General features: G+C 39.4%; 1 protein-coding gene and 2 non-coding genes across 3 annotated transcripts; 2 read left to right on the top strand and 1 right to left on the bottom strand.

The window, feature by feature from the left end:
* Nucleotides 1-21,729: 21,729 nt before the first annotated feature.
* Nucleotides 21,730-51,005, bottom strand: LOC107627242 (uncharacterized). The gene is made up of 2 exons (XM_088505880.1): nucleotides 50,579-51,005; nucleotides 21,730-21,875 (listed from the first exon to the last, which is right to left on the bottom strand). The coding sequence occupies exons 1-2, from the start codon at nucleotides 51,003-51,005 to the stop codon at nucleotides 21,730-21,732; spliced, it is 573 nt and encodes a 190-aa protein (XP_088362006.1).
* On the top strand, nucleotides 37,621-37,728 carry LOC148574293 (small nucleolar RNA R71). Its single transcript, XR_015905812.1, has one exon. It is a non-coding gene; the product is annotated as a small nucleolar RNA R71 (small nucleolar RNA).
* Nucleotides 43,107-43,214, top strand: LOC148574292 (small nucleolar RNA R71). Its single transcript, XR_015906779.1, has one exon. It is a non-coding gene; the product is annotated as a small nucleolar RNA R71 (small nucleolar RNA).
* Nucleotides 51,006-72,089: the final 21,084 nt, after the last annotated feature.

Genomic DNA, 72,089 nt, shown 5'->3' with positions numbered 1-72,089 from the left:
AGCCCTATTCTTGTTGAAGTACTCTCAAGATTAATTGACAATTGAAGGTTGCTCTGTTTAGTTATTGACGAAGCACAGAAGTTGGTGAATTAAAAATTATTAAAATAGTTACGTTGCAAGTATAGTTCTTAACTCACCAAAAATATGCTTATCAATTTAGAAATATGTCACAGATAGTTTAAATTAAAAATTACTGGGAGTTTAAGTCCCAGGTCATCTCCCAACGATTTGCAGAAAAGTGTGCTATTTTATTAATCAGATGTTCCAAGAAGTTGAGTTAAGTAGGTGGAAAACTAAATTGAGAAAATTCAAATAATATGAATAAAAGCCTTGACTGGAAGTTGATTAGTTGGAATCTCTATTATTGATGGGATAATTTCAAGATTAATTTATAATTAATGGTTGTTCTGTTTAGTTATCCTTTACTAGGTAAAGAAAAGTCAAACAAGTTGGAATGCTAGATCTGTTCACGAGTTGCAACCCACTTAATTCAAAGGGATTGGTGTTAGTGATTAGATAACAATCCAACAGTTAACCCAATTACAAATTTTCTTTCAATCCTTCCAACTCAAGAGTTCCTTTCAATCAACTCCCCATCAAGTGAGGGAACTACTCACTCATTGTAAATAATAAATCCATAACACATGAAAGGGAATTAAAAGAAGATATGATTATTGGAATGGAAAATAAATTAAAATGGAAGAAATAATCCTTGTACTAAATAATCATGAAAGTATTCAAATGACAAAATTGAACAAAGCAAAGAACATGGAAGAATAAAACCAAGTTAAGAGAACGAACTAGAATGACGAAGTCTTGATGAGGAAATAGCTCTTCTCAATGTTCCAATGCTAAGACCAATTGAAAATTAAAATTCTAAAACCTAGAGAGAGAAACCTAAAAGAGTAAAACTAGATCTAAAACTGCCAACTGTGTAGAATGAATGTTTTCTTTTGTTTGTGCATATTCTCTGGCTCTAGTCTGCTGTTCCGGGCCGAAAACTGGGTCGAAATAAGGTCCAAAATCGCCCCCAGCGAATTTTGCAGATTATGCAGATCGCACATGTCACGCGATCGCATCATCCATGCGGACGCGTCATTCGCGCTTTTCCTTGCCACGCGTTCGTGTCGTCCACGCTATCGCGTCGCTTGAGCTTTTCCAATCCGCGCGGCCGCGTGAGCCATGCGGCCGCGTCACTGCGATTTGCTCTCCTTCGCGCGGTCGCGTGAGCCATGCGACCGCGTCACTTCTCGCTGGTTATCTCCTCAAATTCTTGTCCTATAAAGTCTGAAACACTCAACACACAGATCACGGCATCGAATGGAATAGAGGAGAATTAAAATTACATAATTAAAGTCTCTAGGAAGCATTTTTCACACATGTTATAAATTCTGGAAGGAATTATAATTTCATGCTAATTTAATGAATAAGTAGGTAAGGATCATGATAAAACCACACAATTAAACACAATATAAACCATAAAATAGTGGTTTATCAACCTCCCCACACTTAAACATTAGCATGTCCTCATGCTTAATTGAAGGAGATAAGGAAATAAGTATGAACATGTAGAAATTCATGAAATGCAATGCAAGCCTATATATATATATAAATAAATGCAACTATATGATTCTTGCCCACTTGATCAAAAGTAAATAAGCTCTTCAAAACAATTACAAATCAAATTCCACTAATTCTATCATTATACAATAAAACAGATAAAAGTGCAAGAAGATAGCTCATGAAAGTAGGGAACATGAAAATTCAAGCATTGAACCCTCACTGATAATGTATGTACGCTCTAATCTCTAGTGTATAGGGTAATCACTCTATCCTTCTCTAATCATGCTTTCTAACTTTTTTTCTTCTCCTAACCAATCAACAACAGTTAATATACCAATGCAAACATCATGAGGTCTTTTCAAGGTTGTAATGGGGCTAAGGTATAGGTAGGGGTATACATTTGGTCAAGTGAGCTAATAAATTGAATCTTTAATTAACCCAAGCTTCAACCCAACCTATATATTTTTAATGTAATCTTAAAGTTCATACCTAGCTACCCAGAATTCCCTTTTTCTATCCATACTCATGTATCAACTTTATATTTGATTCTATCATATGTGCATTGATCTTTGAATTCTGAATTTAACATTGGGGTAATTTTTGTCCCCTTATTTATTTATAATTTTTTTTTGACATTAAAATAAATATATCTTATCAATGCACATAGATTTTTAATTCTTATAGTTTCACATGAGTAGGTATCCAAATTCCCATTAAATTCTCATGACACGTTCTTTTAACAACTTTTGTTCCTACAATTTCCCATACTTAACTAGCACACACAATCCTATCTTAAGCTAACCAAAGATTCAATTTGGGATATACAATTGTTTTTCAGCTTAAGGTTAGTAATGTGGTAAAATATAGAACAAATGGGATTTAAAGGCTCAAAGTGGTTAACAAAGGTAATTGAAAAGGGTAGGGTTAATTTGGATAAGTGAGTTTAAACAAATAATGGCCTCAATCATGTGCAAGCATGCAAATATAATAAATATTGGACATATAAGATAAAACAAAATATAGATTACAATCATAGAGAAGTAAACACACAAGAATGAAATAATTATGGTTAAATAATGTAACCATACATAAAGGCTCAAATCTTTCACAGGTTGTGTATTCTTTAGCTCAAATATCATGTTCCAAATACAACTCAAGCAAATTTATCATAAAATTTTGAAAATTTTGTTCCAAAGATAGAGTCTTAAAAGAAACTTATTGTCTTTTCAATCAAGTAGAACATGCATGCAACTATCCTAACCTATGCAATTTATTCTATTCTATAAAAGAAAAAAAATCTAACTAAAATATCCTAATTATTGGTGCTAGGAAAAAGAAATTACCTCCAGAAGTCAGGTACTGACCGACCTCCCCACACTTAAGGCTTTGCACCGTCCTCGATGCCGTCTGTCATGAACAGGAGTGGGCTGGTGGCAGTATCTCCACAGTCGGGACCATTATGTCTCCCTGTGCTGGTAAAAGAAGTGGAGTCCAGGGTATCCGAGTTCCTGAAGTGTCCCTTGAGTAGCTCCTTGAGGTGTTTGAATCAGCACTCGTTACGGCGCTCTCTCATCTTTGCTTTCTGTTCTTGCCGATCCAACCTTTCGATTATCTGCTGGAGCAATTCATCAGTTGTAGGTGCTTGTGGTATTGAAGAAGGATTATCTTCAACTGGAGTAGTAGGAAGGCTTGTAGTAGCTGCTGGGAGTCTGAGGTATTTCCCGTGAGGGACATACTGATCATCCCGTGGAAGCACGGCTTTGGTGTCTCCAGCTCTGTAGGAGACTCCGGCTGCTGAGACAAGATCTGAGACCAAGGAAGGGAAAGGTAAGTTCCCCGCAATTTGTACGTGTCCCATAGCATTCTGGATATGTCTTGAGAGATGCAAAGGTTGGTCTGTAAGGAGGCACCATAGTAGAACAGCCATGTCCGCAGAGAAGGAGGACTCATGAGTGCTCGGAAAGACGTAATGGGACATGATCTGTGGCCAGACGCGAGCCTCCAAGGTAAGTGCTGAAGCCAAGATTCCCTTAGGGCGGGTACGGTGGTATCCGTAGATCCAATGGCTGCCAGGTAATGCGATAACTCCGAGAACAGATTCCCAGTCAAATTGGTACCGCTGGCGCTTAAGTGCGGCTTCTTGGAAGGCGTCCATTCCTTCTGGAATAGGGGGAAGACTCAGAGCTTGCTGAATGGCCTCCTCTGTGAGGGGGACTTGCTTCTGCCGGACATAAACAGACTGCAGGGTTGGCTTGTAGAAGTTAGAGTAGAACTCAACTACCCAAGAAAGATTGACCTGCCTTAGCTGTCTCCATAGGAAACCCCATTGTCTTCGTTCAATTTGCGGCTCAACAAAGGAAGCAATATTGGACGGGAGGATAAGAAGGTATTCATTGTTATAGTTTCTTTCTTCCAGGAGAGGGAACATCTGCTCACAGTAGCGATTGGAAAATCGTGCAGTGTCCTTTGTTGGAAAGGCTTTCTCCTTCTCATCAACCTTTATTATCCTCTTAATTCTTTTTGTTGAGGGCTTAACTGCGGTTGAAGAAGGCTCTGCCACTAATGCTCTTTTAGTTCCTCTTCTTGCTGGTGGTTTCGAAGTAGCTTTCTCTTTTCCTTTCTTGGTGGCCATCCTGAAAGAAGGGAAGAGAAAGTAAATTAAATTCAAAGAGAGATACAACAAAGAAAGAAACAGAAAAGAGGGTGATGGATGCACATTAAGATATACTGACATTATCACATGCTCGCGAGTACATGTGAAAAGCCAACAATGGAAAATAGCTAGTGCATAAATTATTAAAATAGTTACGTTGCAAGTATAGAGGAAGCAGTTTTCACACATGTTATAAATTCAACACACAGATCACGGCATCGAATCGAATAGAGGAGAATTAAAATTACATAATTAAAGTCTCTAGGAAGCAGTTTTCACACGTGTTATAAATTCAGGAAGGAATTATAATTTCATGCTAATTTAATGAATAAGTAGGTAAGGATCATGATAAAACCACACAATTAAACACAATATAAACCATAAAATAGTGGTTTATCAGTTATCCCTTACTAGGTAAGGGAAAGTCAAACAAGTTGGAATGCTGTTTCTATTCACAAGTTCCAATCCGCTCAATTGAAAAGGATTAGTGTCAGTGATTAGAGAGCATTCCAACAATAAACCCAATTACAATTTTTCTTTTAAGCATCCCAACTCATAGGTTCCTTTCAATCAACTCCCCATCAAGTTAGGGAACTACTCGCTCATTGTGAATGTAGAACTCATAACATAGGAAAGGGAATTAAAGAAAGACATGATAAATAAAACTCAAAGGAATCAATTAAAAATAAAAGTAATTCTTGTATTAATAAATTCTAAAATAATCCAATAGTAAAATTGAGTAAATTAAAGGACATGGAAGAGTAAAGCCAAGTAAAGAAAATGAACTAGAATGACGAAGTCTTGATGAGGTAATAACTATTCTTAATATCCCAATGCAAAAAGCAATAGAAATAAAATCCTAAGAACTATGAATGTGTAGAGAGAAAACCTAGAGGATGAGTAAAACTAGATCTAAAAACTAAAAACTGTGTAGAATGAATGTTGTTGTTGGTTTCTGCATGTTCTCTGGCTCTAGTCTGCTTTTCTGGGCCGAAAACTGGGTCAAAACAGGGCCCAAAATTGCCCCCAGCGAATTCTGCAGATTATGCAGATCGCACACGTCAAGCGATCGCGTCATTCATGCGGACGCTTTATTCGGCATTTTGCTTTGCCATGCGGGCGCATCGTCCACGCCTCCGCGTCACTTATGCTATTCCAATCCGCACGGTCGCGTGAGTCATGCGGCCGCGTCACTGCGATTTCCTCTCTTTCGCGCGGTCGCGTGAGCCATGCGGCCGCGTCACTTCTCGCTGGTCATCTCCTTAATTTTTTGTGTTCCTTCCATTTTTTGTAAGCTTCCTTTCCAATCTCCAACTCATTCATGCCCTATAAAGCCTAAAACATTTAACACACAAATCACGGCATCGAATGGAATAAAGGAGAATTAAAATGCATAATTAAAAGTCTCTTAGGAAGCAAGTTTTCAGTCATGTAATAATTTTAGGAAGGAACTATAAATGCATGCTAATCATATGAATAAGTGGGTAAAGATCATGATAAAACCACACAATTAAACACATTATAAACCATAAAATAGTGGTTTATCAACCTCCCCACACTTAAACACTAGCATGTCCTCATGCTTAGTTGAAGGAGATAAAATAAATGAGTAGGAACATGTAAAACTCATGCAATGCAATGCAACCTATATATGTGAATGCAACTATATGATTCTTGTCCACTTGATCAATAGTAAATAAGCTCTTCAAAACAATTACAAATCAAATTCCACTAATTCAATTCTTATACAGTAAGAACAGATAAAAATGCAAGAAGGTAGCTCATGAAAGCAGGGAACATAGAATTTTAAGCATTGAACCCTCACTGATGATGTATGTACGCTCTAATCTCTCTAGTGTATAGGGCAATCACTCTATCCTTCTCTAATCGTGCTCTCTAATTTTTGTTCTTTTCCTAACCAATCAACAACATTTAATATACCAATGCAAACATCATGAGGTCTTTTCAAGGTTGTAATGGGGCTAAGGTAATGGTAAGGATACATATATGGCTAAGTAAGCTTATAAACTGAATCTTTAATTAACCCAAGCTTTAACATAACATATATATATATATTCTATATAACTTTAGAATTCATACCTAGCTACCCAGAATTTCCCTTTCACATTCCACACTCATGTATCAACTTTTTATCTTAATTTTATCATACATGCATTGATTTTTGAATTCTTAACTTAACATTGGGGTAATTTTGTCCCCTTATTTATTTATTGAATAATTTTGATTTTTTTTAACATAAACATAAAAATAAACATAGCTTATCAATGCACATATATTTTTAATTCTTATAATTTCACATGAGTAGGAGTCCAAATTCCCATTATATTATCATGACACATTCCCTTATTATCTTTTGTTTCCACAATTTTCCATTATATTAGCACACATAATTCTATCTTAAGCTAACCAAAAATTCAGTTTGGGATATATAATTGTTTTTCCGCTTAAGGCTAGTAATGTGGTAAAATATAAAACAAATGGGACTTAAAGGCTCAAAGTGGCTAACAAAGGTAATTGAAAGGGTAGGCTTAATTTGGATAAGTGAGCTAAATGATTAATGGCCTCAATCATATGCAAACATATAAATATAATAAACATTGGACATATAGGATGAAACAAAATATAGATTACAATCATAGAGAAGTAAACACACAAGAACAAAATAATTATGGTTAAATAATGTAACCATGCATAAAGGCTCAAATCTCACAGGTTGTGTGTTCTTTAGCTCAAAAATCATGTTCCAAATACAACTTCAAGCAACTTTAACATAAAAGTTTTAATTAAAATTAGTGAAATTTTGTTCCAAAAATAGAGTCTTAGAAGAAACTTATTGTCTTTTCAATCAAGTAGAACATGCATGCAACTAATCTATTACTATGCAATTTATCCTATTCTACAAAAAAAAAAAACTAACTAAATATCCTAATTTATTGGTGTTTAGGGAAGAGAAATTACCTCCAGAAGTCAGGTACTGACCGATCTCCCCACACTTAAGGCTTTGCACCGTCTTCGGTGCCATCTGTCAGAAACAAAGGTGGGCTGGTAGCAGTATCTCCAAAGTCGGGGCCATCATGGCTTCCTATGCTGGTAAAGAAAGTGGAATCTGGGGTGTCTGAGTCCTTGAATTTTCCCATAATCAGCTCCTTGAGGTATGTGAATCGGCGCTTGTTACGGTGCTCTCTCATCTTAGCTTTGTGTTCCTGCCGATCCAACCTTTCGAGTATCTGATGGAGCAGTTGGTCCGCAGTGAAGGAGGACTCATGAGTGCTCAGGAAGACGTAATGGGACATGATCTGTGCCCATACGCGAGCCTCCAAGGTAAGTGCTGAAGCCGATATTTCCTTAGGGTGGGTACGATGGTATCCGTAGATCCAACGGCTGCCAGGTAGTGCGATAACTTTGAGAACGGCGTCCCAGTCAAATTGGTACATCTGGCGCTTGAGTGCAGCTTCTTGAAAGGCGTCCAATCCTTCTTGAATAGGGGGAAGACCTAGAGTTCTTTGAATGGCCTCTTCTGTAATGGGGACTTGCTTCTGACGGACAAAGACAGACTGCAGGGTTGGCAGGTGGAAGTTGGAGTAGAACTCGACTACCCAAGAAAGATTGACCTGCCTCGGCTGTCTCTGTAGGAAACCCCATTGTCTTTGTGCAATTTGCAGCTCAACAAAGGTAGCAATATGGTTTGGGAGGAGAAGAAGGTATTCGTTGTTGTAGCTCCTTTCTGCCAGGATGGGGAACATCTGCTCACAGTAGCGATTGGGAAATCGCGCAGTGTCCTTTGCTGGGAAGGCTCTTTCTTTATCATCAACCTTTATAATCCTCTTAGTTCTTTTTGTTGAGGGTTTAACTGCAGTTGAAGAGGGCTCTGCCCCTAATGCTCTTTTTGTTCCTCTCCTCGCTGTTGATTTGGTAGTAGCTTTCTCTTTGCCTTTCTTGGTGGCCATCCTGAAAAAGGGAAAAGAGAGTAAATTAAATTTAAAGAGATAGAGCAAGGAAGAGGATTGTATGAGTGATAATCAATGCACGGCAAATAGTATGTCATTAACAGATGGTCATGACTACATATGAAAAGTTCATCAATTGAAAAAAAGCAAGTGCAGTTGAGGACAATTAAATGCAAGGGGTTTATTGGCATGTAGGAAAAGGCATGAGTAACATAGATCAAGCATTTAATTAGTCAAATTTGTTATCACTCGTAACAAACTAGCCATCACATTTGTATTGACAATTATATTCAATTAATAAAATAGTAATGGGAATTTGTGAAAAGCAAGCATTGAATGTTAGAGTAGAATAACGTAGGAAAGTGCATAATGCCATATGGGCTTTTTCACAAACATATAGCATGCATGGTAAATATGGTATAGAAAGTATTAAATTAAACATGCAAGCAACCCTTTTAAAAGCAATATATAATTGCCAAACAAATTTACAACAATCCACAAGTATATAATGAGAAACAATGACTCAAATAAATTTCCAACACCAAGTAAAAGGGAAAAAGAAAGAAGAAGAAAATATGGATAATGGAGGTAGAAAGAAAAGAAAAGAAGATAACATATAAAAATAAGAGGAATAATAGAAAAAATTAGGGGGGGAAAGAGGAAAAGAAAACCTTGTTAATGGAAGTGAGAGAGAGAGAGAGTAGAAAGTGAGAAAGAAGGAAGAAGGAAGAAATAAGGAGGGAAAAGAGAAAATAGGATTTGGGGAAAAGAAAGATAAGATAATTGGCAAACCAGGGAAGCTGTGCGGCGCAAGCGACGCGGTCGCGTGGGGCACGCGGTCGCGCGACTTCCGCTGATACTGATTGACGCGGTCGCGTCGGTCACACGGTCGCGTGACCCGTTTCATGCTACTGGCGCAAGGGTAGCCTCGCACTCGCACAACTCTCTGTTTGAAAGTTTAGTTTTACGAAATCTGGAGTGACGCGATCGCGTGGGGTAGGCAATCGCGTGAGTGGCCATGAGAAGGATATGACGCGGTCGCGTCGGTCACGCGGCCACGTGGGAAGAATTGTGCGTTCAGCACCAATCCAGCACCACTCTAGCACAACTTTCGGTCGTGCACCCTTTTGACGTCGAATTCCAGGGCACGCGGTCGTGTGGGGCGATTTGTGCCACTAGCACGCCTCCAGCCACGCTCTTGCGTGACTCTCTGTTCGTTTTATTTTGTTCTCCAACCTCTTGCGACACGGACGCGTCAATGATGCGGTCGCGTCGCGTAAAATTTTTTTTTTTAAAAATAAAATATGTAAATGCAGATGTGCAAAATGTACTAATAAAGAGAAGAGTTTTTGAATAGGGAAAACTAAGAATAAAGAAAAGAGCGATCATACCATAGTGGGTTGTCTCCCACCTAGCACTTTGCTTTAACGTCCGTAAGTTGGACACTCCACTAGCTCAGGCTTCGGCTATGTGGGGATCTTCCAAGAGGAAGATCGCGAGCTCCTTGTTTTTCTTCAGCTTCTCACCATGGTACAGCTTTAAACGATGTCCGTTAACTTTGGTAAGTTCAGATCTTGAAGGATGGCTTAGGTGATAAACTCTGTATGGTTCGGCCTTCTCTACTCTGTACGGACCTTCCTATCTTGATCTTAACTTGCCTGGCATGAGCCTTAGTCGAGACTTGTAAAGGAGGACTAAATCCCTAGGTTGGAACTCTTTTCTCTTGATGTGCTGATCATGTACAGCCTTCATCTTTTCCTTGTAAAGCCTTGAGTTCTCATAAGCTTCTAGGCAAAGGCTTTCCAGTTCTTGCAGTTACAACTTCCTTTCAGCTCCGGCTTTCTCAATTCCCATGTTGCAATCCTTTACTGCCCAAAAGGCTTTGTGCTCTACTTCAACAGGGAGATGACAAGCTTTTCCATAAACTAAGCGGAAAGGACTCATCCCAATGGGTGTTTTGTATGCTGTTCTGTATGCCCAGAGTGCATCTTGTAGCCTGGTGCTCCAGTCTCTTCTATGAGGTTTGACTATCTTCTGCAAGATACGCTTTATCTCTCTGTTTGACACCTCGGCTTGCCCATTAGTCTGAGGATGGTAGGCTGTTGCAACCTTATGAATTATCCCATGCTTTTTCATCAATCCTGTTAGTCTCCTGTTACAAAAATGGGTGCCTTGATCGCTCATGATTGCTCGTGGTGATCCAAAGTGACAAATAATGTGGTTTCTCACAAAGGAAACAACAGTGTTAGCATCATCAGTGCAGGTAGGAATTCCTTCCACCTATTTGGAAACGTAATCCACAGCTAACAATACATAAAGATAACCATTAGAATTTGGAAATCTACCCATGAAGTCAATCCCCCAAACATAAAAAATTTCACAGAAAAGCATAATTTGTTGAGGCATCTCATCCCTCCTGGATATATTACCAAATTTTTTGCATGGAAAACAAGATCTACAAAATTCAGCAGCATCTCTAAAAAGAGTAGGCCACCAGAATCCACAGTCTAAGATTTTTCTAGCTGTTCTTTGAGGGCCAAAATGTCCTCCACTCTCAGACGAGTGACATGCCTCTAAGATGGACTGGAATTCTGATTGAGGCACACACCGTCTAATTACCTGGTCAGTGCCACATCTCCATAAATATGGGTCATCCCATATATAATATTTAGACTCGCTTTTCAGCTTATCTCTTTGATGCTTAGAAAAGTTTGGAGGAAAGGTGCGGCTAACTAGATAATTAGCTACAGGTGCATACCAAGGGACTACCTCAGATACTGCTTGCAGGTTATCAAATGGGAAATTATCAGCTATAGGAGTGGGGTCATCTGTAATGTGCTCAAGGTGACTCAAATGGTCTGCCACTAAATTCTGGTTACCACTCCTATCCTTAATTTCTAAATCAAATTCTTGTAATAGCAGTATCCAATGTATAAGCCTTGGTTTGGACTCCTTTTTAGCTAATAGATACTTTAGAGCTGCGTGGTCTGAGTACACTACTACCTTCGTACCAAGTAAATAGGCTCAGAATTTATCCAGAGCAAAAATAATAGCAACAAGCTCTTTCTCAGTAGTAGTGTAATTGGACTGAGCGGCATCTAAAGTTTTAGATGCATAAGCAATAACAAAGGGGTCCTTACCTTCACGCTGAGCCAGTGCTGCTCCTACTGCATGGTTGGAGGCATCGCACATTATTTCAAATGGCTGGCTCCAGTCTGGTCCTCTCACAATTGGAGCTTGAGTCAGGGCAGTCTTCAGCTTATCAAACGCTTGTTTGCAATCCTTACTGAACTCGAACTCAATATCCTTCTGCAGTAGTCTGGATAAGGGAAGTGCTACCTTACTGAAGTCCTTAATGAATCTTCTGTAAAAACCTGCATGGCCAAGGAACGAACGGACTTCCTTCACAGAAGAGGGGTAAGGTAAACTAGAAATAACATCCACCTTTGCTGGATCTACAGAAATGCCAGTATTAGACACAACATGTCCTAGTACAATACCTTGGTTTACCATAAAGTGATATTTTTCAAAATTTAATACAAGGTTTGTATTGGCACATCTATCTAATACTCTAGATAATCCATCTAAGCAAAGGCTAAAGGAAACGTCGTACACACTAAAATCATCCATAAAAACTTCCATACAGTCCTCAATAAGATCAGAGAAAAGACTCATCATGCACCTTTAGAAGGTGGCTGGTGCATTGCACAAGCCAAAGGGCATTCTCTTGTAAGCATAAGTCCCAAAAGGACATGTGAAAGTGGTCTTTTCCTGATCCTCAGGAGCTATATGAATCTGTAAATAACCTGTGTAACCATCTAAAAAACAATAATGTGATTTACCTGACAGGCGATCCATCATTTGATCAATGAATGGAAAAGGATAGTGATCCTTACGAGTGGCCTGGTTGAGGCGTCTGTAGTCAATGCAGACCCTCCAGGCGTTCTGAACTCTGGTTGCAATGAGATCTCCATGCTCATTCTTCACTGTAGTGACTCCAGACTTCATGGGCACCACTTGTACTGGACTTACCCATTCACTGTCTGAGATGGGATAGATGATATCTGCCTCAAGTAGTCTGGTCACTTCCTTTTTGACAACTTCTAAGATAGTGGGGTTCAGTCTTCTCTGGGGTTGATGGACAGGTCTTGCTCCCTCTTCTAAAAATATTCTATGCTCACAGACTTGAGGGTTGATGCCTACTATGTCTGCCAAACTCCAACCAATCGCCTTCTTGTGCCTCCTCAGCACACTAAGTAACTGCTCTTCCTGTTGAGAAGTGAGTTCCCTTGCAATGATAACTGGAAACTTGTGCTCGCCTTCAAGGTAAGCATATTTGAAGTGTGGAGGAAGGGGTTTTAATTCTAACTTCTGATCGTGGTCAGGCTCTGGGTTGTCTGGAGCTGGTGACAATGGTAAAGTACTATCATTGTCCTCTGAGAATGTCCCCGCACTTGGACCTTGTCCTATGTACTTCTCTTCAAATTCCTCCTAGTGAACTTCAGCCACTGTTTCATCTATGATGTCACACTGGAGGATAGAATGATCCTCCGAAGGATGCTTCATAACTTCATTCAGATTGAAGATTACTACTCGGCCATCTATTTCAAAAGAGTATGTTCCTGAAAAAGCATCTAATTTGAACTTCGAGGTCTTCAGGAATGGTCTTCCGAGTAGGATTGATGATGGCTTCTTTGAATCATTTTGGGACATCTCCAGGATATAAAAATCAATGGAAAATGTGTGCCCCTTAATGCCCACTAATACATCTTCAGCAACTACAGCCACTGTAATAATGCTTTTATCTGCTAACACAAAACGAGCTGCCGACCTTTTTAAGGGAGGGAGCCTCAAAATATCATATATAGACAAAGGCATTATACTCACACATGCTCCTAAATCAGACATGCAGTCAGAAAATACCACACCACCAATAGTACAATTAACCATACATGGACCTGGGTCACTACATTTTTCAGGTAAACCCCCCATTAAAGCAGATATGGAACTACCTAAAGGAATAGTTTCTAATTCATTAATTTTGTCTTTATGTATACATAAATCTTTTAGAAACTTTGCATATTTAGGTACCTGCTGAGTAACATCAAAAAGAGGAACAGTTACCTCAACCTTTTTGAATATCTCTACCATTTTGGGATCAGGTTCCAGCTGCTTCCTGGGCTTTCTTGCAAGTTGTGGAAATGGAATGGGAGTGATGTCTTCTGTAGTGTTTGCGCCCTTTGGTGCTTCCTCCTGTGGTTGAACTTCTTCTTTTTCATCTATGTCCTGTATGTCTTCTTCCTCTTCAACATCTTCTATTCCCACTACCTCTTCAGCTGAGGCGTGTTCTGGTGGGCTTGGCTCCTCCTGATTCCTCTCCTGCAGTGTGGTTCCGGACCTTAGGGTGATGGCATTAATGCCACCCTTTGGATTGGGTAATGGTTGAGAGGGGATTCTTCACTGGAGCTCAAAGGCTGGTTATTGGAGTTATTCATTGATCCATTCTGTGAGACAAGAGCTTGCAGGGTAGAGTTCAGACCATTTAGTGTAGCATAAAGGTTATTTTCCATAGTCTGTTGTCTCCGATCAATAGATTGTAGTAAGTCGTCATTTGAAGATGAGGAAGGATAAGTAATTTGAGAGGTCTGCTGTTGGTTATTCTGTGGTCCGTGGGATTGCCTCAGGTGAGGTGCTTTGTAAGGCTGATTCTGGTTCTGCTGCATGTTGTTGTTGTTATTCTACCTCTGATTTCCCTGATTGTCTCTAACTCATCTGTTGTTGTTGTCCCTTCAATTCTGGTTAGAATTGTCCTACCATCCATGGCTGTAATTACCACCTTGATTGTACCCTTGGTTGGGGCGGTCATAGAAGTTATGAATGGCTGCTACGGTGTTGTCTTCCTGCTGGAGCTGCGGACATTCGTCAGTATAATGGTTATAATCAGCACAGATTCCGCAAACTCTCTGTGGGACTAACTGTTGGCTTTGCTGTGGTGGAGAAGGTTGAGCTTGCTGAACTTGTTGTTGATTCAATTGCATCTGCTTCAGCAAGTTAGTCATTTCACAGATACTCTGAGTTAGAGCAGCAGTCTCTCTGCTAGAGGATACTTCTGCAATGGCTTTTGAGCGGCCTTGTTTTTGCCTGTGATTCCGTGTGGATTCAGCTAAGTCGCTGATCAATTGTCATGCCTCATCAGTGGTCTTGTACTTTTTCATAGACCCATTGCTAGCACTTTTCAATATGGTCTTATCTTGGGGCCTCATGCCCTGTGTGACGTAACTGAGCAACACTATCTTATCAATCATATGGTGGGGGCATGCTTCCAGAAGATTATTGAAGCGCTCCCAGTATTAATAGAGAGTCTCAGATTCGTCCTGAACAATCATCGAAATGTCTTTCCTCAGTTTATCAGTAACTTCAGCTGGAAAGAACTTTTCCAAAAATTCTCTTCTAAGTGTATCCCAGTTGGATACAGTTGCTGCGGGTTGAGTATAGTACCACTCTCTTGCCTTTCCCTCAAGAGAAAATGGGAAAGCTTTCAACAAAATTGAAGTTTCATCTGTACCATCACGTCTGACAGTAGAACAGGCTGTTTGAAAATCTCTCAGGTGCTTGATAGGCTCTTGAGCAGGTAAGTCATGAAACTTGGGCATCAAATTGAGCAGTGCAGTCTTTATTTTAAAGTCTGTAGCCACCGCTGGGTGATGCGCTTGAAACGGTTGCATTGTAAAATCAGGGGCTCCAGCCTCCTGGATAGTAACTCTCCTAGGTTTTGCCATGTTACCTATACGTAAATCAACTGAATCAGCAGAACGGAGGCTGGTTTCTTCCTCAAATGACGTTTCAGATCCGCCCTCAGAGAGGACTAACTGACACCGAGCTTGCCTTATTCGTGAAATAGTTCTTTCAATCTCAGGATCGAATACTGGCAAGCTTGGATCAGGAAGTGAACGCGTCATCTAGCGAAAGAAACAAGCAGCTCATAGTAGCAAGATAAAATAAAATGCAAATAAATAAATTCCAATTAATAACTTTAGCACTCTATTGCAACTTCCCGGCAATGGCGCCAAAAATTGACGTGGCGGAAATTGGCGAATTAAAAATTGTTATGAGATATGCGTTGTATGTATAGTTCTTAATCAACCATAAATCCGCTTATCAATTTAGAAGGGTTGTCACAAAAATTAAAATTAAAATACTGAGAGTATGAATCCCAGGTCGTCTCCCAAGGAGTTGCAGAAAGGTGTGCTATTTTATTAATCAGATGTTTTCAAAAAGGGTTGAGTTGAATAAACAGGAAATTAAATTGGGGAAATTAAGTAATTTAAATAAAAGCCTTGACTGGGAGTAGATTAATTGGAAGCCCTATTCTTGTTGAAGTACTCTCAAGATTAGTTGATAATTGAAGGTTGCTCTGTTTAGTTATCCCTTACTAGGTAAGGAAAAGTCAAACAAGTTGGAATGCTGTTTCTATTCACAAGTTCCAATCCGCTCAATTGAAAAGGATTAGTGTCAATGACTAGAGAGCATTCCAACAATAAACCCAATTACAATTTTTCTTTTAAGCATCCCAACTCAAGGGTTCCTTTCAATCAACTCCCCATCAAGTTAGGGAACTACTCGCTCATTGTGAATGTAGAACTCATAACATAGGAAAGGGAATTAAAGAAAGACATGATAAATAAAACTCAAAGGAATCAATTAAAAATAAAAGTAATTCTTGTATTAATAAATTCTAAAATAATCCAATAGTAAAATTGAGTAAATTAAAGGACATGGAAGAGTAAAGCCAAGTAAAGAAAACGAACTAGAATGACGAAGTCTTGATGAGGTAATAACTCTTCTCAATATCCCAATGCAAAAAGCAATAGAAATAAAATCCTAAGAACTATAAATGTCTAGAGAGAAAACCTAGAGGAGGAGTAAAACTAGATCTAAAAACTAAAAACTGTGCAGAATGAATGTTGTTGTTGGTTTCTGCATGTTCTCTGGCTCTAGTCTGCTTTTTTGGGCCGAAAACTGGGTCAAAACAGGGCCCAAAATTGCCCCCAGCGAATTCTGCAGATTATGCAGATCGCACACGTCACGCGATCGCGTCATTCATGCGGACGCGTCATTCGGCGTTTTGCTTTGCCACGCGGGCGCGTCGCCCACGCCTCCGCATCACTTATGCTATTCCAATCTGCACGGTCGCGTGAGCCATGTGGCCGCGTCACTTCTCGCTGGTCATCTCCTTAATTTCTTGTATTCCTTCCATTTTTTGCAAGCTTCCTTTCCAATCTTCCACTCATTCATGCCCTATAAAGCCTGAAACATTTAACACACAGATCACGGCATCGAATGGAATATAGGAGAATTAAAATGCATAGTTAAAAGTCTCTTAGGAAGCAAGTTTTCAATCATGTAATAATTTTAGGAAGGAACTATAAATGCATGCTAATCATATGAATAAGTGGGTAAAGATCATGATAAAACCACACAATTAAACACATTATAAACCATAAAATAGTGGTTTATCAACCTCCCCACACTTAAACATTAGCATGTCCTCATGCTTAGTTGAAGGAGATAAAATAAATAAGTAGGAACATGTAAAACTCATGCAATGCAATGCAACCTATATATGTGAATGCAACTATATGATTCTTGTCCACTTGATCAATAGTAAATAAGCTCTTCAAAACAATTACAAATCAAATTCCACTAATTCAATTCTTATACAGTAAGAACAGATAAAAATGCAAGAAGGTAGCTCATGAAAGCAGGGAACATAGAATTTTAAGCATTGAACCCTCACTGATGATGTATGTACGATCTAATCTCTCTAGTGTATAGGGTAATCACTCTATCCTTCTCTAATCGTGCTCTCTAATTTTTGTTCTTTTCCTAACCAATCAACAACATTTAATATACCAATGCAAACATCATGAGGTCTTTTCAAGGTTGTAATGGGGCTAAGGTAATGGTAAGGAAACATATATGGCTAAGTAAGCTTATAAACTGAATCTTTAATTAACCCAAGCTTTAACATAACACACACACACACACACACACACACACACACACACACACACACACACACACACACACACACACACACACACACACACACACACACACACACACACACACATATATATATATATATATATATATATATATATATATTCTATATAACTTCAATGGTGGGAGCTTCAATAGATGATAAACGGAAAGAGGCATAATGCTAACGCATGCACCAAGGTCGCACATACAATCAATAAATTAGACTCCATCAATGACACAAGAAACTAAACAAGGACCCGGATCAACACACTTTTCCGGAATGGATCCCATCAAAGCCGAAATGGAACTACCCAATGGAATGGTTTCCAACTCATGAAATTTATCTTTGTTCATACACAAGTCTTTAAGAAATTTTGTATATTTAGGCACTTGATGTATAGCATCAAAGAGGGGGATAGTTACCTCCACTTTCTTGAACATCTTTACCATTGTTGGATCAAGTTCCACACGCTTCTTAGCCTTTCTTGCCAATGTAGGAAATGGAATTGATTGAGCCACTTCCTCCAAGATTTGCTCCTTCATAGAAACGTCACTCCTTGGTAGAGGGTCTTCATCTTCAACTATTATATGTGACTCCTCCTCCTCTTCAATTTCTTCTATATTAACTCTATCTTCCTCTTGAGTGACTTTCATTGGACTAGGTGTCTTTGAATCACTTTCCTTCAATTGAGTTCCAGACCTCAAGGTTACGGTGTTGATGCCACCCTTGGAATTGGGTAGAGGTTGAGAGGGTATGGCACTAGAAGTTGAGGCTTGAAGGGTGGGAGTAGAAGGTGGCTCCATGCGAGCAATGAGAGCTTGGAGGGTAGAAGTGTGACCATTAAGACTTGAGTTGAGTGTGTTTTGGAGTTCTTTTTGTCCTTGGAGTATGGACCGGAGTGTGTCATCTTGGTTTGGGGATGTGGAAGGATAGGTGATTTGTGGTGCTTGGGGTTCGTTAGGTGGAAGTGGTTGTCTATGAGGTGGTACGTAGGTTTGATAGTTCCTTTCTTGATTTGGTTGTTGGTTTGGAGGGTTTTGTGAATAGCAGTTTTGTGGAGTGTTGTTGTTCCACCTTTGGTTGCCTCCATTATCCCTTCCTCCTTGTTGATAATTGTCCCGCCAACTTTTGTTGGAGTTATCCCTCCATCCTTGATTAGAGTTGTTACTCCCTTGGTTATAGTTGCCTCCTTGTTGGGGGTACCCTTGGTTATAATTGCTCCCTTGATTATGGTATCCTTGATTAGCACGTTCATAGTAGGAGCGATCATAAAAGTTGTGGGTAGCCGCTAGAGTGTTATCTTCTTAGAGACTTGGACATTCATCCGTGTAGTGGGAGTAGCATGAGTAAATGTCACAAACTTTTTGGGGGACCAATTGTTGACATTGTTGGTTTTGAGGAGGTAGTGGTTGTTGGGATGGAGGTTGTTGTTGATTCACATGGAGTTGCTTTAGAAGGCTTGTCATCTCACACAAGGTCTTAGTAAGGGTAGCAGTCTCACCACTAGAAGAAACTTCATTCACGGCCCTTGGACGGTTGACTCTCCGTCTAGCATGTTGAGTGGACTCGGCCAAGTTGGTAATGAGTTGCCATGCCTCCTCAGCCATCCTATACTTTGACAAAGAACCATTGCTTGAAGCATCCAACAAATTCTTATCTTGCTCCCTCATGCCTTGGCACACAAAGCTAAGCAAGACTTGAGTGTCAATCATGTGGTTGGGGCATGAATCAAGGAGTTTGCGAAACCGTTCCCAATATTCATACAAAGTTTCCATCTCGCTTTGTACAATACATGAGATCTCCTTCCTTAGCTTGTCCGTCATTTCCACGGGCATGAATTTATCAAGGAATTATCTTCTAAGCAAGTCCCAATCGGACACAACATCACTAGGTAAGGTATAGAACCACTCCTTTGCTCTTCCCTCAAGAGAGAAAGAGAAGGCAAACAACCATATAGCCACTTCATCGGATCTTTCCCCCTAGTAGTCGAGCATACACCATGAAAGTCCTTGAGGTGTCTAATTGGATCTTGTGCGGGAAATCAATAGAACTTTCGTAAGAGATTGATGAGAGCGGTCTTGAGTTCAAAGTTTGCATTCAAGTTAGGATGAAGCACATGTAGAGGTTGGAGAACAAAATCCGGTGCACCTGCTTCCTTGAGGGTAACTCTCCTTTGAGCGGACATGTTGTCAATACCTAGATCAAAAGAAGAACTATTAGTAGTATCAACGGAAGAGTAATTAGTGCCTTCGTTGGATGACGATGATATGGTTGGTGAATTGGTAAAAACCTTTTCACCTTCCTCAAAGACTCACCGCCTCCGAGCTTTCCTAATATGAAGCAAAGTTCTTTCAATTTCCAAATCAAATGGTGCTAAGCTTGGGTTTGGTAGTGAGCGCGTCATACAATGAAGGAGGTAAAAAGTTCATGACATCAATTGGTATCTAAGCAAAGACTAATCCTAACTATCAATCAAACAAACAAACAATCAATTAATAGAAAAATGCAAGTATTCACATATTAACATATTCACACTAACCAATGGAATGGCACACATAAGCAAATTCCCTGGCAACGGCGCCATTTTGATGAACGGACATATTCTTATGCCGGTTAGAAACTAGTAATGAATCCGATCGTGAGTATAGTCTAACCAACACGCGAATATCGCATCAAACAATTCTAAAATCTATGACCGAGAGTATTGATCCCGGGTCGTTCTCCCTAGGAATTGCTTTAGAATATGCATCATTGATTAGGAAAGCTTTTATGGTTTTGAGAGTTGGTGCAAGAATTCAAGATAGCAAAGCAAACAACAATTAATTGAGATAAAAGCCTTGGCTAAGGTAAGCATTGGAAGTTCCATCATTATATTTTCCTTCAATTATGATAAGAGTTGATTATTGCTTCACTTAGTTAACTCCCTAATAATGGAGGAAAGTCAAGTGAGAGTAACTAGCTTGAGTCACAAGTCCTAGTCTCACCCTAGGGAAGTCTAGCTTTAGTGCACTCCAATAACTCAACCCCTAAGCCAAGTAAGAGGAATCTACTCCATAGCTAGGGTTGTCATTATCACAAACAATTGGTAGGCAATGATGGAAAACATGATATAATTGAGAAAAGAGAATTGAATTAAAGCTATCTAATCCAAACAATCATCAACAATCAAACAATTGAATGAAACTTCAATTCATTAATCCAAATTCAAAGTAACTAAGTCAACCAAATCTAGATCTAAGGATTTGAATCAAAAGAGCATCAATTAAGAGTAGAAGAAGAATAGATCTACAACTTGTACCAAAGCAAAAGTGAATTAACAATGGATCTCACCAAGAAATCAAAGGAGAATTGCAATAGAGGAAGTGAAATTCTAGAGAGAAGTTGAAGTTTCTCTCTCTAAAAACAAAATCTAACTAACTCCCTAAAATATCTAGAATTATGACTAATTGTCCTCACACCCTAATCCTTGGTCTTCTTAATCTTTTCCCTCTAAAATATGCTCCAAAACAGGGCCTAGGAACCCCCTGAAATCGCTGGTCACGTGTTCCTTTTAAAAAATTATGTGTGCACATCGACGCGTACGCGCACTGCACGCGTACGCGTCCTTGGGTCTTTTGCGATCTGCGCGCAGGCGTAAGGTGCGCGCGAGCGTCATAAGGAATATGGCCCAACCATATAGGCACACCGGCTCCTCGCTCGGCTCCACTGCGCTGTCTCTGGATGAGCGCATCCACGCGTACGCGTACGGTGCGCGTGCGCGTGCATGTCCAAACTCCAATTCTTTGATTTGTTCCATACTCCTTCCATTCATGCATGCTTCCTTCATTCCTCTTAGCCATTTTTTCCCTATAACTTCTGAAATCACTTAACAAACGGATCAAGGCATCTAATGGTAATAGAGGAGGATTACAATATCTCAATTTTGATGTAAAAGAAGCATATTTTCATCTATGAGGTAAAATGGGAAAGGAACACAAAATCATGCAGTTTTTATATGAATAAGTATGAAAGATCATTGATAAAACCCTTAGATTCTATAGATGATAAACCCTAAAAATGGGGTTTATCAAGTAGCTGAGTGAATTGATGGCCTCAATCATGCACATGCATTCATACATATAACAATGGACATATAGAGTCAAACAAATTAAGGATCACAATCGTAGAGAGAGAACAATGCACACAAGAAGGGAAGTAAGTGGTTATAAAATGTAACCACGCAATTAGGCTCAAGTCTCGCTTGCTTGTGTTCTTGGCTCAAAATCGATGTTCCAAATTACATTCTTCGAACAAGCATAGCATAAAAAATTTTTAAAATTGGTAGGGTTGCCCTAAAATTCTAGTTCTAGGAGAGAAGTCATTACTCTAACCAAGTGGATTTATAACAGATGTCAAAAATGAAAAACCTAATATGCAATCTATCCTAATTAAGAAAAGTGATCCAAAATTTATTTGGGTGCTACCTATGAAGACCGGTCGGCCGACCGACCTCCCCATACTTAGAAGTTGGCACGGTCCTCCGAGCCTTGAGTGAGACGCAGAGGTTGATCGGCTCCCGAGTGTCCATCATCTTCTCCATTATTATTGCTATCTTCATTGTCGGTGCCGGTGGATGTGGAGATTTCCAATTCTTCCATAGGTGGTGCTAAGCAATTCAGAAGCTTTTTGACAAAAGTGTATCAGCATTGATTGCGCCGCTCATAATGATCAAGCTTCTTGTGGAGGTCCTCTATGCGTTGCAAGGATGATTTTGGTGCGGTTGATGTGGTGGGAATGCTCATGGGGATGGCTGAGTTTGGTCCCTCGGTGTCCGCCGGAGGATAAAGATATCTCCCGTTTGGAATAACATCGCCGTCCATCGGGATCATGGCCCTCCGATCCTTGGTCTCTCGGGGACACCGGCTGCGGCAACTAAGTCGGTCACTAGAGCGGGAAAGGGTAGGTTCCCCTTAGCGTGGATGCGGCCCATAGCTTGGCGAATGAGACAGAGAATATGTACCGGTCTCTCTGTGAGGACACACCAAACCAACAAGGCTAACTCGGCAGTAATTGATGAGCCATGGGTGCTAGGGAGCACATAATGGGCTAGAATTTGCGCCCATGCCTGAGCCTCTCTGGTGAGAAAATGTGCGTCAATTCCCTTGGGCCTCGACCTCATCCTTTCTCAAATCCAGAATGATTCGTGTGTAGCAATGACCTTGAGGATGGCATCCCAATTAAACTCATATTCGTAGCGTGCCGACAAAATCTCTTGATATGCATCAATTCCATCCGCTAACGGTCCGGTCTTAAGCACACTTTGAATGGCCTCGTCTGTGACGAGAACTTGCCTTCGGCGCACAAATACCGATGCAAGGGAGGAGGAGTGGTAGTTAGTGTAGAATTCTTTCACCCAGGACAAGTTTGCTTCCCGTGGCTTCCTCAATAGGAACTCCCATTGTCGCCGCTCGATGCGGGGCATGATGAGCGGAATGACATGAGCCAGAGGGGCTAGAAGAGGCTCCGTATGATAGTTTCTTGGTTTGATTAAGGGGTAGACAAGTTCGCAAGAGCAGTTGGGGAACTTGTTTGGATCCCTTGCCGGATTGTCCTTTTCCAAAACATCAATGTTAGCAACACTTCTTGTCTTATTGAGGAGGGGCTTGGCTCTAGGTTCTTGTCAAAATGAAGGGCTTGTTGTGCTTTGCTAGCCGACCGGAGCGGTGCCTTCTTAGATGTCTTCCCTTTGTCTTTCTTGGCAACCATCCTAGGAGAGAGGGAAAGGTGGCAAAATTAAACTTAAAGAAGCACCAAGAAATAATAATCATGCAAGTGATAAAGCATAAGAGAATAAGTGACTTAGACACATGACAGCTGCAACATGTAACTAAGGAAATATTGAAGATCATGGTTAATCACTAGCATGTGATGTATCAGTGGTATATGCATGCAAACAAAAAGCATGAGAAGCATACACTCTTAACATCAATAACAAGAGGTGAGTATTAGGGGATGAGCATGTAGAAATGAACTAAGAAGTGTAGCAAGCTTAATGCCCAGATGAACAAGCAAGTGAATGAGAAAGAACACTCAAATGGAAAACACTAAGTCAAAGTAACTCCAAAAAGTCATGTGGGTCTTCCATCAAACACTTGGTGTGCATCCCTTTGTATGACGAAAATTGAGAAAATGGCAACAATGTAACATCCCATAATCATCATAAATCATCAAAGCATACCACACATTGCATGAAAAAGCAATTAAGAGCATCCAACTCCACAATACAAGAGTAGCCCCTACTTTTAACACCCATAAGAAAAAAATTAAAGAGAAAGAAAATCTAACAAATCAAGTAAACATGAATGAAAACTAACTAAGAGGAAGAGTAAGGGAATGTAGCTAATGAAAAAAAGATGGATGAGAAAACTAAACAAGTAAATGAATGAAAAATACCTTGAGAGGAAGAAGAGAAATGAGGTATGTAAGTGAGAGAAAAGGTAGTGAAGAGTAAGAGAGAGGAGAGGAGAAAGAGAGGTGTGGGACCGCCGGAAGTGGTGGTTGCCACCGGTGGTGGCGAAGAGAGATGGTAGAGATGGTAGAAGGAGTAGAAGGGAAGAAGAAGGGTGGTGGTAAAAAGAAGGAAAGGAAATGAAGGAAAGAGGCACGCTCTAATGCAATTGGTTCACGAAACCGAGGCGCGTGCATGGGCAGAAATCAACAGGGGCGCGGACACGCACAGTGCGTGGATGCGCGAAGTGGCGAAACGCAGGTGTGCGCGCGAGCGCCAGATGTGCGTGAGCGTGCATATGAGTTGTGCCCTCAGCACAGGTTGGGCACAACTTTGGCTCAACTCTCAGGAAAAAGTACCGGAAAAGGAAGTTGTAGGATCGACGCGGACGCGCACGGTGCGCTGGCGCGTCGATATGCATTTTGATTGAGGTGCGCGTACGCGCAAGTCGAATTAGGCCATTGGCATGATACTAGCCCAACTTGGGCATAACTCTCAGAAAAATGGCTCAGGATTTCAAATCGCATTATTAGCGCATACGAGCGTAGTGCACATACGCGCGCTTTTGCGCAAATGGGCCATGGACGCGTACGCGCCAGGTGCGCGCACGCGCGACTGTGTTTGTGCCTAGGGTGCAGAATTTGTACAACTCTCTCGAAAATGACCCAGGAACATGAAGAATGCCTAATTATCATGAACTTAATGGCCAAACAAGCCAAAGGGGTCAAAAACACCCAAAACTCAATGCAAAACCTAAAAAAGGGGTGTTCTCCTACCACAAAATCAATTCATCCATTGAAAAATCAATGCAAGTCTTCATGAACAAGTTATCTAAGGTAGCCACAATCAACTCTAATCAAGCAAAACTATAGCTAAGCAATCACAAAACAAAGAAGAGTTCAAGAACTATATACAAAAGGGTAAGAAAGGATAGATCTCACCATGGTGGGGTGTCTCCCACCTAGCACTTTTGTTTAATGTCCTTAAGTTGGACTTCCACTAGCTCATTGCTCTTTGCCAAGAGGTGCATCATCCAAAAGGAATACCTCAATCTCTTTGTTGCTCTTCATTTGCTCACCATGATACAACTTGAGACGGTGCCCATTGACCTTGAAGATATCCGGACTTGAGGGGTGGCGCAAATGCTAAACCCTATAGGGTTCCACTTTCACTACTTCATATCGGCCTTCCTGTAACGACCCAATTTTCAGTATGCCTAGGAGATACCAGAAACGGAGTGCTACCAATTTTTCATCCTAATTATTATCTATTATTTATTATATGAGCCTGATTCGATGTTAAAAGCATAGTTAGTTAGCGAGGTACTTTTTTTTTGAAAATGTTTGAATTAATAAATAGAATCATTTATAATCAATTCACAAATAATAACATATAAAACAGTTATAAACAACCACATATAAATACATCACAAGTAGTTGAATATAGACTGTTAGTTAGAACACCCCTAGATATAGCTAAATGATATCTATATACATATATATACATACAACATCCCAGGTCCTGACCTGTTTAAGAGGTCCCTAAGCTGGCACCTAGGCTAGCCTAGACTCTATACTCACCTAGTCCCTCTAAACTACTAAACTGAGGGAAAGTACGTTCTAAGTCTTCAAAACTCAAGTCAAGTGGAGCATCATCAAAAGGTAGAACATCATCTGCTACTCCTCTGTAGGATCAGACATTGCCATAGGACATCTCTCTGGTACCTCATGAAGTAGCCACACAACAGGAGTCTCGTACACAGGATTTAGGTTAAAGTTCACGTACAAACGGGGTGTAAACATCGGCTGGTCTCATAGTATATACATATAAACAGAGAATGATATTCACCCTAGACTCAGAAGACTACTGATGCACGAAATTGTGATCTCAGGCAACGGCACCAAAAACTCTGTACGCACGTCTTAATAAATCGTTTTTCATTCACAACTTCGATACAACTAACCAGCAAGTGCACTGGGTCGTCCAAGTAATAAACCTTTACGTGAGTAAGGGTCGATCCCACGGAGATTGTTGGTATGAAGCAAGCTATGGTCACCTTGTAAATCTCAGTCAGGCGGATATCAAAAGGTTATGGAGTTTTCGAACATAAATAATAAATAGATAGAAAATAAGAATAGAAACACTTATGTAATTCATTGGTGAGAATTTCAGATAAGCGTATAGAGATGCTTTCGTTCCTCTGAATCTTTGCTTTCCCGCTGTCTTCATCCAATCAGTCTTACTCCTTTCTATGGCTGGCTTTATGTAAGGACATCACCGTTGTCAATAGCTACTTTTAATCCTCTCTGGAAAATGGTCCGATGCGCTGTCACTGCATGGCTAATTGTCTCGAGGCGTCACCCTTGTCAATGGCTGCATCCCATCCTCTTGTGAAAATGGTCCAAATGCTCTGTCACAGCACGGCTAATCATCTGAGGTTCTCGATCATACTGGAATAGGATTCACCCTCCTTTTACGTCTGTCAATACGTCCAGCACTCGCAAGTTTGAAGTTCGTCACAGTCATTCAATCGCAGAGTCTTACTCGGAATACCACAGACAAGGTTTAGACTTTCCGGACTCTCATGAATGCCACCATCAATCTAGCTTATACCACGAAGATTCTGATTAAGAGATCCAAGAGATACTCATTCAATCTAAAGTGGAACGGAAGTGGTTGTCAGGCACGCGTTCGTGGGGGAATGATGATGATTGTCACGTTCATCACATTCAGGTTGAAGTGCGAATGAATATCTTAGAAGCGGAATAAGTTGAATTGAATAGAAAAAAAGTAGTACTTTGCATTAATCTTTGAAGAACAGCAGAGCTCCACACCTTAATCTATGGAGTGCAGAAACTCTACCGTATGAAAATACATAAGTGATAATGGTTCAGGCATGGCCGAATGGCCAGCCCCAATGAAAGTCTAAGATAGCATAAAACTGATCAAAGATAATGTCTAATATAATAGTAAAAAGTCCTATTTATAATAAACTAGTTACTAGGGTTTACAGAAGTAAGTAATTGCTGCATAAATCCACTTCCGGGGCCCACTTGGTGTGTGCTTGGGCTGAGCTTGAATGTTACACGTGTAGAGGTCAGTCTTGGAGTTGAACGCCAGTTTGTAACGTATTTCTGGCGTTCAACTCTGGCTTGTGACGTGTTTCTGGCGTTTAACTCCAGACAGCAGCATAGAACTGGCGTTCAACGCCCTTTTACGTCATCTAAAATCGGCCAAAGTATGGACTATTATATATTGCTGGAAAGCCCTGGATGTCTACTTTCCAACGCAATTGGAAGCGCGCCATTTTGAGTTCTGTAGCTCCAGAAAATCCACTTTGAGTGCAGGGAGGTCAGAATCCAACAGCATCAGCAGTCCTTCTTCAACCTCTAAATCTGATTTTTGCTCAAGTCCCTCAATTTCAGCCAGAAAATACCTGAAATCACAAAAAAACACACAAACTCATAGTAAAATCCAGAAATGTGAATTTAACATAAAAACTAATAAAAATATCCCTAAAAGTAACTAGATTCTACTAAAAACATACTAAAAACAATGCCAAAAAGCGTATAAATTATCCGCTCATCACAACACCAAACTTAAATTGTTGCTTGTCCCCAAGCAACTGAAAATCAAATAGAATAAAAAGAAGAGAATATACTATAAATTCCAAACTATCAATGAAACATAGCTCCAATTAAATGAGCGGGACTTGTAGCTTTTTGCCTCTTGAATAGTTTTGGCATCTCACTTTATCCATTGAAGTTCAGAATGATTGGCATCTATAGGAACTCAGAGTTCAGATAGTGTTATTGATTCTCTTAGTTCAGCATGATGATTCTTGAACACAGCTATTTTATGAGTCTTGGCCATGGCCCTAAGCACTTTGTTTTCCAGTATTACCACCGGATACATAAATGCCACAGACACATAATTGGGTGAACCTTTTCAGATTGTGACTCAGTTTTGCTAAAGTCCTGAATTCGAGGTGTCCAGGGTTCTTAAGCACACTCTTCTTTTGCTTTGGACCTTGCCTTTAACCGCTCAGTCTCAAGTTTTCACTTGACACCTTCACGCCACAAGCACATGGTTAGGGACAGCTTGGTTTAGCCGCTTAGGCCAGGATTTTATTCCGTTAGGCCCTCCTATCCACTGATGCTCAAAGCCTTGGGATCCTTTTTATTTACCCTTGCCTTTTGGTTTTAAGGGTTATTGACTTTTTGCTCTTGCCTCTTGGTTTTAAGAGCTTTTGGCTTTTTCTGCTTGCTTTTTCTTTTTATTTTTTTTCGCCTATATTTTTTTTCTCTTTTTTTTTCTGCAAGCTTTGTTCTTTGCTGCTTTTTCTTGCTTCAAGAATCATTTTTATGATTTTTCAGATTATCAAATAACATGTCTCCTTATCATCATTCTTTCAAGAGCTAACATATTTAACATTCTTAAACAACAACTTCAAAAGACATATGCACTATTCAAGCATTCATTCAGAAAACAAGAAGCATTGTCACCACATCAATATAATTAAACTAAGTTCAAGGATAAATTCGAAACTCATGTACTTCTTGTTCTTTTGAATTAAAACAGTTTTCATTTAAGAGAGGTGATGGATTCATAGGACATTCATAACTTTAAGACAAAGTTACTAAAAACTAATGATCATGTAATGAAGACGCAAACATGGATAAGCACTTAACATAGAGAAAACGAAAAACAGAGAATGTAAAAACAAGGAATGAGTCCACCTTAGTGATGGTGGCGTTTCCTTCTTGAGGAACCAATGATGTCCTTGAGCTCTTCTATGTCTCTTCCTTGTCTTTGTTGCTCCTCCCTCATTGCTTTTTGATCTTCTCTTATTTCATGAAGGATGATGGCGTGCTCTTGATGTTCCACCCTTAATTGTCCCATGTTGGAACTTAATTCTCCTAGGGAGGTGTTGATTTGCTCCCAATAGTTTTGTGGAGGAAAATGCATTTGAGGCATCTCCGGGATCTCATGGTGATGAGCTTCATGCGTCACTTGAGATCCATGAATGGGCTCTCTTGCTTGCTCCATCCTTTTCTTAGTGATGGGCTTCTCTTCCTCAATGGAAATGTCTCCTTCTATGAAAGCTCCAGCTGAGTAACATAGATGGAAAATAAGATGTGGAAAAGCTAGCCTTGCCCCAGGAGAGGGCTTTTCGGCTATTTTGTAGAGTTCAAGGGAGATGACTTCATGAACTTCTACTTCTTCTCCAATCATGATGCTATGGATCATGATGGCCCGATCCACAGTAACTTCAGATCGGTTGCTAGTGGGGATGATGGAGCGTTGGATGAACTCCAACCATCCTCTAGCCACAGGCTTGAGGTCCAGTCTTCTTAATTGAACCGGCTTGCCTTTGGAGTCAATCTTCCATTGAGCTCCTTCCACACATATGTCCATGAGGACTTGGTCCAACCTTTGATTAAAGTTGACCTTTCTAGTGTAGGGGCGTGCATCTCCTTGCATCATAGGCAAGTTAAACACCAACCTCACATTTTCCAGACTAAAATCTAAGTATTTCCCCCGAACCATTGTAATATAATTCTTTGGGTTTGGGTTCTTACTTTGATCATGGTTCCTAGTGATCCATGCATTGGCATAGAACTCTTGAACCATTAGGATGCCGACTTGTTGGATGGGGTTTGTTAGAACTTCCCAACCTCTTCTTTGGATTTCATGTCGGATCTCCGGATACTCATTCTTCTCGAGCTTGAAAGGGACCTCGGGGATCACCTTCTTCTTGACCACAACATCATAGAAGTGGTCTTGATGAGCTTTGGAGATGAATCTTTCCATCTCCCATGACTCAGAGGTGAAAGCTTTTATCTTCCCTTTCCCTTTTCTAGAGGATTCTCCGGTCTTGGGTGCCATCAATGGTAATGGAAAAACAAAAAGCTTATGCTTTTTCCACACCAAACTTAGAATATTGCTCGCCCTCGAGCAAGAGAAGAAAGAATAGATGAAGAAGAAGAAGAAAATATGGAGGAGAGGGGGGAGGGGTGTATTCGGCCAAGAAGGGGAAGAGAGGGTTATGTTGTGTGAAAATGAAGAATAATGGAGGGCTTTATATAGGGAAGGGAGAGGGGGTAAGGTTCGGCCATAAGGGTGGGTTTTGGGTGGAAAATTGATTTTGAATTTTGAAGGTAGGTGGGGTTTATGAGGTAGGTTTATTGGGAAGAGTGGATGGATGTGAGTGGTGAAGTGGTTATAGGGAAGAGAGATTGAGGTGATTGGTGAAGAGTTTTGGGGAAGAGTGTTTTTGGGATTGTGTGAAAGAGGGGTGAGAAGAAGTGAGTGGAGGTAGGTGGGGATCCTGTGGGGTCCACAGATCCTGAGGTGTTCAAGGATTTACAACCTTGCACCAAATTAGGCATGCAAAACGCCCTTGCACACAACTCTAGGCGTTCAGCGCCAGATTGGTGCTTGTTCTGGGCGTTAAACGCCCATTTGTTGCCCATTTCTGGCGTTGAACGCCAGAACCATGCTTGTTCTGGGCGTTCAGCGCCAGCTCTTCTCCAGGGTGCAATTCTGGCATTCAAACGCCCAGATGCTGCCCATTTTGGGCGTTCAGCGCCAGAACCATGCTCTGTTCTGGCGTTGAACGCCAGCCAGATGCTTCTTACTGGCGTTTAAACGCCAGTAAGGTCTTCCTCTAGGGTGTGATTTTTCTTCTGCTATTTTTGATTCTGTTTTCAATTTTTATATTTATTTTATGACTCCACATGATCATGAACCTAATAAAACATGAAAGAACAAGAAAAATAAAATTAGATAAATAAAAATTGGGTTGCCTCCCAATAAGCGCTTCTTTAATGTCACTAGCTTGACAGTGGGCTCTCATGGAGCCTCATAGATGTTCAGAGCATTGTTGAGACTTCCCAACACCAAACTTAGAGTTTGGTTGTGGCCTCCCAACACTAAACTTAGAGTTTGACTGTGGGGGATCTGGTTGACTCTGTTTTGAGAGAAGCTTACTGTGCCTCTTTTCCATGTTTACAGAAGGGTAACCTTGAGTTGTAAACACAAGGGAGTCCTCATTCAATTGAAGGACTAATTCACCTCTGTCAATATCAATCACAGCTCTTGCTGTGGCTAGGAAAGGTCTTACAAGGATGATGGATTCATCCTCATCCTTCCTAGTATCAAGGATTATGAAATCAGTAGGGATGTAAAGGCCTTCAACCTTTACTAACACGTCCTCTACTTGTCCATAAGCCTGTTTTCTTGAATTGTCTGCCATCTCTAATGAGATTTTAGTAGCTTGCTGGTGCACAAAATTGTGATCTCAGGCAACGGCGCCAGAAACTCTGTACGCACGTCTTAATAAATCGTTTTTCATTCACAACTTCGATACAACTAACCAGCAAGTGCACTAGGTCGTCCAAGTAATAAACCTTACGTGAGTAAGTGTCGATCCCACGGAGATTGTTGGTATGAAGCAAGCTATGGTCACCTTGTAAATCTCAGTCAGGCGGATATAAAATAGCCATAGAGTTTTCGAACATAAATAATAAATAGATAGAAAATAAGGATAGAAACACTTATGTATATCATTGGTGAGAATTTTAGATAAGTGTATAGAGATGCTTTCATTCCTCTGAACCTCTGCTTTCCTGCTGTCTTCATCCAATCAGTCTTACTCCTTTCCATGGCTGGCTTTATGTAAGGACATCACCGTTGGCAATGGCTACTTTTATCTCTCTAGAAAATGGTCCGATGCGCTGTCACTGCATGGCTAATCGTCTGGAGGCATCACCCTTGTCAATGGCTGCATCCTATCCTCTTGTGAAAATGGTCCAAATGCTCTGTCACAGCACGGCTAATCATCTGAGGTTCTCGATCATACTGGAATAGGATTCACCCTCCTTTTGCATCTGTTACTACGCCCAGTACTCGCGAGTTTGAAGTTCGTCACAGTCATTCAATCCCAGAGTCCTACTCGGAATACCACAGACAAGGTTTAGACTTTCCGGACTCTCATGAATGCTGCCATCAATCTAGCTTATACCACAAAAATTCTGATTAAGAGATCCAAGAGATACTCATTCAATCTAAGGTAGAACGGAAGTGGTTGTCAGGCATGCGTTCATAGGGAATGATGATGATTGTCACGTTCATCACATTCAGGTTGAAGTGCGAATGAATATCTTAGAAGCGGAATAAGTTGAATTGAATAGAGAAACAGTAGTACTTTGCATTAATTCATGAGGAACAGCAGAGCTCCACACCTTAATCTATAGAGTGTAGAAACACTACCGTTGAAAATACATAAGTGAAAGGTTCAGGTATGGCCGAATGGCCAGCCTCCCATGGAGGTCTAGAGATCTAAAAATGATCAAAAGATGTTCCAAAGATAATGTCCAATACAATAGTAAAAAGTCCTATTTATAATAAACTAGTTACTAGGGTTTACAGAAGTAAGTAATTGATGCATAAATCCACTTCCGGGGCCCACTTGGTGTGTGCTTGGGCTGAGCTTGAATGTTACACGTGTAGAGGTCAATATTGGAGTTGAACGCCAGTTTGTAACGTATTTCTTGCGTTCAACTCTGGCTTGTGACGTGTTTCTGGCGTTTAACTCCAGACAGCAGCGTAGAACTGGCGTTCAACACCCTTTTACGTTGTCTAAGCTCGGCCAAAGTATGGACTATTATATATTGCTAGAAAGCCCTGGATGTCTACTTTCCAACGCAATTGGAAGCGCGCCATTTTGAGTTCTGTAGCTCCAGAAAATCTACTTTGAGTGCAGGGAGGTCAAAATCCAACAGCATCAGCAGTCCTTCTTCAACCTCTGAATCTGATTTTTGCTCAAGTCCCTCAATTTCAGTCAGAAAATACCTGAAATCTCAGAAAAATACACAAACTCATAGTAAAGTCCAGAAATGTGAATTTAACATAAAAACAAATGAAAATATCCCTAAAATAACTAGATTCTACTAAAAACATACTAAAAATAATGCCAAAAAGCGTATAAATTATCCGCTCATCACAACACCAAACTTAAATTGTTGCTTGTCCCCAAGCAACTGAAAATCAAATAGGATAAAAAGAAGAGAATATACTATAAATTCCAAATTATCAATGAAACATAGCTTCAATCAGATGAGCGGGACTTGTAGCTTTTTGCCTCTTGAATAGTTTTGGCATCTCACTTTATCCATTGAAGTTCATAATGATTAGCATCTATAGGAACTCAGAGTTCAGATAGTGTTATTGATTCTCCTAGTTCAGTATGATGATTCTTGAACACAGCTATTTTATGAGTCTTGGCCATGGCCCTAAGCACTTTGTTTTCCCGTATAACCACCGGATACATAAATGCCACAAACACATAATTGGGTGAACCTTTTCAGATTGTGACTCAACTTTGCTAAAGTCCCCAATTAGAGGTGTCCAGGGTTCTTAAGCACACTCTTCTTTTGCTTTGGACCTTGACTTTAACCGCTCAGTCTCAAGTTTTCACTTGACACCTACACGCCACAAGCACATGGTTAGGGACAGCTTGGTTTAGCCGCTTAGGCCAGGATTTTATTCCTTTAGGCCCTCCTATCCACTGATGCTCAAAGCCTTGGGATCCTTTTTCTTACCCTTGCCTTTTAGTTTTAAGGGTTATTGGCTTTTTGCTCTTGCCTCTTGGTTTTAAGAGCTTTTGGCTTTTTCTGCTTGCTTTTTCCTTTTTCTTTCTATTTTTTTCGCCATTTTTTTTCTGCAAGCTTTGTTCTTTGCTGCTTTTTCTTGCTTCAAGAATCATTTTTATGATTTTTCAGATTATCAAATAACAGGTCTCCTTGTCATCATTCTTTCAAGAGTCAACATATTTAACATTCTTAAACAACAACTTCAAAAGACATATGCGCTGTTCAAGCATTCATTCAGAAAACAGGAAGCATTGTCACCACATCAACATAATTAAACTAAGTTCAAGGATAAATTCGAAACTCATGTACTTCTTGTTCTTTTGAATTAAAACATTTTTCATTTAAGAGAGGTGATGGATTCATAGGACATTTATAACTTTAAGACATAGTTACTAAATATTAATGATCATGTAATAAGACACAAACATGGATAAGCACTTAACATAAAGAAAATGAAAAATAGAGAATTTAAGAACAAAGAATGAGTCCACCTTAGTGATGGTGGCGTTTCTTTCTTGAGGAACCAATGATGTCCTTGAGCTCTTCTATGTCTCTTCCTTGTCTTTGTTGCTCCTCCCTCATTGTTTTTTGATCTTCTCTTATTTCATGAAGGATGATGGAGTGCTCTTGATGTTCCACCCTTAATTATCCCATGTTGGAACTTAATTCTCCTAGGGAGGTGTTGATTTGCTCCCAATAGTTTTGTGGAGGAAAATGCATTTGAGGCATCTCCAGGATCTCATGGTGATGAGCTTCATGTGTCTCTTGAGTTCCATGAATGGGCTCTCTTACTTGCTCCATCCTTTTCTTAGTGATGGGCTTCTCTTCCTCAATGGGAAGCTGAGTAACATAGATGGCAAATAAGATGAGGAAAAGCTAGCCTTGCCCCAGGAGAGTGCTTTTCGGCTATTTTGCAGAGTTCAAGGGAGATGACTTCATGAACCTCTACTTCTTCTCCAATCATGATGCTATGGATCATGATGGCCCGATCCACAGTAATTTCAGATCGGTTGCTAGTGGGGATGATGGAGCGTTGGATGAACTCCAACCATCCTCTCGCCACAGGCTTGAGGTCCAGTCTTCTTAATTGAACCGGCTTGCCTTTAGAGTCAATCTTCCATTGAGCTCCTTCCACACATATGTCCATGAAGACTTGGTCCAACCTTTGATTAAAGCTGACCCTTCTAGTGTAGAGGCGTGCATCTCCTTGCATCATAGGCAAGTTAAACGCCAACCTCACATTTTCCGGACTAAAATCTAAGTATTTCCCCCGAACCATTGTAATATAATTCTTTGGGTTTGGGTTCTTACTTTGATCATGGTTCCTAGTGATCCATGCATTGGCATAGAACTCTTGAACCCTTAGGATGCCGACTTGTTGGATGGGGTTTGTTAGAACTTCCCAACCTCTTCTTTGGATTTCATGTCAGATCTCCGGATACTCATTCTACTTGAGCTTGAAAGGGACCTCGGGGATCACCTTCTTCTTGACCACAACATCATAGAAGTGGTCTTGATGAGCTTCGGAGATGAATCTTTCCATCTCCCATGACTCGGAGGTGGAAGCTTTTGTCTTCCCTTTCCCTTTTCTAGAGGATTCTCTGGTCTTGGGTGCCATCAATGGTAATGGAAAAATAAAAAGCTTATGCTTTTACCACACCAAACTTAGAATATTGCTCGCCCTCGAGCAAGAGAAGAAAGAATAGATGAAGAAGAAGAAGAAATGGAGAAGAGGGAGAGAGAGGTGTTTCGGTCAAGAAGGGGAAGAGAGGGTTGTGTTGTGTGAAAATGAGGAAGAATGGAGGGCTATATATAGGGAAGGGAAGTGGGGTAAGGTTTGGCCATAAGGGTGGGTTTTGGGTTGGAAATTGATTTTGAATTTTGAAGGTAGGTGGGGTTTATGAGGTAGGTTTATGGGGAAGAGTGGATGGATGTGAGTGGTGAAGTGGTTTTGTGGAAGAGTGTTTATGGGATTGTGTGAAAGAGGGGTGAGAAGAAGTGAGTGGGGGTAGGTGGGAATCCTGTGGGGTCCACAGATCCTGAGGTGTTCAAGGATTTACAACCTTGCACCAAATTAGGCATGCAAAATGCCCTTGCACACAACTCTGGGCGTTCAGCGCCAGATTGGTGCTTGTTCTGGGCGTTAAACGCCCATTTGTTGCCCATTTCTGGCGTTGAACGCCATAACCATGCTTGTTCTGGGCGTTCAGCGCCAGCTCTTCTCCAGGGTGCAATTCTGGCGTTCAAACGCCCAGATGCTGCCCATTTTGGGCGTTCAGCGCCAGAACCATGCTCTGTTCTGGCGTTGAACGCCATCCAGATGCTTCTTACTGGCGTTTAAACGCCAGTGAGATCCTTCTCCAGGGTGTGATTTTTCTTCTGCTGTTTTTGATTCCGTTTTCAATTTTTATATTTATTTTGTTACTCCACATGATCATGAACCTAATAAAACATGAAAGAACAAGAAAAATAAAATTAGATAAATAAAAATTGGGTTGCCTCCCAACAAGCGCTTCTTTAATGTCACTAGCTTGACAGTGGGCTCTCATGGAGCCTCACAGATGTTCAGAGCATTGTTGAGACTTCCCAACACCAAACTTAGAGTTTGGATATGGGAGTTCAACACCAAACTTAGAGTTTGGTTGTGGCCTCCCAACACCAAACTTAGAGTTTGACTATGGGGGCTCTGGTTGACTCTGCAGTGGGAGAAGCTTACTGTGCCTCTTTTCCATGTTTACAGAAGGATAACCTTGAGTTGTAAACACAAGGGAGTCCTCATTCAATTGAAGGACTAATTCACCTCTGTCAACATCAATCACAGCTCTTGCTGTGGCTAGGAAGGGTCTTCCAAGGATGATGGATTCATCCTCATCCTTCCTAGTATCTAAGACTATGAAATTAGCAGGGATGTAAAGGCCTTCAACCTTTACTAACATGTCCTCTACTTGTCCATAAGCTTGTTTTCTTGAATTGTCTGCCAGCTCAAATGAGATTTTAGTAGCTTGCACCCCATAGATTCCCAGTTTCTCTATTACAGAGAGGGGCATGAGGTTTATCCCTGACCCAAGGTCACATAGAGCCTTCTCAAAGGTCATGGTGCCTATGGTACAAGGTATTAAGAACTTTCTAGGATCCTGTTTCTTCTGAGGCAATGTCAGTTGATCCAGATCACTCAGTTCATTAGTGAACAAGGGAGGTTCATCTTCCCAAGTCTCAATACCAAATAATTTGGCATTCAGCTTCATGATTGCACCAAGGAACTTGGCAACTTGCTCTTCAGTAACATCTTCATTCTCTTCAGAAGAAGAATACTCTTCAGAGCTCATGAATGGTGTAAGGAGGTTCAATGAAATCTCTATGGTCTCTAGATGAGTCTCAGATTCCTTTGGTTCCTCAGAAATAAACGCCTCATTGATCACTGGACGTCCCAGGAGGTCTTCCTCACTAGGATTCACGTCCTCAACCTCCCTTACAGGTTCGACCATGCTAATTAATTTAATGGCCTTGCACTCTCCTTTTGGATTTTCTTCTGTATTACTTGGGAGAGTACTAGGAGGGATTTCAGTGATCCTTTTACTCAGCTGGCTCACTTGTGCTTCCAAATTTCTAATGGAGGACCTTGTTTCATTCATAAAACTCACAGTGGCCTTAGATAGATCAGAGACTAAGTTTGCTAAATTAGAAATATTTTGTTCAGAGTTCTCTGTCTGTTGCTGAGTGGATGATGGAAAAGGTTTACTATTGTTAAACCTATATCTTCCACCATTATTAAAGCCTTGTTGAGGCTTTTGCTGATCCTTCCATGAGAGATTTGGGTGATTTCTCCATGAGGGGTTATAGGTGTTTCCATAAGGTTTACCCATGTAATTCACCTCTGCTATTGCAGGGTTTTCAGGATCATAAGCTTCTTCTTCAGAAGATGCCTCTTGAGTACTGTTGGATGCAGCTTGCATTCCATTCAGACTCTGAGAAATCATATTCACTTGATGAGTCAATATTTTATTCTGAGCCAGTATGGCATTCAGAGTATCAATTTCAAGAACTCCCTTCTTCATAGGCGTCCCATTACTCACAGGATTCCTCTAAAAAGTGTACATGAACTGGTTATTAGCAACCAGGTCAATGAGTTCTTGAGCTTCTGCAGGCGTTTTCTTTAAGTGAATGGATCCACCTGCAGAGGTATCCAATGACATTTTAGCTAATTCAGATAGACCATCATAGAATATATCCAGGATGGTCCATTCTGAAAGCATGTCAGAAGAACACTTTTTGGTCAGTCCTTTGTATCTCTCCCAAGCTTCATAGAGGGATTCACCTTCTTTCTGTCTGAAGGTCTGAACATCCACTCTAAGCTTACTCAGCTTTTGAGGAGGAAAGAACTTGGCTAAGAAAGCCTTGACCAGCTTATCCCAAGAGTTCAGGCTATCCTTAGGTTGAGAGTCCAACCATATTCTAGCTCTGTCTCTCACAGCAAAAGGGAAAAGCATGAGCCTGTAGACTTCAGGATCTACTCCATTAGTCTTAACAGTATCACAGATCTGCAAGAATTCAGTTAAGAACTGAAAAGGATCTTCAGATGGAAGTCCATGAAACTTGCAGTTCTGCTGCATCTGAGAAACTAATTGAGGTTTCAGCTTAAAATTGTTTGCTCCAATGGCAGGAATGGAGATGCATCTTCCATGTAAATTGGAATTAGGTGCAGTAAAGTCACCAAGCATCCTCCTTGCATTATTATTATTTTCGGCTGCCATCTCCTCTTCTTGTTCGAAAATTTCTGAAAGGTGCTTGCTGGATTGTTGTAATTTAGCTTCTCTTAGTTTCCTCTTCAGATTCCTTTCAGGTTCTGGATCTGCTTCAACAAAAATATTCTTGTCCTTGCTCCTGCTCATATGAAAAAGAGGGATAGAAAAATAATAATAATAGGGGTCCTTTTTACCACAGTATAGAGGTCCCTGTGTGGGTAGAAGAAAAGAAGAAGAAAAAAATTCGAACACAGATGGAAGAGGGGGTTCGAATTTGGGTGAGATGAAGTGTTAGTAGATGAATAAATAAATAGAAGGAGATAAGAGAGAATTTTTGAAAATAATTTTTGAAAAAGAGTTAGTTGATTTTCGAAAAAAGTTTTTGAAAAAGGTTAGTAATTTTCGAGAATTAAAATCAAAAATTAAAATAATTAGTTAATTAAAAAGAAATTTTGAAAAAGAGGGAAGATATTTTCGAAAATAAGAGAGAGAGAGTTAGTTAGGTAGTTTTGAAAAAGATAAGAAACAAACAAAAAAGTTAGTTAGTTAGTTGAAACAAATTTGAAAATCAATTTTGAAAAGATAAGAAGATAGGAAGTTAGAAAAGATATTTTAAAATCAAATTTTTGAAAAAGATAAGATAAAGAGATATTTTTGAAAAGATATGATTGAAATTAGTTTTGAAAAAGATTTGATTTTTAAAATCACAATTAATGACTTGATTCACAAGAAATCACAAGATATGATTCTAGAACTCAAAGTTTGAATCTTTCTTAACAAGCAAGTAACAAACTTGAAATTTTTGAATCAAAACATTAATTGATGATGTTATTTTCGAAAATTAGGAGATAAAGATAAGAAAAAGATTTTTGAAAAATATTTTTAAAATTTTCGAAAATAAATAAGAAAAATGAAAAAGATTTGAATTTTGAAAAAGATTTTGAAAAATATAAGATTTTTTAATTTGAAAATTTGATTTGATTCATAAAAACAACTAGATTTTAAAAAGTTTTAAAAAAGTCAACTCAAATTTTCGAAATTTATGAGAGAAAAAGGGAAAGATATTTTTTTAATTTTGAATTTTTAATGATGAGAGGGAAAAACATGAAAAAGACTCAATGCATGAAAATTTTGGATCAAAACAATGAATGCATGCAAGAATGCTATGAATGTCAAGATGAACACCAAGAACACTTTGAATGTCAAGATGAACATCAAGAACTTATTTTCGAAAAATTTTTAATGCAAAGAAAACATGCAAGACACCAAACTTAAAAATTTTTCATGTACAGACACTATGAATGCAAGAATGCATATGAAAAACAAGAAAAGACACAAAACATGAAAACATCAAGATCAAACAAGAAGACTTACCAAGAACAACTTGAAGATCATGAAGAACACTATGAATGCATGAATTTTCGAAAAATGCAAGATGAACATGCAATTGACACCAAACTTAAAATCTGACTCAAGACTCAAACAAGAAACACAAAATATTTTTGATTTTTTTATGATTTTCTAATTTTTTTTTTGGATTTTTCGAAAATTATTTTAAAAAAAGAAAAATAAGGATTCCAAAATTTTTAATATGAATTCCAGGAATCTTGCAATCTTAGTCTAAAGCTCAAATCTGAGGGTTAGACATGGCTTAATAGCCAGTCAAGCTTTAGAAGATATTTATACTTTCCATGTATAGAGCAACTAAGTGTGTGAGAATCAACAAGCTCTTGTGATGATAAGTTGAAACCCCAGTCCAAAAGATTAGACATGGCTTACAGCCAGCCAGGATTCAACAAATCATCATGAAACACTAGAATTCATTCTTAAAAATTCTGAAGAAAAATATTTTTTTGAAAAGATTTATATTTTTTTTTTCGAAAACAGATGAGAAATTTTTGAAAGGTTTTTGAAAAATATTTGAAAATAAAACAAAAAGAAAATTACCTAATCTGAGCAACAAGATGAACCGTCAGTTGTTCAAACTCGAACAATCCCCGGCAACGGCGCCAAAAACTTGGTGCACGAAATTGTGATCTCAGGCAACGGCGCCAAATACTCTGTACGCACGTCTTAATAAATTTTTTTTCATTCACAACTTCGATACAACTAACCAGCAAGTGCACTGGGTCATCCAAGTAATAAACCTTACGTGAGTAAGGGTCGATTCCACGGAGATTGTTGGTATGAAGCAAGCTATGGTCACCTTGTAAATCTCAGTCAGGCGGATATAAAATAGCCATAGAGTTTTCGAACATAAATAATAAATAGATAGAAAATAAGGATAGAAACACTTATGTATATCATTGGTGAGAATTTCAGATAAGTGTATAGAGATGCTTTCGTTCCTCTGAACCTCTGCTTTCCTGCTGTCTTCATCCAATCAGTCTTACTCCTTTCCATGGCTGGCTTTATGTAAGGACATCACCGTTGTCAATGGCTACTTTTAATCCTCTCTGGAAAATGGTCCGATGCGCTATCACTGCATGGCTAATCGTCTGGAGGCATCACCCTTGTCAATGGCTGCATTCTATCCTCTTGTGAAAATGGTCCAAATGCTCTGTCACAGCACGGCTAATCATCTGAGGTTCTCGATCATACTGGAATAGGATTCACCCTCCTTTTGCATCTGTTACTACACCTAGTACTCGCGAGTTTGAAGTTCGTCACAGTCATTCAATCCCAAAGTCCTACTCGGAATACCACAGACAACGTTTAGACTTTTCAGACTCTCATGAATGCCGCCATCAATCTAGCTTATACCACGAAGATTCTGATTAAGAGATCCAAGAGATACTCATTCAATCTAAGGTAGAACGGAAGTGGTTGTCAGGCACGCGTTCATAGGGAATGATGATGATTGTCACGTTCATCACATTCAGGTTGAAGTGCGAATGAATATCTTAGAAGCAGAATAAGTTGAATTGAATAGAGAAACAGTAGTACTTTGCATTAATTCATGAGGAACAGCAGAGCTCCACACCTTAATCTATGGAGTGTAGAAACTCTACCGTTGAAAATACTTAAGTGAAAGGTTCAGGCATGGCCGAATGGCCAGCCTCCCATGGAGGTCTAGAGATCTAAAAATGATCAAAAGATGATCCAAAGATAATGTCCAATACAATAGTAAAAAGTCCTATTTATAATAAACTAGTTACTAGGGTTTACAGAAGTAAGTAATTGATGCATAAATCCACTTTCGGGGCCTACTTGGTGTGTGCTTGGGCTGAGCTTGAATGTTACACGTGTAGAGGTCAATCTTGGAGTTGAACGCCAGTTTGTAACGTATTTCTAGCGTTCAACTCTGGCTTGTGACGTGTTTCTGGCGTTTAACTCCAGACAGCAGCATAGAACTGGCGTTCAACACCCTTTTACGTTGTCTAAGCTCGGCCAAAGTATGGACTATTATATATTGCTGGAAAGCCCTGGATGTCTACTTTCCAACGCAATTGAAAGCGCGCCATTTTGAGTTCTGTAGCTCAAGAAAATCCACTTTGAGTGCAGGGAGGTCAGAATCCAACAGCATCAGCAGTCCTTCTTCAACCTCTGAATCTGATTTTTGCTCAAGTCCCTCAATTTCAGCCAGAAAATACTTGAAATCTCAGAAAAACACACAAACTCATAGTAAAGTCCAGAAATGTGAAGTTAACATAAAAACTAATGAAAACATCACTAAAAGTAACTAGATTCTACTAAAAACATACTAAAAACAATGCCAAAAAGCGTATAAATTATCCGCTCATCACTTGCACCCCAAAGATTCCCATTTTCTCTATTACAGAGAGGGGCATGAGGTTTATCCCTGAACTAAGGTCACACAGAGCCTTTTCAAAGATCATGTTGCCTATGGTACAAGGTATTACGAACTTTCCAAGATCCTGTTTCTTCTGAGGCAATGTCAGTTGATCCAGATCACTTAGTTCATTGGTGAACAAGGGAGGTTCATCTTCCCAAGTCTCAATACCAAATAATTTGGCATTCAGCTTCATGATTGCACCAAGGTACTTGGTAACTTGCTCTTCAGTAACATCCTCATTCTCTTCAGAAGATGAATACTCGTCAGAGCTCATGAAGGGCATAAGGAGGTTCAATGGAATCTCTATGGTCTCTAGATGAGTCTCAGATTCCTTTGGTTCCTTAAAGGAAAACTCCTTATTGATCACTGGACGTCCCAAGAGGTCTTCCTCACTGGGATTTATGTCCTCCCCTTCCTCTCCAGGTTCGGCCGTGTTGACTATATCAATGGCCTTGCACTTTCCTTTTGGATTTTCTTCTGCATTGCTTGGGAGAGTACTAGGAGGGATTTCAGTGATCCTTTTACTCAGCTGGCCCACTTGTGCCTCCAAATTTCTAATGGAGGACCTTGTTTCATTCATGAAACTTACAGTGGCCTTAGATAGATCAAAGACTAAGTTTGCTAAATTAGAGGTATTTTGTTCAGAGTTCTCTGTCTGTTGCTGAGTGGATGATGGAAAAGGTTTACTATTGTTAAACCTGTTTCTTCCACCATTATTAAAGCCTTGTTGAGGCTTTTGTTGATCCTTCCATGAGAGATTTAGGTGATTTCTGTATGAGGGGTTATAGGTGTTTCCATAAGGTTCACCCATGTAATTCAGCTCTGCTATTGCAGGGTTTTCAGGATCATAAGCTTCTTCTTCAGAAGATGCCTCTTGAGTACTGTTGGATGCAGCTTGCATTCCATTCAGACTTTGAGAAATCATATTGACTTGCTGAGTCAATATTTTATTCTGAGCCAGTATGGCATTCAGAGTATCAATTTCAAGAACACCCTTCTTCATAGGCGTCCCACTACTCACAGGATTCCTCTCAGAAGTGTACATGAACTGGTTATTAGCAACCATATCAATGAGTTCTTGAGCTTCTGCAGGCATTTTCTTTAAGTGAATGGATCCACCTGGAGAGGTATCCAATGACATTTTAGCTAATTCAGACAGACCATCATAGAATATGTCCAGGATGGTCCATTCTGAAAGCATGTCAGAAGGACACTTTTTGGTCAGTTCTTTATATCTCTCCCAAGCTTCACAGAGGGATTCACCTTCTTTCTGTCTGAAGGTCTGAACATCCACTCTAAGCTTACTCAACTTTTGTGGAGGAAAGAACTTGGCTAAGAAAGCCTTGACCAGCTTATCCCAAGAGTTCAGGCTATCCTTAGGTTGAGAGTCCAACCATATTCTAGCTCTGTCTCTCACAGCAAAAGGGAAAAGCATGAGCCTGTAGACTTCAGGATCTACTCCATTAGTCTTAACAGTATCACAGATCTGCAAGAATTCAGTTAAGAACTGAAAAGGATCTTCAGATGGAAGTCCATGAAACTTGCAGTTCTGTTGCATCAGAGAAACTAATTGAGGTTTCAGCTCAAAATTATTTGCTCCAATGGCAGAAATGGAGATGCTTCTTCCATGTAAATTGGAATTAGGTGCAGTAAAGTCACCGAGCATCCTCGTTGCATTATTATTATTTTCGGCTGCCATTTCCTCTTCCTGTTCGAAAATTTCTGAAAGGTGCTTGCTGGATTGTTGTAATTTAGCTTCTCTTAGTTTCCTCTTCAGAGTCCTTTCAGGTTCTGGATCTGCTTCAACAAGAATATTCTTGTCCTTGCTCCTGCTCATATGAAGGAGAGGGACAGAAAAATAATAATAGGGATCCTTTTTGCCCAGGTGTAGAGGTTCCCTTAGGTGAGTGGAAGAAAAGAAGAGTAGAAGAAAAGAAGAAGAGAAAATCTGAACTCAGAGAGAGAGAGGGGGTTCGGATTTTTGGTGAGTGAGGAAGAGATGTTAGTAAATAAATAAATAAATAGAATGAGATGAGAGAGAAAGAGGATTTTCGAAAATAATTTTTGAAAAATGGTTAGTGATTTTCGAAAATTAAAATTAAAATTTGAAACAATTTGTTAATTAAAAAGAATTTTTGAAAAAGAGGGAAGATATTTTCGAAAATTAGAGAGAGAGAGTTAGTTAGGTAGTTTTGAAAAAGATAAGAAACAAACAAAAAGTTAGTTAGTTAGTTGGAACAAATTTGAAAATTAATTTTGAAAAGATAAGAAAATAAGAAGTTAGAAAAGATATTTTAAAATCAAATTTTTGAAAAAGATAAGATAAGAAGATATTTTTGAAAAGATATGATTGAATTTAGTTTTGAAAAAGATTTGATTTTTAAAATCACAATTAATGACTTGATTCACAAGAAATCACAAGATATGATTCTAGAACTTAAAGTTTGAATTTTTCTTAACAGGTAAGTAACAAACTTGAAATTTTTGAATCAAAACATTAATTGATGATGTTATTTTCAAAAATTATGTGATAAAATTAGGAAAAGATTTTTGAAAAATATTTTTATAATTTTCAAAAATAAATAAGAAAAATAAAAAAAGATTTGATTTTTGAAAAAGATTTTGAAGAAGATAAGATTTTTAAATTGAAAATTTGATTTGACTCATAAGAAACAACTAGATTTTAAGAAGATTTGAAAAAGTCAACTCAAATTTTCGAATTTATGAGAAGAAAAAGGAGAAGATATTTTTTTTTATTTTTGAATTTTTAATGATGAGAGAGAAAAACATGAAAATGATGCAATGAATGAAAATTTTGGATCAAAACAATGAATGCATGCAAAAATGCTATGAATGTCAAGATGAACACCAAGAACACTTTGAAGATCATGATGAACATCAAGAACATATTTTTGAAAAATTTTTAATGCAAAGAAAACATGCATGACACCAAACTTAGAAATCTTTAATGCTTAGGCACTAAGAATGCAAAAATGCACATGAAAAACAAGAAAAGACACAAAACAAGAAAACATCAAGATCAAACAAGAAGACTTACCAAGAACAACTTGAAGATCATGAAGAACACTATGAATGCATGATTTTTTCGAAAAATGCAAGATGAACATGCAATTGACACCAAACCTGAAATTGACTCAAGACTCAAATAAGAAACACAAAATATTTTTGATTTTTTATGATTTTCTAAAATTTTTTTGGATTTTTTTTTCGAAAATTATATATGAAAAAGAAAAATAAGGATTCCAAAATTTTTAATATGAATTCCAGGAATCTTTGTACTCTTAGTCTAAGGCTCCAATCTGAGGGTTAGACAGGGCTTAATAGCCAGTCAAGCTTTAAAAGAGATTTATACTTTCCATGTATAGAGTAACTAAGTGTGTGAGAATCATCAAGCTCTTGTGATGATAAGTTGAAATCCCAGTCCAAAAGATTAGACATGGCTTACAGCCAGCCAAGATTCAACAAATCATCATGAAACACTAGAATTCATTCTTAAAAATTCTGAAGAAAAATATATTTTTGAAAACATTGATTTTAAAAATTTTTTTTTTTCGAAAACAGATGAGAAATTTTTGAAAGATTTTTGAAAAATTTTTTAAAAATAAAACAAAAAGAAAATTGCCTAATCTGAGCAACAAGATGAACCGTCAGTTGTCCAAACTCAAACAATCCCCGGCAACGGCGCCAAAAACATGGTGCACGAAATTGTGATCTCAGGCAACGGCGCCAAAAACTCTGTACGCACGTCTTAATAAATCGTTTTTCATTCACAACTTTGATACAACTAACCAGCAAGTGCACTGGGTCGTCCAAGTAATAAACCTTACGTGAGTAAGGGTCGATCCAACGGAGATTGTTGGAATGAAGCAAGCTATGGTCACCTTGTAAATCTCAGTCAGGAGGATATCAAAAGGTTATGGAGTTTTAGAACATAAATAATAAATAGATAGAAAATAAGGATAGAAACACTTATGTAATTCATTGGTGAGAATTTCAGATAAGCGTATAGAGATGCTTTCGTTCCTCTGAATCTCTACTTTCCCGCTGTCTTCATCCAATCAGTCTTACTCCTTTCTACGGCTGGCTTTATGTAAGGACATCACCGTTGTCAATGGCTACTTTTAATCCTCTCTGGAAAATGGTCCGATGCGCTGTCACTGCATGGCTAATCGTCTGGAGGCGTCACCCTTGTCAATGGCTACATCCCATCCTCTTGTGAAAATGGTCCAAATGCTCTGTCACAGCACGGCTAATCATCTGAGGTTCTCGATCATACTGGAATAGGATTCACCCTCCTTTTGCGTCTGTCACTACGCCCAGCACTCGCAAGTTTGAAGTTCGTCACAGTCATTCAATCCCAGAGTCCTACTCGGAATATCACAGAAAAGGTTTAGACTTTCCGGACTCTCATGAATGCCACCATCAATCTAGCTTATACCACGAAGATTCTGATTAAGAGATCCAAGAGATACTCATTCAATCTAAAGTGGAACGGAAGTGGTTGTCAGGCACGCGTTCGTGGGGGAATGATGATGATTGTCACGTTCATCACATTCAGGTTGAAGTGCGAATGAATATCTTAGAAGCGGAATAAGTTGAATTGAATAGAAAAACAGTAGTACTTTGCATTAATCTTTGAAGAACAGCAGAGCTCCACACCTTAATCTATGGAGTGCAGAAACTCTACCGTATGAAAATACATAAGTGATAATGGTTCAGGCATGGCCGAATGGCCAGCCTCCATGAAAGTCTAAGATATAATAAAACTGATCAAAGATAATGTCTAATACAATAGTAAAAAGTCCTATTTATAATAAACTAGTTACTAGGGTTTACAGAAATAAGTAACTGATGCATAAATCCACTTCCAGGGCCCACTTGGTGTGTGCTTAGGCTGAGCTTGAATGTTACACGTGTAGAGGTCAGTCTTGGAGTTGAACGCCAATTTGTAACGTATTTCTGGCGTTCAACTCTGGCTTGTGACGTGTTTCTGGCGTTTAACTCCAGACAGCAGCATAGAACTAGCGTTCAACGCCCTTTTACATCATCTAAACTCGGCCAAAGTATGGACTATTATATATTGCTGGAAAGCCCTGGATGTCTACTTTCCAACACAATTAGAAGCGCGTCATTTGGAGTTTTGTAGCTCCAGAAAATTCACTTTGAGTGCAGGGAGGTCAGAATCCAACAACATCAGCAGTCCTTCTTCAACCTCTGAATCTGATTTTTGCTCTAGTCCCTCAATTTCAGCCAGAAAATATCTGAAATCACAGAAAAATACACAAACTCATAGTAAAGTCCAGAAATGTAAATTTAACATAAAAACTAATAAAAACATCCCTAAAAGTAACTAGATTCTACTAAAAACATACTAAAAACAATGCCAAAAAGCGTATAAATTATCCGCTCATCAACTACCTAGAGCGGAATCCTTTATTACAAACGGTCGTCAGCAAACTACAGAAAGGAACTCTTGCTTCCATCTGAAGGGGGAAGGGAGAGAGAAGGGGTAAGAACTAGGGAGTTCTTAGTAGGGTCGGGGTTATTAGTTAAGTTCATTAATTATATGTTGTTTTGCAAACGAATGGCAAAATACAAAAAGCAGTAAATAGAAAATGAAGTTAAATAGAGGAAATAGAGAAATAGAAAACAGAACACAAACAGAAGGATACAAGAAAATAGAAAACAGACACAGAGAATAGAATACAAACAAGGAAAGCATACATTCATACCACAATCATAACAAAGGAAATGCACAACCAAGTATGATGCAAGTCTAGCCCTAGCGCAGGTAATGAGCTCATTTGTCGGTTACATACCCGCTCCCGACGTTACCCGGAGTCGTCTGACCAGGTAAGGCTTTCCTGTTGGCAATGTCCCTCGCAAGAGTCCTTTGACTTGCATGGCAGAGCTAGTTAACCTATATCTGCCCAACACACTCTCTGTAAGAGTCCTTTGACTTACAGAAGCATACATACACTCTCACTGTAAGAGTCCTTTGACTTACAGGAGCATACACACACTCTCACTATAAGAGTCCTTTGACTTACAGGAGTATATGCTAGTCGTGTGCTCTCGATACATCTGTAAGAGCCCTCTGACTTACAGAATAGCATTATAGCTAAGTATCCCAGAAAATCACTCTCAGTGGTCGTACCACCATCTATCTGACTGCCTTCACGCAACAGATCATCATATAATCATTCTCATTATCATCATTCATTATCATTCTCATTATTCATCATCACTTTCACATTCTTATGCAGTACCTCTTTCTTTCTCTAGTCAATCATGCTATACAAACTCTACAGCTTTTACTTTTACAACATCATAACTCAAACCATTTCTCTTTATCACATTACTCTTTTCTCTTTGTCTTTTTACTCTGCTCTGATTACTCTTTTCTCTGTATCTCTTTACTTTTCTCTGGTTACTCTGTTCTCTGTGTTTCTTTACTCTGCTTTGATTTCTCTTCATAACATATGTATTTAAAGCTTATGTAAATTTTGATATAAATAGTTAGCCTGTCCCAAGTATAGGTTCATTAAGTCTATACTGAAATAGTTTAACTTTTCATATTATACCTAACCCTGGGTGCAACTCAAGAACTAACTATGTTGCTCCTAGTTCATTTACTAATCTCTGTCTGTTTTTCTGTCATTAAAACTTTACAGACTTTTCTTTGGTGTTTATCTTTTCTTTAACTTTTTATCTTTCATTTATCTTTGCCTCACTAACATGTTATTACCACTCCCTAAGTGTTTTATGAAGGTAATTATGAGATTCTGCGCTTAAAGTTGTCTTTCTAAAGCTTTTACAGAAAACTGCCTTTTCCGCATTATTTTATTATTTTTATTAAAATAATATTTTTAATTAAATATTATTATTTAATATTTTATTATTATTTATTATTTTATCATTAAATTTTCAAAAATTCCCCCTTTTTAACTTTTAACCTTTAAAATTCATTTTTAACCACCCGTAACTTTTAATATTTCTACTTTAACCACCCAAACATTCAGAAATTACAAAATAACCCCTCAAACACCAAAAATTTTACTTCCTTGCCCTTTTCAAGATCTAAGGCCTGTTCTTCCATGTTCTTCATCACACTCAAAGTGTTCTTCATGTTCTTCATATATTCTTCAGATTCTTTCTCTATTTTTACCCATTTTTCAGTCTTTTCAGCAACCGATTTTTACCAAAATTCATAATAAATTCCCAGCCACTAAAATCCCATCTTTTCTACATGATTTTAACACAAATTAAACCCCAATTTAAGGCCTAGGGTTCGTTTTTCCAGCAGCCCTCAAGAACAACATTCATAGCTTGAATATCATCAAATTTCATCAAAATTTCAACAAACTTTCACCAAGAATAACTCACATAATCACACATCTCAAACACAATCAATCAAGATTAAATTCATCACATCCTACCTTTATTTTCTGCTCCAAATCCGGTTACTCTTTGAAGTGTTCTTAAAGCACTTTTTCCTCCTAAAACACATCAAAAACAACTTTAAATCCACAAACTCTCAACTGACCAAATCTCCCTCAGCACGTTAGGAAGAGATATCTCACCTTATAATTGCTGGAAATTAATGTTTCTTGGCCCTCAAGTCAAGTTAAGCATGATTCCTAAGGAAGAACATCAAGAAAACACATGTTTTGCATGGTTTTCCTTGAAAACCAAATTGAAGAGGGAGGGAGACAGCCATCTCACCTTATTTCCAGCCTTGATAAGTCACATGGTTATGTAGAGGAAGAAGAGAGGATCATTTTGGTGAAATCGGAGTTTTGATTTGAGTTTTAGTTCAGAAGACATCAAGCTTTGAAGATTAAGTGTTCATGAAGTTTTCTCTCTTTTCTCTCCTTTCAATTTCGGCCAAAGGGAGTAAATGAACAGCCTTGGAGTGTCTTGGGGGTGTAAGGTGAGTTGTGATTGGTTGGCTTGGAGGTGGGTTAAAATAATATTAAAATATCTCAGGTGTATAACTACTAAAACTAGATGTATCGGAACACTTGTAAAAATATCTCTAAAAATTATTTTCTGAGCTACTAGCATAAATGACACTAGTAACATATTTATTATGAGAATAAAACATGTATAATGAGGCCTTACCATTGCTAAAGTCATCAGAGAGTGCTGGTGCTAAGCTGCACTAGTAAACCGTAAACCCGGTTAAACCGATTTTCTGTTTTTAACTAAAACAGACCAGGTAACCTTATAATATCATTCAAGCATATCATAATACTAATATAATGATAATATTATACTATTATCTCTCTTCTCTCATGAATCGAGTCCGGCTCGTCAAACTGAGACTACTTACGAAAAACCGAATCAAAACTCCTAACCGATACGGTTCAAAAACTAGGTTCTTTGTGACCGCGTTATCGAGCTTACCTCAAAAAAGGTTCTAGCTTAAGGATGACATAATGAAAATGAGTATCGAGATACTTGTTGATATAGAAGAGGTGTTCTCTTTACTGATCTTCCGGAGAAATCCGTGCCTTTAGAAAAGATCTCACGTACTCGAAAATCAGGGTTGTTACACTTCCCATTTTGACCTTAGTTTTCTGGGCAACAATCTCAATCTAGAATTTTAAAGGAGGACTAGATCACCAGATTTAAATTCTTTACCTCTTATGTTCCTATCATGCACGGCTTTCATTTTCTCCTTGTAAAGTCTAGAATTCTCATAAGCTTCAAGCCTCAAACATTCCAACTCCGCTAGTTGTAGCTTCCGCTCAATTCCGGCTCCACCCAAACTCGGATTGCACTCCTTGATGGCCCAATATGCCTTGTGCTTTATCTCCATCGGTAAGTGGCAAGCCTTGCCATACACCAACCGAAATGGACTCATGCCAATTGGCATTTTGTATGCCGTTCCGTAGGCCCATAATGCATCGGTGAGCTTAGCACTCCAATATTTCCTATTAGGCTTCACAATCCTTTCCAAGATGAATTTAATCTCCCGATTAAAAACCTCGGCTTGGCCGTTCATTTGTGGGTGGTAGGCCGTGGCTACTTTATGCATGATGCTATATTTCTTCATGAGCCCTTCCATTCTCTTATTGCAAAAGTGGGAACCTTGGTCGCTCACGATTGCTCGTGGCGACCCAAATCTACAAATGATATTGTTTCTCACAAAGGAAAGGACCACATTAGCATCATCCGTCCGGGTGGGTATCGCTTCCACCCATTTGGACACATAATCAACGGCAAGTAGAATGTAGAGAAAGCCATTAGAATTTGGGAATGGCCCCATGAAGTTGATTCTCCACACATCAAAAATCTCACAAAATAGCATGGTTTGTTGGGGAATTTCATCCTTCATGGAGATATTACCAAATCTAATGCATTGAGAACAAGATTTACAAAAATAAGAAGAGTCCTTGAAAAGAGTTGGCCACCGAAATCCATAATCTAGGATTTTTCTTACCGTTTTTTGAGGTCCAAAATGGCCTCCTCCTTCGGAGGAGTGGCAAGCTTCCAAGATTGAGTGGAATTCGGTTTGTGGAATGCAACTCCGAATTACTTGATCCGCCCCACATCTCCAAAGGTATGGGTCATCCCACACATAGTATTTGGATTCGCTTTTTAGCTTATCCTTTTGATGTTTGGAGAGATTAGGAGGGAAGGAGCGAGATACTAAGTAATATACTAAGTAATTGGCGATTGGTGCATACCAAGGAATGATTTATGAGATTGCATGCAAGCCCTCAAAGGGAAAAGAATCATTAATAGGAGTGGTGTCGCCTTTTGTGTGTTCAAGAAGACTTAAGTGGTCCGCCACTAGGTTTTGCGTAGCACTCCTATCCTTAATTTCTAAGTCAAGCTCTTGCAACAATAAAACCCATCTAATCAATCTCGGTTTGGATTTCGTCTTAGCCAACAAATACTTTAATGCCGCATGATCCGAGTACACCACCACCTTCGAACCAAGTAGATATGCTCGAAACTTGTCCAAGGCAAAAATTATGGCCAAAAGTTCTTTTTCGGTGGTGGTGTAGTTGGATTGGACTCCATCTAGTGTTTTTGATGCATAGGCTATGACATATGGAATCTTACCCTCGTGTTGTGCTAACGCGGCTCCCACGGCAAAATTAGAAGCATCACACATTATCTCGAATGGCCGACTCCAATCCGGCCCTCGCACGATGGGAGCTTGGGTCAATGCTACCTTGAGCTTATCAAAAGCCTCCATGCATTTCTTGCTTAGATCAAACTCAATGTCCTTTTGCAACAACCTTGAGAGAGGCAATGCTACCTTACTAAAGTCCTTTATAAATCTTCGATAAAATCCTGCATGTCTAAGGAAAGAACGGACTTCCCTCTCGGAAGAGGGGTAAGGCAAGCTAGATATAACATTAATCTTTGCTGGATCTACGAAAATACCATCTTTGGAAACAATATGTCCTAAAACAATTTCTTGTTTAACCATGAAATGGCATTTCTCAAAATTCAAGACAAGGTTGGTTTTAGTACATCTTTCCAAAACTTTTTCAAGATTATCCAAGCAATGATCAAAAGAATCACCATATACCGTGAAATTATCCATGAATACCTCCATGCATTGCTCTAGAAGGTCCGCAAATATGCTCATCATCATGCACCTTTGGAAAGTTGACGGTGCATTGCATAAGCCGAATGGCATACGCTTGTAGGCATAAGTTCCAAAAGGGCAAGTAAATATTGTTTTTTCTTGGTCCTCTAGAGCAATGTGTATTTAGAAGTACACCGAATAGCCATCTAAAAAGCAATAATGGGATTTACCGGATAATCGATCGAGTATTTGATCGATAAACGGAAGTGAAAAAGATCTTTTCTAGTGGCCGAGTTCAACCTTCTGTAGTCTATACATACTCGACAAGAGTTTTGCACCCGTGTTGCTATGAGCTCCCCGCTTCCATTTTTTATTGTGGTTACCCCGGATTTCTTTGGCATAACTTGAACAGGGCTTACCCATTCACTATCCGAAATGGGGTAGATGATGTCCGCCTCGAGTAATCGTGTTACCTCTTTCTTGACAACCTCCAAAAGGGTAGGATTCAAGCGCCTTTGAGGTTGTCTTACGGGTCTTGCTCCTTCCTTTAAAAAGATCTAGTACTCACACACTTGGGGGCTTATCCCCACTAGATCCGCCAAGCTCCACCCTATTGCCCTTTTGTTCTTCCTCAAAACACATAGCAACTTCTCTTCTTGTTGAGGATTTAGTTCCCTTGCTATGATCACCAGAAATTGATGCACACGGAAACTTGTCTCTCAACAAATTTCCCTTCGGCAAGTATACCGAATTGTCGTCAAGTAATAACTCACAAAAGAGTGAGGTCGAATCCCACAGAGATTAACGGATTAAGCAATCAATGGTTAATTGATTATCCTAGTCAGATGAATCATATTGGAGTGATAAGCAACAAGGAAATGTAAATGGCACAAAAGTAAAGAAAGCAATAAAGTGCAGAAAAGTAAAATGGCAAGAAAGTAAATGACTATAGAGTAAATGTAAGAACTAAAAATAAAATAAAAATTGGGATCAAGAGATATTGCAATCCTCCGGATCAAGTTCATTCTCATCTCTTCCTCAATCAATGCGTTCATTGATCTCCTTGGCAATCTTAAGTGATCAAATTACAATTCCTTGAATTCAATCTCTCAAATCTTGATCAATAGCCAATTTCTTGGTCAATTGCTCATGAGAACAGATGAAGTATGGTCACTGATTATACCACATGCATTCCCAAATCAAGTGTTGGTAGAATTATAGTCACCATATCCTTCCAACCCCAATTTGGTCCAACATGAGAAAGTATTTCTAGCATGATCTCTTCATTTCTCTTCCAAGGTTCAGAAGAGATCCAAGTATGAATAGCTTCTTTTCCAAGATAACTACCCAATTGGATGAAGATTGAAAGCTTTCTAGTAAAATCAAGAGAAAAGATAGAAGAAGAAGAATAAGAACTACGATTGATCCATTGAATCACAATAGAGCTCTCTAACCCAATGAAAAGAGTTAGTTGATCATTGCTCTACCAAAATAGAAAAGAAAGAAATGCAGAAAAATAAAGATAAAGATTAAAACTGAAATTGAAACTTCAAAATTCATAAATGAGAAGTACAAAGAAAAGAAAGAGAAGGAAAAGTGTGTGAGGGGAGGGAGTCCGAAGACCCCTCTTCAATCCCTCATTCCAGAATCACCCTTTTTTGAATGTAAAAGCTAAGGCCCTTATATAGGCTCTCCTAAATTACAAAACAAAATTAAAAGCAATTTACAATTAAATGAAAATTCCTATTCTAGATGCTTCTTGTGGCCTTGATTGGTTGACACTTGTGGGCTTGCTTCCTTGAGGTTGGGTGGTCCTTGAAAGAGAATCAAGTTGAGGTCCAGGTGCTAATGTCAGTGCTAACGTTAGCCACACTAATGCTACAAGTGTGGCATTAGTGCTAAAGTTAGTGTGGCTAACGTCACACTTGCTACCCAGTTGGTGTTTTTGGGGCTTAAAAGATGCCTATGGTTTGTGCTTCAATTTTATGCCCACTATAGAGTATTATATATCGTTGGAAAGCTCTAAATGTCAGATTTCTAATGCAACTGGAATCACCTCAATTGGACCTCTGTAACTCAAGTTATGCTCCTTTGAAGGGGACAGGGTTGCTGGCATAGTGGCTGGCATTATTGGCAAACGTGAGTGCCAACAACGTCCGCGATCAGGTGATGAATATTGCCAGTTTTTGAAGTTCAAACTTAATGTCCATCCCATACTATTATATATTGCTGGAAAGCCCTGGATGTCTACTTTCCAACGCTTTTGGAAGTGCAACATTTGGAGCTCTACAACTCGAGTTATACGTCTTGGAAGGTGAAGAGGTCAGCTGGCCTTACTACAGGTTGATACCATGTTCATCTTTGCACTTTCGGGGCAGGTTTTCTCCCTCAAATTTAGTGTCCACCATGTAGTGCCATATATGCTTGGAAAGATCTGGAATCCTACTTTCCAATGCCATTAGAATCACCTCATTTGGAGATTTGTGGCTCAAGTTATTCTTGTTTGAAGAAGGCATGGTCAGGCTGCCGGGTGAGATTTTTGCCTATGTTAATGTGCACGTTAGTGTAACTAGCGTGGCCATTAACGTGGGTCTTCCTTTGCTTCGCCAACATTAGTGGAGATCACCTTTTCCACTAACTTTGGCCTTTTCCTTTCCTTCCACGTTAGTTCCCACGTTAATGTAGTTAACGTGGAAGCTAACGTGGGTTTTTTTGCTTCGCAAACATTAGTGGAGATCACCTTTTCCACTAACGTTGGCATCTCCCTTTCCTTCCACGTTAGTTACCACGTTAATGTAACTAACGTGGAGACTAACGTGGGTCTTCTTGCACCTTCGCTAGCGTTATTGGCACTCACTTTTGCCACTAACGCTGCTCCTTCTTCAAAGTTGATGCCATTAAGGTTCCCACTAACGTTCCAACTTTCCTTCCTCCCACGTTAGTGGCCAAGTTAGTGGTACTAACGTAGCCACTAACGTGGCTCTTCTCTGCTTTTTGTTACCTGAAATCAATCAAACAAAGTGCATCAAAGTCTTGCTCTTAATCATGGGATCATGCATCATCCATTTTATCATTCAATTCATGCATAATTCTCATGAAATCATTCAAAATTCACAATGTTTGCTTGAATCATGGTGTGAATGCATTTTCATCCAAATACTTGCTCATTTCCTAGAAAAATGCATGAAACCACCCTAAAGCATACAAAAAATGGCTAGTAAAACTAGCCAAGATGCCCTGGTATCACAACACCAAACTTAAATCTTGCTTGTCCCCAAGCAAGAAAAGAACTATGCACAAAGAATTCTCTTAATTGAAATGTATTGAAGAATTGCTTATGATGCCTTAGTGGGTGAAGTGAATAAGTGGCAGTGGGGTGAACTCTAATTTGTATGCTTATGCAAGGATTCCAGTGCTCATTAGTCCTTACATTTTGGAAGTCTTAGATCTTAGAACTTTCATTCAAATGATATTATGGAAATCTCTTTATAGATTGTCACCTTGAAGCAGCACTTATTTTCTAGCAATTTTTCTTTCTTTTTTTTTGAATTTGGCCTCGACTCTAGGTGTCATGTATCAAAGCGGCTTTTTAAGATAAGCTTTCAATCAATACTCCCAAACCAGTTGGTCTAAGGTATTAGGTGTTGAAGCACCCCTTAGGATTTACTTGCTCAAGCCTCTCTCTTTGATACAAATCCACCACAAGCATTTAACTAGGACAATAACTCTTCGAGTTCTTGTTTCTTTCTTTTTCTTCCTAGTAATTGATGCTCAGAGCCTTGGGCTTGTTCTTTGTTTTTCTTTTTCTTTTGTTTTTCTTTTGTTACTGCTTCTTGGATCAATAGATGTTTGAGAAATTCCATAATACTTCTCTAAACTTCATTTCCTGTCTATGAGCTCCCATGCAAGTTTTCACAAACATGCAACCTCAATACACAATCATACAATCAGAACCTCCACTCCTCTTAATCTTTTGCTTGCCCCAAGATTTATAAAATTCTTCAACATTTTCCTTTCAAAAGAATGATTTCTTTGTTGCATTCTTAGAGATATTGGGTGCAAGTAAAATTCAAGATGATAATCATGATATCATAGCAACATGTTACAAATCAAATATCAAATTATGCTTATTCACAAGGAGTAATCACACATCCATACAAAGAAAATAGAAGACAATCATGCAAATTATAGTGCTGGAAATAAGTAAGAGGAGAAAGGAACTTTACCACTTTGTATTTTATCTTCATTATTGTTATCCTTTTCCTCCTATTCTTCCCCTTCCCATACCAAACTTAGAATGATTGCTTATCCTCAAGCAACAAGTAAAACAGTGGTGATGGGGTCTATGATGGATCATGAATGTCTTAGAATGAAGTGTGAGTATGCATATGTTTCAGCAAGCAAGATTAAGGATATAATAAAGGCACAAGAGATAAAAACAGAGACATTTTGATTGCATTAATAAGTGGTGTTGGCATGGTACTTTGCATAAAAGTTAAGTGGCAACACCAAACTTAGTGTGACACTGTCATTTTAGAATGATGCAAATACATAGTGAAGATTGAAAATCATTTTGTTGCATGGAAACACCAAACTTAGAATGCAATCATATGTCAAATTATTGAAAGTAAACTATGCAAGGAAAGAAAATGTTACCTACGGTTGGGTTGCCTCCCAATAAGCGCTCTTTTAATGTCATTAGCTTGACATGTTGTTCATGAATTTCTTCCTCTTCTTCCAGTTTGTTAAGAGGAATGACCTCAAGAGGAAAGAGGAGCCAGTTAATGCCCCTTGTTTTGAGTGCCTCTCCCCAGCAAGCTTTCTTTTGTTGTTAGCTTGTGTAAACTTGCTTGTTGGGGTAGGGTTGGGATGACTTTTGGTTGACCTTTTCTTCTTCATGGATATTGTCCTTCTTTTCTTGGTAACCATCCTCTTTTTAGTGCTCATGTTGATTGCCTTCACCACCTTGATTTCAGGATTTGGGTATTGTATGATGGTTGGAGCATCCTCTTCATCAAGATCTTCTTGAATTGGTGGTTCAATGAATTCACCCTCTATGCAACTCTCTGTTTCATTGGAGCGTGGGATCCCTTGATTGACTTCCTCCCTTTTTCTTGACCTTTGAATGAACTCCTCTGTTTCTGGAGAGAGTGGAGTGGTTTCTCTTTGTGATTTCAGCTCTTCAATGAATTGTTCTTCAGAATAGAGTTGTGCATTCTGTCTCAATTTTTCTTCATGGTCTCTTTTTGCTATTTTCTCCTCTTCGTTTGTCTTCATTATTTCTTCAAGGAGGAGTTCTATCCTAGCGAGTCTCTCTTCTTCTCTACTTTTTTTGAGCTCTTCCATGATGAGTTCCATCCTAGCAAGTCTATCTAAAGGTGGTTGGGTAGGTTGTAATGGTTGGGCGGGGTTGGTTTGTGAATGGAATTGGTTGTTTTATGGTTGTGTGTTCTGAAAGTGGTATGACTCTTGTGGGTAGTGGATTGAGTTTTGTGGATGGTGAAATGAATTGTATGGATTTAGGGTAGACTTTTGTGCTGAGGCATACTCAAATGATGAAAAATTTAGGTATGTGAAACTTGGAGGTGAGGTTGTATAATTGAGAGGTGATGGCTCTTGATGAATGGGGTATGAATGAGTGAAATCTCTTTGATTATGATCTTCCCAGCCATAACTTGAGTAGTGATCAATTTCACCGAAATATGGACCATTTTGTGGCTCTGGAAAGTACCCCATTTCATGTTCTTGATACTCCCACCCACCATGAGCATAGTAACGTGAATCATTCTGTGGTGGTGGAGAGTTTCCCATGAAATTTGATTGACTGAAATACGATGGATGCTCCTTTCATTCCTGCAAAAAGCTCTGCCTCAAACAATAATCACCAAAAGAAATTGGAATCTCCATTGTAATAAATGAGGGATTCTTAGTGAGGCAATATCACAAACAGTTAGTTAGCAAAAGAAAATAAAGAAACAAAAGAAAACAAAGACAAAAGAAAAGTGTCTAATCTAGTAAATCAATCAACCGGTAGTTTGTTAATCACAATTAATCCCCAGTAATGGCGCCATAAACTTGATATCACGGAAACTTGTCTCTCAACAAATTTCCCTTCGGCAAGTATACCGAATTGTCGTCAAGTAATAACTCACAAAAGAGTGAGGTCGAATCCCACAGAGATTAACGGATTAAGCAATCAATGGTTAATTGATTATCCTAGTCAGACGAATCATATTGGAGTGATAAGCAACAAGGAAATGTAAATGGCACAAAAGTAAAGAAAGCAATAAAGTGCAGAAAAGTAAAATGGCAAGAAAGTAAATGACTATAGAGTAAATGTAAGAACTAAAAATAAAATGAACATTGGGATCAAGAGATATTGCAATCCTCCGGATCAAGTTCATTCTCATCTCTTCCTCAATCAATGCGTTCATTAATCTCCTTGGCAATCTTAAGTGATCAAATTACAATTCCTTGTAATTCAATCTCTCAAATCTTGATCAATAGCCAATTCCTTGGTCAATTGCTCATGAGAAGAGATGAAGTATGGTCACTGATTATACCACATGCATTCCCAAATCAAGTGTTGGTAGAATTATAGTCACCATATCCTTCCAACCCCAATTTGGTCCAACATGAGAAAGCATTTCTAGCATGATCTCTTCATTCCTCTTCCAAGGTTCAGAAGAGATCCAAGTATGAATAGCTTCTTTTCCAAGATGACTACCCAATTGGATAAAGATTGAAAGCTTTCTAGTAAAATCAAGAGAAAAGATAGAAGAAAAAGAATAAGAACTACGATTGATCTATTGAATCACAATAGAGCTCTCTAACCCAATGAAAAGAGTTAGTTGATCATTGCTCTACCAAAATAGAAAAGAAAGAAATGCAGAAAAATAAAGATGAAGATTAAAACTGAAATTGAAACTTCAAAATTCATAAATGAAAAGTACAAAGAAAAGAAAGAGAAGGAAAAGTGTGTGAGGGGAGGGAGTCCGAAGACCCCTCGTCAATCCCTCATTCTAGAATCACCCTTTTTTGAATGTAAAAGCTAAGGCCCTTATATATCTCCTAAATTACAAAATGAAATTAAAAGCAATTTACAATTAAATGAAAATTCCTATTCTAGATGCTTCTTGTGGCCTTGATTGGTTGACACTTGTGGGCTTGCTTCCTTGAGGTTGGGTAGTCCTTGAAAGAGAATCAAGTTGAGGTCCAGGTGCTAATGTCAGTGCTAATGTTAGCCACACTAACGCTACAAGTGTGGCATTAGTGCTAAAGTTAGTGTGGCTAACGTCACACTTGCTACCCAGTTGGTATTTTTGGGGCTTAAAAGATGCCTCTGGTTTGTGCTCCAATTTTATGCCCACTATAGAGTATTATATATCGTTAGAAAGCTCTGAATGTCAGCTTTCTAACGCAACTAGAATCACCTCAATTGGATCTCTGTAACTCAAGTTATGCTACTTTGAAGAGGACAGGGTTGCTGGTATAGTGGCTGGCGTTATTGGCAAACGTGAGTGCCAATAACATCTGCGATCAGGTGATGAATATTGCCAGTTTTTGAAGTTCAAACTTAATGTCCATCCCATACTATTATATATTGCTGGAAAGCCCTGGATGTCTACTTTCCAACGCCTTTGGAAGTGCATCATTTGGAGCTCTACAACTCGAGTTATACGTCTTGGAAGGTGAAGAGGTCAGCTGGCCTTACTACAGGTTTATACCATGTTCATCGTTGCACATTCAGGACAGGTTTTCTCCCTCAAATTTAGTGTCCACCATGTAGTGCCATATATGCTTGGAACGATCTGGAATCCTACTTTCCAATTCCATTGGAATCACCTCATTTGGAGATTTGTGGCTCAAGTTATTCTTGTTTGAAGAAGGCATGGTCAGGCTGCCGGGTGAGATTTTTGCCTATGTTAATGTCCACGTTAGTGTAAATAACGTGTCCATTAACGTGGGTCTTCCTTTGCTTCGCCAACGTTAGTGGAGATCACATTTTTCACTAACTTTGGCCTCTCCCTTTCCTTCCACGTTAGTTCCCACGTTAATGTAGTTAACGTGGAAGCTAACGTGGGTCTTTTTGCTTCGCAAACGTTAGTGGAGATCACCTTTTCCACTAACGTTGGTATCTCCCTTTCCTTCCACGTTAGTTTCCACGTTAATGTAACTAATGTGGAGACTAACGTGGGTCTTCTTGCACCTTCGCTGGCGTTATTGGCACTCACTTTTGCCACTAACGCTGCTCCTTCTTCAAAGTTGATGCCATTAACGTTCCCACTAACGTTCCAATTTTCCTTCCTTCCACGTTAGTGGCCAAGTTAGTGGTACTAACGTAGCCACTAACGTGGCTCTTCTTTGCTTCTTGTTACTTGAAATCAATCAAACAAAGTGCATCAAAGTCTTGTTCTTAATCATGGGATCATGCATCATCCATTTTATCATTCAATTCATGCATAATTCTCATGAAATCATTCAAAATTTACAACGTTTGCTTGAATCATGGTGTGAATGCATTTTCATCCAAATACTTGCTCATTTCCTAGAAAAATACATGAAACCACCCTAAAGCATACAAAAAATGGCTAGTAAAACTAGCCAAGATGCCCTGGCATCAGGAACTTGTGGGCTTCATCAAGGTATGAATACTTTAGGTGGGGTGGCAATGGCTTCAATTCTAGCTTTTGCTCTTGGCTTATCACTTGAATTTCTTCACTTGGATCTTCACTATCTTCTTCAATCATATGTTTCTCTTCTAGCTTTGCACATTGCATTTCGGCCACAATGTTGTCAATTAAGTCACATCGGAATATGGAATGGTTCTCCGATGGGTGCCTCATTGCCTCTTCTAGGCTAAAACTTACAACAATCTCATCTATCTCAAATGAGTAGGTTCCCGAATGGGCATCCAACTTGAATCTAGAGGTCCTCAAAAATGGTCTCCCAAGTAGGATAGATGATGCCCTGTCGTATTCACTTGGTGGCATCTCAATGTTATGAAACTCAATTGGAAATATCAAACCCTTGATGTTGACCAACACATCTTCCGCAATACCCGTCATGGTTATTATGCTCTTGTCCGCCAAGACAAACCTAGCCGCCGACCGCTTCAATGGTGGGAGCTTCAATAGGTGATAAACGGAAACAGGCATAATGCTAACGCATGCACCAAGGTCACACATACAGTCAATGAATTGGACTCCATCAATGACACAAGAGACTAAACAAAGACCTGGATCAACACACTTTTCCGGAATGGCTCCCATCAAAGCCGAAATAGAACTCCCCAATGGAATGGTTTCCAACTCATGAATTCTATCTTTGTTCATACACAAGTCCTTAAGAAATTTCGCATATTTAGGCACTTGATGTATAACATCAAAGAGGGGGATAGTTACCTCCACTTTCTTGAACATTTCTACCATTTTTGGGTCAAGTTCTACACGCTTTTTAGCCTTTCTTGCCATTGTAGGAAATGGGATTGGTTGAGCCACTTCCTCTAAGACTTGCTCCTTTCTAGGGACTTCACTCTTTGGTTGAGGGTTTTCATCTTCAACTATCACATGTGCTTCCTCCTCCTCTTCTATTTCCTCTATCTCAACTCCATCCTCTTCTTGAGTAATGATCATTGGGTTTGAGTCCCTCTCTTTTAATTGAGTTCTGGACCTCAAGGTTACGGCGTTGATGCCACCCTTGGGGTTGGGTAGAGGTTGAGAAGGTATTGCACTAGAGGTAGAGGCTTGAGGAGTATGGGTAGAAGGTGGCTCCATGTGAGCAATGAGAGCTTGGAGGGTGGAAATAAGACCATTAAGACTTAATTTGAGTGTATTTTGGAGTTCCTTTTTCCCTTGGAGTATGGATCGGAGTGTGTCATCTTGATTTGGAGAGGTGGAAGGATATGTGATTTGTGGTGCTTGGAGTTGGTTGGGTTGAGGTAGTTGTTTATGAGGTGGTATGTAGGTTTGATAGTTCCTTCCTTGGTTTGGTTGTTGGTTTGGAGGGTTTATTGAATATCAGTTTTATGGAGTGTTGTTGTTTCATCTTTGATTGCCTCCATTGTCCCTACCTCCTTGTTGATAATTGTCCCACCAACCTTGGTTGGAGCCATCCCTCCAACCTTGATTGGAGTTGTTACTCGCTTGGCTATAGTTGCCTCCTTGTTGGGGGTACCCTTGGTTGTAATTGCTCCCTTGGGAATGGTATCCTTGATTGGCATGTTCATAGTAGGAGCGACCATAAAAGTTGTGGGTAGCCGCTAGAGTGTTATCTTCTTGGAAACTTGGACACTCATCCGTGTAGTGGGAGTAGCATGAACAAATGCCACACACTTTTTGGGGGACCAATTATTGACCTTGTTGGTTTTGAGGAGGTGGTGGTTATTGTTAGGATGGAGGTTGTTGTTGATTCACTTGAAGTTGCTTTAGAAAACTTGTCATCTCACACATGGTCTTAGTAAGGGTAGCGGTCTCACCACTAGAAGGAACTTCATTCACGGCCTTTGGGTGGTTGACTCTCCGTCTAGCATGTTGAGTGGACTCGGCCAAGTCGGTAATGAGTTACCATGCCTCCTCTGCCGTCCTATATTTTGACAAAGAACCGTTGCTTGAAGCATCCAATAAATTCTTATCTTGCTCCCTCATGCCTTGGCACACATAGCTAAGCAATACTTGAGTTTCAATCATGTGGTTGGGACATGAGTCAAGAAGTTTGCGGAATCGCTCACAATACTCATATAAAGTTTCCATCTCGCCTTGTACAATACATGAGATCTCCTTTCTTAGCTTGTCCGTCATTTCTACGGGCATGAATTTATCAAGGAATTCTCTTCTAAGCTAGTCCCAATCGGACACAACATCACTAGGTAAGGTATAAAACCACTCCTTGGCTCTTCCCTCAAGAGAAAAGGGGAAGGCAAACAACCATATAGCCACTTCATCGGATCCTTCCCGCCTAGTAGTCGAGCATACACCATGAAAGTCCTTGAGGTGTCTACTTGGATCTTGTGCGGGAAGTCCATGGAACTTTGGTAAAAGATTGATGATAGCGGTCTTAAGTTCAAAGTTTGCATTCAAGTTGGGATGAAGTACATGGAGAGGTTGGAGAACAAAATCTGGTGCACCCGCTTCCTTGAGAGTTACTCTCCTTGGAGCGGCCATATCGTCAACACCTAAATCAAAAGAAGAACTATTAGTAGTATCAACGGAAGAGTAATTAGTGCCTTCGTTGGATGACAGTGATATGGTTGGTGAATTGGTAAGACCCTTTTCACCTTCTTCAAAGGCTAACCGCCTCCGAGTTTGCCTAATATGAAGCAAAGTTCTTTCAATTTCCGAATCAAATGGTGCTAAGCTCGGATTTGGTAGTGAACGCGTCATACAATGAAGGAGATAAGAAGCTCATGACATCAATTGGTATCTAAGCAAAGACTAATCCTAACAAAAAATCAAACAAACAAACAATCAAGAGAGAAATGCAAGTATTCACATATTAACATATTCACACTAACCAATAGAATGGCACACATAAGCAATTTCCCGGCAACGGTGCCATTTTGATGAACCGGATATTCTTATGCCGGTTAGAAATTAACAATGAATCCAATCGTGAGTATAGTCTAACCAACACACAAATATCGCATCAAACAATTCTAAAATCTATGACCGAGAGTATTGATCCCGGGTCGTTCTCCCTAGGAAGTACTTTAGAATACACATCATTGATTAGGAAATCTTTTGTGGTTTTGAGAGTTGGTGCAAGAATTCAAGCTAACAAAAGCAAACAATAATTAATTAGGATAAAGGCCTTGGCTAAGGGTATGTATTGGAAGTTCCATCATTATAGTTTCCTTCAATTATGATAAGAATTGATTGTTGCTTCACTTAGTTAACCCCCTAACGGTGGAGGAAAGTCAAATGAGAGTAACTAACTTGAGTCACAAGTCCTAGTCTCACCCTAGGGAAGTCTAGCTTTAGTGCACTCCAAGTCAATTAGTAATCCTCAATTCATGGTCTACAATTGATATCCATTATTCAAGTGTCTCCAATAACTCAACCCCTAAGCCAAGCAAGGGAAATCTACTCCATAGCTAGGGTTGTCATTATCACAAACAATTGGTAGGCAATCATAGAAGACATGATGTAATGGAGAGAAGAAAATTGAATTAAAGCTATCTAATCCAAATAATCATCAACAATCAAGCAATTGAATGAAATTCCACAATTCATTAATCCAAATTCAAGGTAACAAAGTCAAACAAATCTAGATCTAAGAGATTGAATCAAAAGAGTATCAATTAAAAGTAGAAGAAGAGTGGATCTACAACTTGTATCCAGACAAAAGTGAATTAGCAATGGATCTCACCAAGGAATCAAAGGAGAATTGCAATAGAGAAAGTGAAATCCTAGAGAGAAGTTAGAGTTTCTCTCTCTAAAAATAAAATATAACTAACTCCCCAAAATATCTAGAATTATGACTAATTGTCCTCGCACTCCTAATCCTTGGTTTTCTTAAGCATTTTCCTCCAAAATTCTACTCGAAAACTGGGCCTGGGGTCCCCTGAAATCGCTAGTCACGTTTTTCCTTTAAAAAATCATGTGCGCCTTCGACGCGTACGTGCACTGCACGCGTACGCGCACCTAGGGTCCTCTGCGATCTGCGCGCAGGCGCATAGTGTGCACGCGCGTCCAATGACTAGTGGCCCAGCCACATAAGTGCACCGGCTTCTCATCTCGGCTCCACTCAGCCGGCTCTGGGGGTACACACCTGTGCGCACGCGCACGTGCGCACATGCCCAAGTTCCAAAATTTGATTTATTCCATGCTCCTTCCATTTATGCATGATTCCTTCACTCCTCTCAGCCATTTTTGCCCTATAACTTCTGAAACCACTTAACAAATGGATAAAGGCATCGAATGGTAATAGAAGAGGATTATAATATATCAATTTTGATATAAAAGAAGCATACTTTCATCCGTGAGACAAAGTTGGGAAAGGAACACAAAATTATGCAGTTTTATATGAATAAGTGCGGAAGATCATTGATAAAACCCTTAAATTCTATACATGATAAATCCTAAAAATGGGGTTTATCAGGTGTACCACTTAGGCTCAAAGGCGTGGCATGCCAGACTATTCAAGTCTTTAAAAAAGCCTGGGCGTGCCACTTAGGCTCGAAGGCGTGGCACGCCAGGCTATCTAAGTCTTTAAAAAGGCCTGGGTGTGCCACTTGGGCTCGAAGGCGTGGCACGCCAGGGTGGTCAACGAAGGGAGACGTGCCACTTGAGGATTAGGCGTAGCACGCGAAGTCAGATTTAGAGTGAGGTGTGGCATGCCACTGAAGCGCCAACCACACACCAGCTGTGAGATCACGTTTATTGAGTTTCTTTTCCCTCCAAAATGTAATTTTACTTTCACTTTTGTATTTTCTTTATTTTCTAGTGCTAGGAGTAGTATAAAAACCCCTTGAAAGTACTGAAGAAGGTGTTAAGTAGTTGAGCTATTAGTTGAAGCATAGTTAGATTCATTTTTCCATCATTTACTTCTTCTTAAGCTATGAGTAGCTAAATTCCCTCTCATTGAGAGAGGGAGCTCTGTTGTACTTGATGGATTAATGATAGTGAATTTCTTCTTCTCTTTATCTTCTCTTTGATTTGCTAGAAGGAATTTTGTTCTTCATGCTAGTGTTCAATCACCTTGGAAAAGGGGTTGAATACAAAATGGGTTTCATGGGAACCTTGGAAAATAAAACATGAAACCAAGCTAGAAATCCCTTCTCACACTTGAGTAGGATCTGGGTTTTGGTGTTTGGATATGGTGACATAAAATCCTCCCTCTACTTGGACCTATGATGATGTGTGGTATAATCAAAGACCAAGCATATCTCTCTTCATGAGAAATTAGACCAAGGAATTGGCTATTGATCAAGATCTGAGAGATTGAGTCACCAAGAGATTGGGGCTAAATCAATCATGATTGCCAAGAGGTCAATGAGTTACATGATTGAAGAGGATATGAGCTGGATTTAATACAAAGAGACAACATCTCCTGATCTCAATGAATTCCCTTATTCTTATCTTCCATTTTCTTTATAGCTTTCTTTACATTCTGCAATTCCCCATTCCCATTTACAATTGAGTCATTTAAGTTTCTGCTCTTTATTTTCATGTCATTTCCAATTTCGCTATATACTGTTTTCCTTTACTTTTTGAGTCATTTATATTTCTGCACATTTACAATTCTGTAATCACAATCTATTTTGCTTAGCTTGACTAATTCACCAATTAATTAAAATTGCTCAAATCTATCAATCTCTGTGGATACGATCCCACTCCACTGTGAGTTATTACTTGACGATAATTTTGGTGCGCTTGCCAAAACAACGGATTCACAAATTTTATAATGGGGTGTGAATTCGGTTCATCAGTACTCATTCTTTTTGAGCCTAAAGGGGACTTCAGGAATCACCCTTTTTCTTTGCCACTACTTTATAGAAGTGGTTTTGATGAGCTTTGGTAATGAAACTCTGCATCTCCCAAGGTTTGGAGGTGAAAGCAACAGCTTTCCCTTTCCTCTTTCTAGAGGATTCTCCGACTTTGGGTGCCAAAAGTGTGAATAGAAAGCGAAAAGCAATACTTTTCCAACACCAAACTTAAAATCTTTGCTCGTCCTCGAGCAAAATAAGAAAGAAAAGAGTAGAAGAAGAAGAGAATAGAGGAGATGGAGGGGGATAGTGGTTTGGCCAAGTGAGGGCTTTAGTATATGAGGTGTGTGTATGAAGGGTTGAAAGAAGGGGTATTTATAGGGGTGGGTTAGGGGTAGGTTCGAATGGAAGGGGGGAATTGGGTGGAAAATTTTGAATTTGAAGTGGGTGGGGGTTGGTAGGAGTTATGATGGTTTTGGGAAGAGATATTAATGTGATTAGGTTAGGGTTTATAGGGAACAGTATGTGGGGAAGAGTGAAAGTAAGAGAGAGAAGAAGGTGGGGTAGGTGGAGATTCTGTGGGTCTCACTGATCCTGAGGGGTTATAGAATTTGTTCCCTGCACCCCTTGTGGGCGTTGAACGCCCAGCTCCTGCTCCTAGTTGGCGTTCAATGCCAGCGTGATGCTTCTCAAGGGCGTTGAACGCCTAGTGGGGTGCTCTTTCCTGGCGTTCAACACCAGGTCTTTGCCTTATTTGGGACTTTGGACACCCAGTCTCTGCCTCCTGGACGCTAGCTTCGTGCTCCCTGGCTGGCATTCCTCATGGGCGTTCAACACCAACAAGGTACCTGCTCCAGGGTGTTCTGTTTCCAGTTCTGACTGTTTCTGTTTCTGTTCTAATTACTGCACATGATCACAAACTTAAACAAATATGAAAATTAAACTGACATAATTAAAATAAAATGAAAAACAAGAAAAACTCTAATTATTGATGGGTTGCCTCCCAACAAGCACTTCTTCAACGTCACTAGCTTGACGGTTATCTCCTTACGGAGATGGATAGGGGCTTCGATTTTGCTTGTGGTCTCATGGATGAGCTCCACATACTCTAGAGACAAGATCTTGTCCATTGTGTGTGGAATGACTGAGTTGTTAGTGAAGACAACTCTTATGCCAGGTGAGAAGCCTTTAGTGGGGATCTTTTTGTCCCTCCAGCCTTTAGGTACTTTCCTTTTAGTACCAGTGTTTTTAGTGCTTGATAATGGCTGTCCAACACCAAACTTAGAATTGGTGTCTAGGGGCTCTGTATAACCTTGCACTGAGAGAGAGGGTTGGAATACTAGGTGTTGCACAACTGTCTCTCTTTTGTCAGAGGAAGAGTCAGGGCTAGGCATCTTGAACAAGATGTGGTCTTCCCATAACTGTAGAATCAGCTCTCCCTTTGCCACATCAATGATGGCATTGGCAGTGGCTAGGAAGGGTCTTCCATGGATGATGGATTCATCCTCTTCCTCCCCAGTATCTAAGATTATGAAATCTATAGGGATGTAAAGGTTCTCAACCTTTACTAAGACATCCTCTACACGACCATAGGCCTTTTTCATTGACTTGTCTGCCATCTCCAGTGAGATTCTAAATGCTTGTTGATGACGAGAAATTCTTGTATAGTTTAAAATCAATCAAGACATGAATCAAATCATTGGTAGCATAGTCCAAACCAACAATGAATCCTCATGATTAAATATTAAAATTCAAATCAAAACATAAACCGAGATCAAGAGTAATTCAACCTCGAGTCGTTTTTTCCTAGGATGCAATTAAAGTGTTACGCTATTGGTTGTGAGGACAAAAAGTGGGTTTAAAGTCAAAGAACGAAAGATTAAAGGAACCTGAGAAATAAAAGAATGAAGCAATGATCAAAATTGGAATTAATGCAATACAAAAGAAAGCAAGATCAAAACTTAGTGAAAATGCTATACATGCATAAAAAGCCTTGACTTGGGAATGAGAGTCTAAGGAATCCTATCATTGCCATAACCACAACTATGGTAATTAACATGAGTTAATCTCGCTTAGTTAACCCCAAACATCGGGGAGTAAGTCAAGCAAGCATAATTGACCTTAATTCATAAGTCCTAGCTAACTTACCAAACTAGTTGATAAAAAGCTAGCGTCAATGGAAACAAGAGTCAACTAACTACCCAAAAATTACCATTAAATGTCTGACATTATGACTCTAGTATCCTAGGAACTCAAATGCCAAGCTAAGGTGTGAAAATCTACTCAAAATCTAAAGTTGGCATTTTCACAAACACCTTGTGTGCATAAAAGCAAAACATGGAAAATTGCAAGGGAAAATAGAAAATTATAACTAACTATCAATAATATTAACAAGAGACAAGTAATCAAGCATAAAAAAAGCATGAAACATTAAATTCATTGATCAAAACTTCAAGAAACACAAAATTGCAAATATGAACAAAGTAACTTGAACCAAAAGGAAAGGAAAGTAAAAGTGCTTTAATTAAAGAGGAAATTGAGAGTACTTACAATTAAAGAAGCAAAATCCAAAATCAAAGCTTGCTATAAAATGCTAGATGAAAACTACATAAACCCTAGGAGAGCTCTCTACTCTACACTAATCCTACTCCTAATACTATGAAATTAAACTATCTAAGTGAGCTCAAGCCTAATTCTACCTAATGCCTTCATATGTGTTGATATCCCCTTTATATAGCACTCCAATTCAGCTTCAAGACTTCAAAATTTGGGCCAAAAGCCCTAAGAAAATGCACAGCACGTGTTTCATTAATGAAATCACGTGCAGGGTCTTGTGCGCATGCACGGTTGCTTGTGCACATGCACACTTGTCTGTGTGTGCTTTTCCTTGTTTTCTTTATGTATTCTCCCTTGTACATGCTTTCTTCCACTTTTGCCTAGCCAATCTTGCCTCAATGACCTGAAATCACTCACAAAACGTATCACGGTATTGAATGGCATAAAAGTGGAATTAAAATCACTAAATTTAAGCACAAAAATACATGTTTTCACATTTAAGTTCAAATTAGGGACCAAACACAAAAGTATGCTATTTGGGTACCTAAGTGTGAGTTTATGTGATGAAATCCATCCAAATTGAGTCAAAATATATCTAAAAATATGGACTCATCACTTGTACCTCAAAGATTCCCAACTTCTCCATTACAGAGAGTGGCATAAGGTTTATTCTTGACCCTAGGTTACACAGAGACTTCTCAAAGGTGATGGTGCCTATAGTGCAAGGAATCAGGAAGAGTCCGGGATCCGGCAGCTTCTGAGGTAGCTTCTATTGAACCAAGGCATTGAGTTCCATGGTGAGCACTAGAGGTTCTTCCTCCAATGCCTATGTGCCAAACAACTTGGCCTTCAGCTTCATGAGAAGTCCTACGTACCAAGCAACATGCTCTTCCCTAGTTTCCTCTTCCTCATCAGAGGAAGAGTACTCTTCAGATTCTATGGTCTTCAACCAAGCATTTAAGAGAACTTCAATGGGCTCCTCATAAACCTTGGGTTCTATCAGTTCTTCAATAGAAAAGTTCTCAATGGGCTTAGGGTCGCCAACTACTCCTATTGTGGCGTTCAACGCCAGGACTTGTGTCTCTTTAGGCATTGAAATGCCCAGCTTGTATCCCTTTACTAGCATTCAACATCAGTTGTTGTGCTACCTTGGGCGTCGATGGTGGTTCTTTGGGTATTGAACGCCCAGTAAGGTCTTTCTTACTGGCATTTAACACCAAGAATGGTTCCTCTTTGGGCATTGAATGCCCAGTAAGGACTTTCTTACTTACGTTCAACGCCAGAATATCCCCTTCAGATTAGGCCTCAATGTCCACTGTGAAGGTCTTGCACTCTTCTCTTGGGTTTACTTAAGTGTTACTAGGAAGAGTGTTAGGAGGGGTCTCAGGAATTCTCTTGCTCAATTGACCAACTTGTACCTCCAAATTTCTAATGGAGGACATAGTTTCTGTTATGAAACTATGAGTGGTCTTAGAGAGTTCAGAGATTATAGTTGCTAAGTCAGAAAGGCTCTGTTTTGAAGTCTTGATGTTTTGTTGAGGAGAAGGAAATGGTGGTCTATTGTTGAACCTATTCTGGGTTCTTCCACCTTGATTATTATTGAATCCTTGCTGAGGCCTCTGTTGATCCTTCCATGAGGGGTTAGGATGATTCCTCCATGAGGAGTTGTAGGTGTTTCCATAGGGTTCTCCCATGTAATTCCTCTTCCATCATGGGTTGATCTGGATCATAGGTATCTCCTTCATAGGAAGAGTCTCGAGTACTGCTAGTTGCAGCTTGCATTCCAGTCAAATATTGAGAGATCATATTGACCTGTTAGGTCAAGATCTTGTCCTGAGCCAGTATGGCATTCAGAGTGTCAACTTCCAGGACTCCTTTCTTCTGAGCTACCCCATTGTTCACAGGGTTTCTCTCAGAAGTATACATAAACTGGTTGTTTGCAACTATTTCATTGAGTTCCTTCACCTCTGTAGGCGTTTTCTTTAAGTGGAGTGATTCACCAACAGAATGGTCCAATGATATCTTGAACATCTCAGATAGACCATCATAGGAAATACCTAGGATAGTCCATTCTGAGAGCATCTCAGGAGGACATCTCCTGAGCAGTTGCTTACATCTTTCCCAAGCTTCATAGAGGGATTCACCCCCTTTATGTCTGAAAGTTTGAACTTCCACCTTGAGCTTGCTCATTTTCTGAGGTGGAAAAAACTTGGCCAAGAAAGCATTGACTAACTTTTCCCAAGAGTCTAGGCTTTCCTTAGGTTGAAAATCCAACAATATCCTAGCTCTGTCTCTAACAACAAAAGGGAAAAGCATAAGTCTGTAGACCTCAGGATCTACTTTATTGGTCTTAACAGTATCACAGATTTGCAAGAATTCAGATAAGAACTGGTGTGGATCTTCCAGTGGAAGTCCATGGAATTTGCAATTCTGTTGCATTAGAGAGACTAACTGAGGCTTAAGCTCAAAGTTATTTGCTCTAATGGCAGGTATGGAGATACTTCTTCCATAGAAGTCAGAAGTGGGTGCAGTGAAGTCACCAAGAACCTTCCTTGCATTTCCTCCATTTTTCTATTCGGCTGCCATGCTTGTATCTTCTATTTCTTGTTCGAAAAGTCTTGTGA

The sequence above is a fragment of the Arachis ipaensis genome, chromosome B2 (assembly GCF_059453495.1).
Source record: "Arachis ipaensis isolate K30076 ecotype BB chromosome B2, ASM5945349v1, whole genome shotgun sequence".
In the NCBI taxonomy this organism is placed as follows: Eukaryota; Viridiplantae; Streptophyta; class Magnoliopsida; order Fabales; family Fabaceae; genus Arachis; species Arachis ipaensis.
Note: the sequence above shows the minus strand (reverse complement) of the source record. Positions and strands in the feature narration are given on the sequence as shown.

Excerpts from the sequence above, each read along its gene's own strand:
- LOC107627242 (XM_088505880.1), bottom strand. The coding sequence starts at position 51,005 with ATGGAAGGGCTCATGAAGAAATATAGCATCATGCATAAAGTAGCCACG. Across the intron at positions 21,876-50,578 it reads GCATGATAGGAACATAAGAG|CACCACCTATGGAAGAATTG; the intron begins GTAAAGAATTTA and ends TGAATTGCTTAG.